A 72,089-nucleotide genomic window follows, 5' to 3' on the forward strand; every position below is an offset into this window, starting at 1 on the left:
ACCTAATTGCATTCTTTCTAACACTTTCTCTGCCCAGAACTGATTATGCTGGTCTCTTAAGGTAAGCTACAATAGTTAGCTCAATATTGACCAAAACATCTTTATTATGTAGTGAGAAGAGAGATCCTTGGGAATATTTTATACTCACGTGTTATATTTTTATTCTGCACATGAAAACATTAGTCTATTATGCAAGAGTGATCTACAAGTAAATAAGTCATAATACTATGGCTTTTAACCAAGATTTAAAGACTACTCTGGTGTTGAAACTTTCCCTAAAGATCTTTAAAGGATACAACAGACCTTAGCAGGTTTGAGGTTACACATAAATTAAGACCTACTTTCTTTGTCAGATCTGTGGTTAGAAATATGATTTGAGTTTAACTTGCTGAAGTTCCAATGAAGTTGAAAATTAGTAACCAATATAAGTATTTTTAAGTCAATTTAAAATAAAAAGCTGCAAGGATTAATTTTCACTCAACATAACAACATGTATCACATGGTCTCTGGCAGTTTTTAAAATCTTGACCTTTTGACTTCATGAGCTTCCTATTTGACATTGTCTTTTAAGATTTTATGACATTTTTGAAGGCTGTTTTTATGACAGGCTTCTGAGTTGCTTTAAAGCAACAGTGTTAACACAAAAAAATTTGTTTGTCAAGGGCAATTTAGGATAGAAGAATATTTATGAAAATAAACTTGTAAACACAGAATCACCCTAAATCAGTTAGTATTTTTTTCTTTTTTTTTGCTTCAGCATTATATAAATCTTCTTTCTAGTGACTTCAAAGTGTTAAGGTAGCTTCCAAAAGATATTGATTTAGCCACTGTCTGTGTGCTCAATTTCCAAAAATGACATAAAATATACATGAGTTAGATCTTTTTACTTTATTATTGACATAAAGGAAACTATATCCTGAAATACTGTAGCAATTTTCACTGGTTTTAAAACTATAAAAAAAAGAAATTAAGAATATTTTAACTTCCCCCAATTTAGTCCTTGGTTCATGTGAATAAAGCCTAGTTCCTGATGAATTTCTATAAAATTGTATAACAATAGCAACAACAATGACAATAACAAAAATAACATGTGGGGATTTAAATTGGTAAAGGAGAACCAAGGAAAAATCAAGAAGAAACAAAGTCAATTCAATAGATTGGTCAGATTTCAGGATGGTATTCATATGACATAGGACATTAACTATTGACCTGATTAATTTGGGTAATTACTTTGACTACAAAAGGTGTCACTTTTGCCTTTATTCTCTGTGGAATTCATTCTCAAAATTGTATATACTGTTGAAGGAAAAAAAACCCATACAATTTCTACCGCAGGATCTTTTAGTAATGATTAAATGATTAATTGTCTTATTCTAATAGGTTCCCCCACCCTAATATATGGGACTATAAATATTATTTAGTTGGAGAGAAGAACAATTTAAATAGGAAAAACACTATATTTCTAATCTATGTTGTAGAACAAACTACTCCAACTCTTATGAGGCCAAAATACCCAACATCTTTTAGCTCAGTTTCTGTGGTACAGGAAACCAGTTACAGTTTAGCACTCTGGCTCATGGACTTGCAGGCAAGCTGTCAACCAAAGCTGTGGCCTTTTCTGAAGGCTCTACCAAGAGGGAGATTCTGCATCCCAGTTGCCATGTGGTTATTGGTAGGACATCGTTCCTCATCATGTGAACATCTCCTTGAGCTTTCCTAATGACACAGCAAATGGCTTCCCCAGGACAATGCAAGGCAAAGATGAGAGAACACCAAAGACCACTTTGGTGGCCACCAATTTTTATAACTTAATTTCACTGTGACGTCCCATAATTTCTGCCATAGTTCATTTGTTAGAGGTGCATCAGTAAGTCCAGCCTACACTAAGGGCAGGAGGGATTAACAACTGTGTCAGAAGGCAGGGATAACTGGGGGCAACCTCAGTGTCCACCTACCATGACCAGCAGAGCCCGTGTATATGTCCAATAAGTACTTCAGCAAAATAAGGGATACAGATGTATTTTAAAAATAAAATGTCATGTCTTTACCAATGAAAAGCAATGCATGCACACACATACACACATAGAGCATTATAAATGCATCTTATATTTTATGCATATTAAATTAGATAATATATTACATGTTAGCAGAAAAACTAAAATTGGGAACATAGTGCAGGCAAAGAAGACTGCTGCTCTGGGAACTGGAGATAGCAAGGCAGTGCAGTAATAGGCTTATTTGCATAAAAACCAAGGCCAGCTATGGAATTCATTTAAGACAGACTTAGGTACTAATGGGTTCCAAGAATTTGTGATCACAACAACAATAATTAGAGATGGCATTTGCTTTTTACCTTCAAGATGAAACCCCGTGAAAGTAGGAATTTACCATGAAGAAGCAGAGAGAGAGAATCTCTGGGATTCCAATTATCTTGTGTTACAAAATAACTTTATTTTCAGCATTAAATACTATTTCTTGAATTCCTTTAGCTAGGTCTATCATTATTTCAAATATATTTACAGAAGATGCTGTAAAAATAAAGGGTACATCTGACTCTCAGGAGAATAGCTATCAAAAGTAATTGCTGTAACTTTTACATTTACATCTGACAAGAGGAATTCTCCTTATTAGAGATTAAAAGTGTTGAAAGTAAAATAGTCAGAACAAAGTCATTCAGCATCCATGCACAGAAAAAGGATTATTAAAGAATTTAAAAAATGGAATACTTCAATACTTCACCTCCAAATATTCAACACTAGAATAGAATTGTATAGAACAGTTGGAGAAAAAGGCTTGTAATGCATGCTTTTAAACTCAGCCATGCGGCATCCATATGTGAAACAACAGATATATGTGATCACAGATACAATTATTGAGGAAATATCACACCCATGTATATTTCCCAAGGTAAAAATAATTAAAGATTTGATCCAACCATTTATAAATATAGGCAACAGTAAATAATTCTATAATGGAATACTATGATATAAAAGGACATAGTGTAGGCATTGAAAAGAAGTAAATATTGTAGTTTATCTGAATATATATTATTAATGTGGAGATAAAACAGAAAGAAGAACCATAAATAATTTGTAAGCAAACATATGTAAAAACAAAATAAAGATTTTAATACTAAAAGTCTGGTTATGAAGACTACATATTGCCAATAAATAAAAGAGTTTTGGAAGGATATAGGAAATTAAAGTATGTATGTTTTGAAAATTCATGGGTGATTACCAAGAGATATTCTTTTCTTTGCAATTAAAAATTATGTAAATACAGTTGTAATAATTTGAATTTTAAATATAAAAATTATGGTGAATACTTCCCAAATCATTAGATTAAAAATTGTCAATCATTGAATATATGTTATAAAGGAGAAAAACAAATAAAAATAAGAAAGCATAGAACAGTGCACAACAAAAATTGTGATGTACAAATTATATACACATTCTTTGCCAACAAATTAAAATGGATTTACATTTTCTATGAAAAGAAAGTTTAATTTAAATAAAAATTAAAAATAAAGCTCTGTGGCTTCAATAATAAAAGTGTCTTTAATATAATGATCTAGAATAGATAAAGGCAACAGTAGTACAGAAAACATTAAATTCTGCCTATAGCAGCCCACTCACCAATAAAAATAGAAAACCTTAAAAAAAATAAAAAGAATGCAATCCTGAAGCAAAGGACATTGAGATGAGGACAATAGTTGGTTTCATTCTATCAAAGTATTTACTAATTCTGAGATGACTGAGTGAGTGTAAGAAGTTGGGCAAAGTTTATCTGATCTCTACACATTTATGTGGACTCCAAAAATGGAGTTAAGGACTCACCAAAGAACAGGAACCTGGTAAGCACTGCAGGGCTCTTGACTGGACTTTAAAGGGCTACACACTGGATATGACTGAAAGCAAAATACAGTAACTTACCCTAAAACTAAAACTAAGTTTTGAAAAACCTCATTCTGATATTTTATTAAAGTATACCTGTCTCTACTCTCACTGTGTGCTAAAAGAAGAAAATATGACCTGGAAGAGGATAATCTCATCTGACTAAAGATGAGATTAATCTCATCTTTAAACTAAAGATTTTATATATCATATCAATCATGTTTCATCCTGCTTGCTTAATAAAAAATAATCAGACTTTTAAAAAGCATGAATTGATCAAAAATGGAAAAACGGCAATACAAACTCATATGAAATTTATATATCTAAGTTACATTCAGTGTTTAAAACAACTGTGATTAAATTGTACAAGAAAGTAAAGAATAAAATTGAGAACATGAGAAGAGACTTGGAAGTCATAAGAACCAAGTATAATAACTAAAGTTAAAAACCCAGTAGATTGAGATATCATCAGGTTAAACATAGTTAAAGAGAAATTTAACAAACTGGAAGATAGGTGAGATAAAAAGTAGACTGTCATGTACAAAGTAAAAAAAAAAAACAAACTGAAAATAGAGAAAAAAAGCATCGGGTCTATGTGGATATAATGATTCACAATTATGTGTGTTGTTAGGGTTCTAAAAGTATAGGAGAAAGAGAATAGGATAGGAACAATAGTACGAGGAAAGAAAACACCAGAAAACTTTTCAGAACTGATGTCATATTATAGTGCTTCTTAAAACCAAAAGTTCAAGTTAGTAGAGAAAAAAAAAATTTGAAAAAAGAATATATCCTTGTACATATCTATTAACAGAAAATAATGCAATATTAAGAAGTAAATAGAATATAGAAATAGAAAAGAAAGAGAAACTAGAAAATAAAAACTAGAATTATAGCAAATAGAAAACACAAAGGAATGTGAAATTGATCAATACATATTTATGTTTATATTGAATACAGAATATAAGTAGACTAAATAATCCAGTTAAAAGACAAAGATTTATCTCACTTAAATATGGAATCTAAAAAACAAAAACAAAAAACTGAACTCATAGGTACAGGGAACAGCTTGGTGGTTCCCAGAGGTTTGGGAGGGTGGGACGGGACACATGAAATGGGTGAAGGTGATTAAAAGGTACAAACTTCCAGTTATAAAATAAGTCTCAGGGATGTAATGGACAACATGGTGACTACAGTTAATAATGCTGTACTGGACATTTGAAAGTTGCTAAGACAGTAGATTTTAAAAATTCTCATCACAAGAAAAATATTCTAACTGTGTGGTGATGGATGTTACCTAGACTTACTGTGGTGATCATTTTGCAGTACGTACATATATTGAATCATGTTGTACAGCTGAAACATAATGATATATGTCAATTATACCTCAATAAAAAAAGAATAGGAAGAGACACCCAGAGGTGTCTCCCTTCATGCACACAGAGAGGAAAGGACATGTAAGGACACAGTGAGAAGGACCACCTGCAAGCCAGGAGGAGAAGTCTCACCAGAAACCAACCCTGGTGGCACTTTGATCTTGGACTTCCAGTTTCCTTCCTTCTCCAGAACACTGAGAAAATAAATGTCTGTTGTTTAAGCCATGCAAACTGTGTTATCTATTTTACAGCAGCCTGAGCTAACTACAGTGTCTAAGAAGAGATGCCAAATTGGCAGCTGGACATATGGGGCTGAAGTTCAGGAAAAAGGAGTAGGCTAGAGATGTAAATTTGTGCAACATCATCAGAGAGATGCTGTTTAGTCATGAGGCTAGATGAGATTGCCTATGGAGGTTGTGTGACAGAGATAAGAACATGACAAAGGACCAGACCCTATGACCACTTATGTTTAGAGGTTGAGGACATGAGGAGGAATCAGTAAAGAAGACTGAGAAGTGACCAGTGAGACAGGAGGAAAATCAGGAGAGTAAAGGGTCCTGGAAGCTGAATGAAGAAAGGATTTTAATGAAGAGAGAGTGGCCATCAATGTCCAGTGCTGTTGATGGGTTTAATAAATTGAGAACTGAGAACTGACCATTGGATTTAGCAGCATGGAGGTCACTGGTGACCTAGACAAGAGCATTTGATTTAGCTTTGGGTTCCCTGATGATAAAAGCAAAAGGGAAACCTAATGGATTCTGCAAGTATCATTATCTTTCAGAAAGAAATCTATCAAATTTTCAAGACACCCAACTTTTACCCAGAAATTTTCACATGAGTTCTTACAAAAGGGGAATTGGGTAATTAAAGAAAGAAAAAGCTTGTCAGATTGGATATAAAAATAAATTAAAACAACTATATGTTGCTTGTAGAATAAGTACTTTCAATATGAGAATACAGAAAGGCTGAAACTAAAGGAATAGAAGATACAATAAAAACACAAAACACAAGAAAGCTGTTACAACTATAATAATGTGAGAGAGTATCAACAATATGGCAAGGGCATCACTAGCAGTAAAGAAAAATGTTTTATAATAATAAAAAGGTCAATCCACTAAGGAGATAAAACACCTCTAAATTTGATGCACCCTATACCACAGTCTTAAATTTATATAAAATAATAATTTTAAAAAGGAGAAATTGACACATATTCATAAAGGATTATATTAAAAATCATCTATCACACTGTTGGTGGGAGTGTAAATTGGTGCAGCTACTGTGGAAAAACAGTATGGTGATTTATCAAAAAACTCAAAATAGAACTACCATATGACTCAGCAATTCCACTCCTGGGTATATAATCTGAAAAAACCAAAAACACTAATTTGAAAAGATACATGAATCCCATTGCTCATACCAGCATTATTTATAATTGCCAAGGTATGGAAGCAACCTAATTGTCAACAGATGAATGGATATATATACATAATGGAATATTACTTTGCCATAAAAAATGAAATTTTGCCATTTGTCCCTAAATGGATTGTCTTGAAGGACATTGTGCTAAATGAACTAAAGTAGACAAAGACAAGTATTGTATGATTTCACTTATATGTGGAACCTAAAAAATACAACAAATGAATGAATAAAACAATAAAGAAGCAGACTCACAGATATAGAGAACAAACTAATGGTTATCAGTGGGGAGACAGAGGGGGTAAGGCCAACATAGGGGTGGGGGAAAAAGGCTTATTAGAGGATTATATGAAATCATCCATGTGAAACTTTTGAAAACTGTAAAGCACTATAGAGTTTAAATAATCATTCATTCAATTACAAAAATTTAAAAATTAAAAAAAAATCATCTATTACAGTCACTCAAAAAACAAGTAGAAAAATAACAAAGGTCAAAGAAAATTAGAAAAACTTTCAACAATTTCTTCTAAATTACATAAAAAGAACACTACACCAAACAATCACAGACTGAACAAGATATTCATATCCTTAGGCAATATTTACAATTAACCAGATTATCTATCTTAGTACAAATTTCAATACATTTTAAAGAATTGAGATCATGTGGAGAAAGTTTTCGAAGCAGAATGAAATTGAACTAGAAATTAATTTTAAAAGAAAATTAGCAAAACTCCAAATGGGAAAATGAGCAATATATTCAAAATAGCCTAGGTACATTTTATTGAATGAACATATTCAAGAATGAATATTAAAACTGAAAAACATATTAAATATTTGAAAGTACAGCAAAAAGCATGCCTAGAGGAAATTCATATTCTTATAATACATATTATAGGAGAGGAGAAAAGCTGAAAATCACCGATCTAAGCATATAGGCTAAGAAATAAGAAAACAAATTTAAAATTAACCTGCAAAATATGAAAGAATTATTTTAAAGATGATAAAAATTAATAAAATAGAAAATAAATGTAAACCAAAGGATCAATAAAGCAAAAAGTAAAATTTTTGTAAAGATTATGAAAATGGTAAGTCAAATGAAAGATTGGGAAAAAAAGATTTAAGCATAACTAACCAATATAAATAATAAAAATTTTGTTATCTTTATGGATCCTACAGACAATAAAATTAATAAAAGTACATTATAAAGAACTTTATACATTTACATTTGAAAATTTAGATATAAAATATTAAAGCTGACACAAGAACTACAATATCTGAGTAGTTGTACATTTAAACTAAAAGAAATAAAATATACTTCCCGCACAGAAAACTAAAGACTCAGATGATTTTTATCTTTGAGCTATTCCAATTATTTACGGAAAAATAACTCCAATCTCATGTAGAATCTTCTGGAGATAATAGAAAAGGAGAGAAAAAATCTGAATAATTTTTTATTAAGTCAACATAACCTTGATCCCAAAATTGAAATAGTCATAATAAGAATAGTAATTCATAGAAGGGCTCCAATCAAGATGGCAGAATAGAAGAATGTGGAACTCACCTCTTCCCAAAAATACACCAAAAATACATGTACAAATGGAACAGTTCTTTCAGAATACCTACTGAACACTGGCAGAAGACTTCAAACACCTGAAAGGACAAGAAAGATCTCCACATAAACATGTAGGACAAAAGGAAAGGAAAAAAAAAAAAAGAGGAAGCAGGACAGCACCTGCACCCTTGAGGGAGCTGAAAAAGAGAAAAGGTTCCCACATTCTGGGAAGCCTCCTCACCAGCAGGAAGATCAGCTGGGAGAGAAAAGAGCTTCAGAAGCTCAGAGGAGAGCACAACAACTGGTTTGTGGCAGGCAGAACAGAGAGAGGCCTGCACACGGTCTGTGCCATCACCCTCTGTGCCCCAACTTGAGACACGTGTCCACTGGTATGAGCAGGGGCTGGGTGCTGGAACTCCAGGTTTAGAGGACAGACCTGGGGAGAAGACTGATGTTGGCTGATCAAAGACAGCCTGAAGGGACTGGACTGTGGTATGGCTGCAACCGGGGAGTGTTCACGGAAGAAGCCTGGGCCTGCCATAAAAGTGAAGCACCATTGTTAAGTGGCACATGAATGGAGGGATGGGACTGGCCTAGCAGTCTCTGTCTCCACACGCTTGTCCCAGCTTCTGTGGGCTCTGGGAGAGTGCACCCCAGATGCTAAATGGGGGGCTCCCAGCTCACCTGGCTTCCATGCCCCAGCCGCCACCTTGGTTGACCTGCACACCCACAGTCACCTTGGTGGGCTCCTGGAGCAGACACCAGTGGGTTACCCATGCATAGAGGCAGGGCTGAAACCAAGGCTGAGCCCCAGGGGCTGGATGACTTAGGAAGCAGGGTTGAAATCTTTCCCCACAGTTGTGTGAGCCATGAATTTACACCTCTGCTGGTGGCTTTGTAAACTCAGCTCTTGTGGGACATCCGAATGGACAAGAGGTGTTTCTGCAACTGGGTTGGGCCTCACCAGCTGTGGGCTTTGTGGGCCTGTGCATGCAGGGTCTGGGCTGAGCCAGGGTCTGAGCTCCCTTCATAGCTCCCACAGAGGGTCCAGGTTCATGACTACTACAGTTCTGGGACCTGACTTCTATGGATCTGCACTGGTGGCCTTGTGAACACAATGCCTAAGGGACACCAGGGCCTATGGCTGGCATTTGCAAAGTTGAGACAGGGCCAAAGGCAGTGCCAACAACAGTGTACTTTGTGAGCCTGCACAACGGGTAACAGGTGATACCACAGAGAACACTCACTGGTGAATAGCTCTGGTGGAGGAATACTCACTAGCTCCTCTCCCAGTAGGAATACTAAAATCCCACCTACTTTGTACCGCAGCTCAGAAACACAGTTCAGAAAGATCTGAGGGCTTCTACTCTAACATCTAGAGCAGACCCTATCCCTGACAGGGCAGTGACAACCACAGAGCAAAGAGGAGGACCCACTCAATATCCAGTGCAGGTGCTGGTCACCACACTAGTCACATCTCCTATTAAGGGGATAGCAACCAGCATACACTGAAGAAAGAGGAAATGCAGGCATTCATACTAAAAACAGCACTCGCACCAAAAAATATGAAACCCATGCAGGGTACACGGGGACATTCCCACATAAAAATAGCCCACCAAGACCACAGTAGATCATTGTTTCTCCTAAACCCACAGAGCAAGAGAAATAGAAGTAAAATGAAGAAGCAGAGGAACCACTCCCAATTAAAAGACCAAGAGAATTCCTCTGAAAGAACAAACAATGAAACTGACTTTTTCAATTTAAGAGACACCAAGTTCAAAAAGGAGATAATGAAAATACTGAAGAATTAAGGAGTATTGATAGATATGCAGGTTACTGTAAATAGGAGCTATTACTATAAAAAGGAACCAAGGAAATTTAGAGAACTCATTCACCAAGATGAAAGCTGAGCTAAAGGCAATGAATAGCATAATGAATAATGCAGAAGAACAAATAAGTGATCTGGAAGATAGAATAAAGGAAATCATGCAATCACAACAGCAGACAGAAAGCCAAATGAAAATATATGAGACCTATGGGATAATATAAAGCATGCCTATCTACGCATAATAGGCATCCCAGAAGGAGAAGAAAGAGAAAAGGGGATTGAAAATGTATTTGAAGAAATTATGGCTGAAAACTTCCAAAATGTAAAGAAGAAAACAGACATCCAAGTAGAGGAAACACAATGGGCTGCAAACAAGATGAACCAAAACAGACCTACACCAAGACATATTATAATCAAAATGGCAAAAGTTAAAGAGAGAACTCTAAACGCAGCAACAGAAAAACAGAGTTAATTACAAGGAACCCCCATAAGGCTATCAGCTGATTTCTCTACAGAAAAGTTACATGCCAGAAGGGAGTGGCATGATATATTCAAAGTCCTGAAAGGGAAAGATCTACAACCTATGATACCCTACCCAGCAAAATTATCATTTAGAATAGAAGAAGAGATAAAGAATTTCTCTAATAAGCAAAAACTAAAAGAATGCAGCAATACTAAACCTATCTTAAAGGAAATATTAAAAGGTCTTCTCTAAATAGAAAAGAAATAAGAATCTATAGGAAAGAGAAAATCACAATTGGAAAGTAAATTACTTAAATAAGCCAGTACACAGATTTAAAAATAGAAAAAATTCTGTGAAAGTGATGATAACCACAGTGAAAAGCAAAAGAATAAGCATGAAGATGAAAAAGAGGACATCAAAATTATAAAATGTGGGTGAGGAGAGTAAGAAAATGTAGATTCTTTTTTTTTTTATAATGGATTTGAGCTGATATGACTACCTGTCTAAAATAAGTAGATATAGGAAGGGGTTAACATACTTGTAAAACAGTGCAACCATAAAACAAAAACATATGATAGATTCACAAAAACCAAACAGAACATAACCATAATGCAAAAGAAAATTATCAAAGCACAAAAGGAAAAACAAAAAGAAAGGGACAAAGAAGAAATATAAAATCAATGGGAAAACTAGGTTTAAAATAGCAATAAATAGATATCAATAATTACCTTAAATGTCAATGGGATAAATGCTCCAATCAAAAGACAGAGTGACAAACTGAATTAAAAAAACAAGTGCCTACAATATGCTGTCTACAAGAGACCCACTTTAGGACAAAGGACACACATAGAACGCAAGTGAGGTGATGGAAAAATATTTCATGCAAACTGAAATGAGAAGAAATGGGGGTTGCCATATCAGACAAAATAGACTTTAAAACAAAAGCTGTAAAGAAAGAGAAAGAAGGACACTCTATATAATGACAAAAGGATCAATACAAGGAGAGGTTATTACACTTGTTAACATATATGCACCCAATACAGGAACACCCAAAAACATAAAACAAATACTAACAGACATAAAGGGAGATTTTTTTTTTCTTTTGCGGTACGCGGACCTCTCACTGTGGCCTCTCCCATTGCGGAGCACAGGCTCCGGATGTGCAGGCTCAGCAGCCATGGCTCACAGGCCTAGCCGCTCTGCGGCATGTGGGATCTTCCCGGACCAGGGCATGAACCCGTGTCCCCTGCATTGGCAGGCGGACTCTCAACCACTGTGCCACCAGGGAAGCCCTAAAGGGAGAATTTGATGGGAACAAACTAATAGTAGGAGACTTCAACACCCCATTTACATCAATGGACAGAACCTCAAGACAGAAAATCAATAAGGCAACAAAGATTCTAAATTATACAATAGAACAGTTAGACTTAATTGATATTTTCAAGACATTACATCCATAGAAGCAGAATACACATTCTTTTCTAGTGCACATGGAACATTCTCTAGGATTGACCTCATACTAGGGCACAAAATAAGCCTCAACAAATTTAAGAGTATATACGTTATTTCAAGCATCTTTTTTTTGACCACAGTGGCATGAAAATTGAAATCAACAACAGAAAAAGAAATGAGAAAAAAACAACTACATGGAGACTAAACAATATGCTACTAAAAAAGTAATGATTCAATGATGAAATTAAAGAATCAATTTAAAAAATACCTTGAGGCAAATGATAATGAAAACAACCATACATAATCTATGGGATGTAGCACAAGCTGTTCTTAGAGGGGAGTTCATAGTGATACAGGCCTTCTTTAATGAATAAGAAAAATCTCAAATAAACAACCTAACCTACCACCTAAAAGAATTAGAAAAAGAACAAACAAAACCTAAAATCAGCAGAAAGATAATAAAGATGAGAGAGGAAATAAATAAGATAACGATTAAAAAACAATGAAAAAAAATCAATAAAACAAAGAGCTAGTTATTTGAAAGGGTAAACAAAATTGGCAAACCTCTGGCCAGGCTCACCAAGAAGATAAAGAAGACCCAAATAAACAAAATAAGACATGAAAGAGGAGAAATCATAACTGATACCACAGAAATACAAAAAACATAACAGAATACTATGAAAATTTGTATGCCAACAAATCTGACAACCTAGAAGAAATGCACAAATTTCTAGAAACATACAGCCCACCAAAACTGAATCAAGAAGAAATAGATAACTTGAACAGACCTATCATTAGAAGTGAAATAGAATCTATTATATATATATATATATACACATATATATATATGTGTGTATATATATATATATACATATATATGTAATTCCCTGAAAACAAAAGTCCAGGACCAGATGGCTTCACAGGCAAATTCTACCAAACATAACAAAGAATAACTTATACTGGTACTCCTCAAACTCTTCTAAAACCTGAAGAGGAAGGAACACACTCAAAGACATTCTATGAAGCCACCATCACCCTAATACTAAAACCAGACAAAGACACTACCAAAAAAGAAAATTACAGGCCGATATTTTGATAAAGTTAGATGCAAAAATCCTCAACAAAATATTAGCAAACGAAATCCATAAACACATAAAAACGATCATACACCACAACCAAGTTGGATTCATCCCAGTGTCACAAGTGTGGTTCCACATACGCAAATCAAATCAATCTGATACACCACATCAACAAAAGATAAAAACCACAGGATCATCTCAATAGATGCAGAAAATGCATTTGATAAACTTCAACATCTATTCATGATAAAAACCTTTACAAGAGTGGGTATAGAGGAAATATATCTCAACATAATAAAAGCTATTTATGACAAACCCACAGCCAACATAATACTCAGTGGTGAAAAGCTGAAAGCCGTCCTGCTAAAATCTGTAAAAATACAAGGATGCCCACTCTCACCTCTTCTCTTCAACATAGTATTGGAAGTCCTTGCCATAGCAATCAGACAGGAAAAAGAAATAAAATGTATAAAAATTGGAAGAGAAGTAAAATTTTCATTATATGCAGATGATGTGATACTATATATAGAAAGCCTTAAAGACTCCACACAAAAACTACTAGAACTGATAAATGAATTCAGCAAGGTAGCAGGGTATATGATTAGCATACAGAAATCAGTTGCATTTCTTTACACTAACAATGAAATATGAGAACGGGAATGTAAACAAACAATACCTTTTAAAATTGCACCAAAAGAAAAAAATACATAAGAATAAACCTCACCAAGGAAGTGAAAGACTTATGTGCTGAGAACTACAAAACATTGATAAAGGAAATTAATGATGATTCAAGAAAATGGAAAAATATCCTATGCTCTTGGATTAGAAGAATTAATATTGTTAAAATGGCCATAGTATACAAAGCAATCTACAGATTTAACATGATCCCTATTAAATTACCCATGATATTTTCATATAAATAGAATAAATAATACTAAAATTTATATGGAGCTATAAAAAACCCAGAATTGCCAAAGCAATCCTGAGGGAAAAGAACAAAGCAGGAGGCATAACCCTCCCAGACTTCAGACAATACTACAAGGCTACAGTAATTGAAACAGTGATACTGGTACAAAAACAGACATATGGATCAATGGAACGGAAGAGAGAGCCCAGGAATAAATCCACACACCTATGGACAATTAATCTTTGAGAAAGGAGGCAAGAATACACAATGGGGAAAAGATAGTCTCTTCAGCAAGTGGTGTTAGGAAAGTTGGACAACCATATGTAAATCAATGAAGTTAGAACACACCCTCACACCATAATCAAAAACAAACTCAAAATGGTTTAAAGACCTAAACAGAAGATAAGACACCTTAAAACTCCTAGAAGAACATAAGAAAATCACTCTGACATAAATCTTACCAATGTTTTCTTAGGTCAGTCACCCAAGGCAATAGAAATAAAAGCAAAAATGAACAAAGGGTACCTAATCAGACCTATAAGCTTTTACACAGCAAAGGAAATCATAAACAAAATGAAAAGACAACCTATGGACTGGGAGAAAATATTTGCAACTGATGTGACTGACAGGGGCTTAATTTCCAAAACATACAAACAGCTCATACAATTTGATAACAAAATAAACAAAAAACCCAATGGAAAAATGGGCAGAAGACCTAAATAGACATTTCTCCAAAGATGACATACAGAGAGCCAACAGGCACATGAAAAGATGTTCATCATCACAAATTTTTGGAGAAATACAGATCAAAAGTACAATGAGGTACCACCTCACACCAGTCAGAATGGCCATCACTAAAAACTCTACATATAACAAATGCTGGAGCGGGTGTGGAGAAAAGGGAATGCTCTTACACTGTTGGTGGGAATGTAAATTGGTGCAGCTACTGTGGAAAAGAGTATGGATGTTTCTCAAAAAAATAAAAATAGAGTTGACATGTGATATAGCAATTCTACTCCTGGGCATATACCTAGACACAACTATAATTTGATAAGATACATGCACCCCTGTGTTTATAGCAGCACTCTTCACAATACCCAAGATATGGAAGCAACCTAAATGTCTATCAACAGATATATGATAAAGAAGATGTGATATACATATAAATACAATGGAATACTACTCAGGCATAAAAAAGAATGGAATATTGCCATTTGCAGCAACATGGATAGACTTTTAGATTATCATACTAAGTGGAGTAATTAAGAAAGAGAAAGACAAATATCCTATGATATCAGTTATATGTGGAATCTAATATATGACACAAATGAACTTATCTACTAAACAGAAACAGACTCGTAGACATAGAGAACAGACTTGTGGTTGCCAAGGGAAAGCGGGAGTGGGAGAGGGATGGATTGGGAGTTTGGGATTAGCAGATGCAAATTATTATTATATAGAGAAAGAATAAACAATGAGGTTCTACTGTATAGCACAGGGAAGTATATTCAATATCCTGTGATAAACCATAATAGAAAAGAATATGAAATAAATGTGTACACATACACACATATATATGTATAACTGAGTCACTTTGTTGTACAGTAGAAATTAACACAACATTGTAAATCAACTAAACTTCAATAAAATAAAAAAGAACAATAATTCATAGAAAACCTCTCATAAATATTGATGCAAACATCCTAAATACATATTAACAAAGCTGATTTATTAACATAGAAAAAGGTTTGAGCCATATTTGATGTATTACTGAAATGCACGTTTGGTAAAATTGTTAAAATTCAATCAAATAATTCATAACATCAAGAGATAAAAGGGGCGTGAAACATGATAATCCCCAAATATGAAGAAAAAAGGATGTGACAAAATGTAACACCTACTTATGTTACAAGACACGAGGGAAAAAGAAGTTCATAGCAAACTAGAAATAGAACATATTTAATGTAAGGTCACCTACAGAAACAATCTATAGAAAACATCATTCTTAATGGTTATATTTTGAAAGATTTCTCACAGCTATGGGTACAAAAATAAATATCCCCAAATCCTAGTCCTCTTAATATTGTATCAGAGGTCAGAGCCTATAAAATAATAATAGTACTGGTGATAATAACAAGTATAACTAGTATGTAATAGTAATCAGTATAGCAGGTTAAAAGGACTCAAAAGAAGAACCCTCCTAGGGGACAATACTGTGGAATGTCATCATGACCTTCCAGCATGCATACAACAGGACAAAGAATAAAAGAAAAGATAGATATTAGGAGGAGAAGAGATGTTTAATAAGCCTCTAGAAGTATCCCTCTCATACTTGGGAAGACAGAAGCAGATGGAGGTGCAAAGTGTGCAAAGTAGAATGGAGCAACATTCAGCTAAGAGTATTTCTACAGCTTAAGGTAGCAAAGAAAGAATCCAGTTTGCTTGCTGAACCCAAGAGAGGTTTGTGCTTGGGAGACAGTGGCTGGTAGAAAGAGACCTAGGACTTAAATGGAGGATTCTGGTAGTCAGAAGTCAGTATATGGTATAATCAACCTCTCACTACATTCTATCTCATCTCATAAATCTGGCTATCAGGGATTCATCTCCAAGCAAGAAATCCAGATGATTGTTTTCTAAAAAGAAAGAAGTGAATTAGGTCAAGCCAAGCAAACTAGACCGCGAGTCGGTTCCCCAAGACCAGTTGTTCTGTTTGCTGTCATCTTGAGATGAACTAGGGTGGTTTGCTCTCTTCCCAGAATACAGGAAGAGTGTCAGTTAAAAAAGCACAGGGCACTTACACAGAAGCTGTCACCTGGTCTTTGAAATCATCACCATTCTTACTGGTTTTAATTTCCTGTCTTCTCTGAAAACTTGCTGCTCTCCATGCCAAATGCTGCTACTTTGTAAAGGCTCATGTGAGTTTTTGTTAAATTCTATAATGCCATCTTCCTATTCAGCCTTTTGTCTCCCGTCTCTCTTACTTCTCACACTAATGTTAATTCCCTATTCTGTGAACTTTTGAACTCATGTGTCTGGTCACATCATTCTTTTAAAATCCTTTATGAGGGGTTTCCATGGTATTTAAATGCTATCTAAATAGTTCACATGGCCTAGAAAGCCCTGCATTATCTGGACACTGAGAACTTTTTACAATTACCACATGGAAATACTCCTCACTCCCTAGCTGCCACCTCACCCCCTAGCTGCCACCTCACCCTCCAAACCTCTCTCTATCCATACTGGCTTCCTCTAAGGTGTCTGACCATGCTTCCTAACTGTAGAGATTTGCAAAGTGGCTGAAACCGTAGCCTCCCTCTCAATTGCTTGCGCAGCTAAGCTCTACTCAATGTAAAGAGTAGGAGCAAGTCCTTAAAAAAGAGACTTTATTGGGGAAGATGTCTGTAAAGCATTCAGACTGGCTGGGTTCTCCGGCCACATGCTTTGTGGAACACTGAACATCATTGCAGCACTTGGCAAAGATTATCCAAGAGAATTACCATAGGCAGAAACCAATAAACAAATGAAAAGCAAGTATGACTGAAATGCTACCATAGCATTATGTTCCAAAAGGACAATTTCTCCAGATTCTGCACACCTATGTATCTAGCTAGTTACGTAACTCTAACATCTATCCAGAGGTAACCAAATCAATGTATATAAATTAAGTTCGTAAAGATTCTATCAAAAGAAGTAACAATATTATTAACACATATTCTAAGATTCTCATCAAGACTATATAATTTTAAGTTTTTCTATGAATAAAATTTCACTAGTTACATTCAGAAAGAACAGGCAACAATAACTGACCCTGGGAAAGGGAATAATGTGGTAGGTGACAAGGGTGTAAAGAGGATTCACTTTAAAGGTTTAGTCCTGGAACTTTTGAATTTTGACCCATGGCTATACTTTAGCTACTAAGAATAGTTTTTAATTATATTAACAAAAAGATACCAACATTTTTTAAAAAGTTATTGACTTTAAACTTTTTCTAATGGTCTGATAATTCATATTGCTAACATAGCTCCATTATATTTTAGAGCTTTGTCAGAAAATATGGCAAAATTTGGAGCAGTTTTGTATCTTGGAAATAGCATCAGGACATAGGAGTTAAATTATGTTTGAATCCCTAGTAAATTTGAGTCTCAGATATCAGCAGTATTTACTAGAGAAAAACATTTAATACCTAAGCCTGTTTGTTTGTATTTTTAATCTGTAAAGTGGAGTTAGTATATCTTTGCCTTTAGAATAATTAAATTCAGTGACAGAAATTTATATAAAGCATGTCACAGGGCTAAATACATGTTAGATGCTCACTGTGGCTAACAAGGAATATTAAATAAAACCAGTGTTTGTTTTTCTCACTGTGATAACTGGAGACTCATTATTATGGTAGTTTGATCAACAAAGTCAATATATATAATTATGAAAAAATTACTATAAAATATTGATAATTATCTAGAATGCTGCAAAGCCAAATGTGTTTATTATTTCCTTCCAAAACATATAATCAAATTATATTGCTTGGTTTTAAATGTTTTGTTAATTTTTTTTCAGTAGCTAACATTGTCAAACATATTAAGCAGAATTCTATTTATTTTTCGTATAAAACTCACAGTAATATATGCATACCTTCTGCTTTGTACTGAAGGGAAAATTGGGGTCTTTGACTTTTGTAAGAAACCCAATTATATAGCTAGAATTATGCTGCAATCACATGTCATAGATATTTGCAACAATAAATTTGCTCGATATTGCCATTTTTTTCACTCTCAATGAAAATCCAATTTCCATTTTAATGAAGTTTTCTGAAAATACTATATGCATATATATTTCAATATAAAAATCTATGTAAGTCTTACTCTGTTGGTAAAATAAGTATTTTTATTTGTGTTATATCAATTCTATCTGTATTTGATAGGTTATCCTTTGTATATAAAGATAACACTATTAACCAGCCATCAACTGGGAAAGCACATTTACTTGTTTTGTCAGTAACAGTGAAAGTTTTGCCCTGAGCAATCTTCATCCATGCATCTAACTCCTTTTGTGACAAATAGTATACTTTTGTGAGACCTGAATACTTGCAAGTCTATGACTAGAGAAAACAATCGTGCTGTTTGTGATTTAGCCAGGTCTTCATATCAGAATTGAAAATAACTTAAGACAATAATAAAATGCTTTATAACAACTGGATTACTTAATAGAAGTAAGGATGTTTTACACAGAATAACACTTAAGCTATCCATAAAATAAAATAAGTGAATAAACATAAAACTTTAACTTCCAATTATTAAAAAAACAAGTGTTGGCTATTTGAAACTGTTTTTGTTGTTTTAAAGAGTTTACTTCACAGAGTCCACACAAGACTCAGACACCAGTATTGTTAGTTCTTGTAGTTCCTGCTGTTCTACAGGACTGGAATCTTAGAATAGGAGTTACAATATGTATTCAATAACAAAGAAAAACTTTGATATGATGTTCCCTATATAAGAATTGTTTACTATATTTTATTTATCCATTCACCTAATTGAAAATTGAATCTTTATTAATTACAGATGAGGTAAATATGAATTAGATACAGAGTCATGGACACGGCGGGACTGAGAGTATAGAAAGAAAATTTGCACACCTATGTATCCACCTGGTTTCATAACTCTATCCATAGATATCTAACTCAATTCACATGTTACTAAAGATTCTATCAAAAGAAGTAACAATATTATCCAATAAAATTACCATAGGCAGAAACAAATACACAAACAAAAAGCAAGTATAACTGAAATGCTACCATAACAATTTATTCCAAAAGGACAATTTGTCCAGATACTGAAGATTTCTGCAGTCTGGCTACAAACACAGAATTTCTTAAAATAATCCAAGAGAGCACACAGATATGAGGAATGGTCAATATTATGTGAAAACAACAAAAAATTAATTTAAATAAATATGTAGTTTAGTTTAAATAGTAAATTCGTAAACACATCCAGTAATTGCTTATGTGTTTTGAGTTAAAATTCCTAGCAAGTTTTACTTAATAGGCAAATAGGATCAACTAACACAGCTGCTTGGAATCAAGAGTGAGAAAATTAAATTTATTCAATTATTTGTTTGACAATTTTATTAGGAATTCTCCTATATTTTCAGCACTCTTATAGAAAGTGGGATGGAATTATCTGAGTGAATAAAATGGACAAAGCCCCGGCCTCATGGAGTTTACCTTCTGATATAACACAATGTTAAAGTGAATAAGTAATATGACACCAGGAAGTGACCCACTGATACAGAGTAAAGAGGGAAAGAGATGATATTTAGATGTTTTTCTTAGATGTTTTGAAAATCAATTTTCCCATGCTATAATTAGTGCAGATACTTTAGAGAATTTGAGAAGATAATATGATCATTTGGGGGAGGATTATCAGTTGAACTCAAATGTGAATAAAGCTATTCCTTAGTGAAAATGAATATTTTATATAATATTTTCTTGGTATTTATTCATTAAATTATGAGATTATTATTTCCTGAATTGGTGTGTAAGACTAATATGTTGGGACAGGCAAATTTTGCAAAAAGTAGAGGACATACATTAGTATATAGTATCATTTGAGGTGAAGAAATAGAGAAAAGTTGATATACTTTTTATTTTTGGAAAGAGTACATATGTATACATAGTAGTAAACTACACATAGTATAAAATTAACCATATTTAATTGTACAGATTGGTGGCATTAATTATGTTTACATGGTTGTACAGCTATCACTACCATCCATCTCCACAACTTTCTCATCTTTCCAATCTGAATTATTATTAAATAATAACCTCTCCCATTCTACCCTCCCCTAGCCCCTGGAAACCACCATTCTACTTTCTGTTTCTATGAATTTGACTCCTTTAGGTACCTTATTTAAGTGGATTCATACAGTATTTGTTCTTTTGTGACCAGCTTATTTCACTTAGCATAATGTCTTCAAGATTCATATGCATATTGCAGCATATATCAGAATGTACTTCTTTTTAAGTCTGAATAATATTCCCCTGTATACATGAATATATCCATCTGTCTGTCACTGGACACTTGGGTTGTTTCCACATTTTGGCTATTGTGAATAATGCTACTATGAACATGGATGTACAATTATCTGTTAAAGTCCTTTCTTTCAATTTGTCTGGGTATATACCCAGAAGTGTAAATGATGGATCATACGATAATTCTATGTTTATTTTTCTGAGGAAATGCAAACTGTTTTCCACAGGGGTGACACCATTTTACATTCCCACCAGCAAAGCAGGAGGGTTTGATATTTTCCATGTCCTTGCCAACACTTGTTATTTTGTGGTTTTATATGTGAGTGTGCATATATGTTTTTTTTTAATGATAGCTATTCTGATGGGTGTGAAGTGGTATCTCATTGTGGTTCTGATATAAATTTATCTGCTGACTAATGACTTGGGCATCTTTTCATGTGCTTAATGATCATTAACAGCTAGGCTGGCTGAAAGCTCTAAAATGACCTCATTTACCTAGGGGGTCTGACTTTAGAGAATTGTGGAAACGATTAGTAGAACACAAATAACCCAAGGGCAAAATAAATGAGCAGTCAGCAGGGGTCTACTCAACCTGCACCGTCATTAGGAAGAATTATCAGAGGCCAGTTGCATTAGCAAAATTTAGGGATCTAGTAATCAAGGCCATGTCAGGACATCCCATCATAAATAAGAAAAATTGTTGCCATTTACATCTCCCACAACAAAGGAAGAAGGACAATGCTGGAGGTTTCTTGAAGTTCCAGAAACAGCATATTCTGTACATGGGAAATTTAGGATTTTATGAGTAACACAAAAGTGTTCTAATTGACAGTGGGGCCTGGAACTGGAAAGTATCTTCAAGTAGTGCAGGCTACTCTGCAACAGCCTTGCTGTTTGCGCCAGAAAACCCAGCAGACCCTATGATATTAAAGAAAATAAAAGAACCTAGCAGTATTTGTGCAAAACTGTTGCATGCATGGAAAGTCTCAATGGGAAAATTGTATCACAGGCCCCTAGCCTTCCGGAGAAGGTGATGCCATCAGCCACTTATAATGTTATACTTTTTTGAAAACAACTCATGCATTCTGACAAAACTAGATAAATATTCCAGATATGGGTTTACCTGCTTTATGTCAGACCTTACCCAGCACAACTACATGGGGTCTTACAGAGTGTTTGATCCACCGGCATGTAGTCCCACATAAAAGAGTTTCAGACCAAGGGATCTACTTTCTAGCAAAGGAGGTGTAAGAACAGCTAATGATCCTGGCCATATCATACTACATACACAGGCAGGACTGATAGAGGTGCAAGCTATTGGCAATACTAATGAGGGACAACTCACAGTTAATAACTGAATCAAAGTTCCTTATTTAGTGTTGGGTCACCAATTGGAAGTATATATGGTATCGTGTGCCAAGAGCAGGAGTGGTCCTCCCAAAGACCCACTTGGGGAATCTGTACTTCCTACTTCCAGAAGGGGAACTAGGTCACAATGCTGTTAACTGATGGCGGCAGAGAGAAACAGGTGGTAATACTGCTCAGTACTCCCTTACCCAATCCTAATAATACATTAAAAAAAGCAGCAGTCTCAGCCAGAGACACACATTGTGACCAGTGACTCAGAAGCCTCAGCAATAAGGATCTGATTTACCTCCAGCAGCTAAGACACCAAGACTAAAATCATCACTAGCTGAGGTTGAGAAAAATCTAGAATAAAAGTAGAAGAGGGAAAATATAATTATCAGTTATGTCCTAGGACCACCTGAGGCAGCAGGATCTGTAGTTCTTCTCACTAGTCCTAGTCTTTTTAGTTTTCCCCAGGAATAGAAGCCCATGTGGTTCCTGGCAGAGCTTCTTCCTTAATGCATATAAGGTAATGGATGCAGGCATCACACGTAGACTGTGATAGACATGGAGATGCAAGAAAGAACTTGTGGCACAATTTCTGGGAATGTTGTCAGTGGATGTTCCCTGCAGGGAACATCTCAGCTTCAAAGAGCTACCTGTCCCAAGCTCACACCTGATATGGCCCACATTCAATGACTGAGAAAAAGTAAAGGATTAGCCATTTTTACCCCAATATAGAACAATTCTAATAGGCTCCAAATAGCAACTCCTCTCTATAATCTCCTTCTCTACCATGTTATTTAACCAATGCCCTGTTGATGGAGATTCCTGTTGTTCCTATCTTTGGCACACAACAGACCTGACACATTTTCTCAATTATATGAATTTAGTTTATTTAAAAATGGGCAAAAAACTAGAATATTCATTTCACCAAGGAGACATACAAAAGGCCAACAGGTATATAAAAAGATGCTCAACATCACTATTCATCAGGAATATATCAATCGAAACTACAATGAGATATCACCTCACACCTGTTAAAATGCTGTTATCAAAAAGACAAGCAATATCAAGTGTTGGTAAAAATGTAGAGAAATTGGAATCCTTGTACACTACAGGTGGAAATTTAAAATGGTGCAGCCACTATGGAAAATAATATGGAGGTTCCCCCCAAAATTAAAAATAGAACTACCATATGATCCAGCCATCCTATTTTTGAGGATTTACCCACAAGAATTGAAATCCAAATCTTGAAGCAATATTTGTACTTTCATATTCATTGCAGCCTTAGTCACAATAGCCAAGATGTGGAAACAACCTAAAAAACCCTGGATGGATGAAGAAAATGTGGCATATGCAGATAATGAAATATTATTCAGCCTTAAAAAGAAGGAAATTCTGCAATGTGTGACAACAAGGATGAAACAGGAGAACATGCTCTCAACACAAGAAAAAAAGATCAAAAGCGACAATTATTTTATTTCTATATTTAAAAAATATTAAGAAAACAAACAAATAAAAAAAAACTCTTGGGCTTCCCTGGTGGCGCAGTGGTTAAGAGTCCGCCTGCTGATGCAGGGGACATGGGTTCGTGCCCCGGTCCGGGAAGATCCCACATGCCGCGGAGCGGCTGGGCCCGTGAGCCATGGCCACTGAGCCTGCGTGTCCGGAGCCTGTGCTCCGCAACGGGACAGGCCACAACAGTACCGCAAAAATAAAAATAAATAAATAAATAAATAAATAATCATGAAATAATAGAAAATTGAACAGAATGATAATGAGCAAGGAGATCGAATTAATACTTTGAAAATCTCCCAGCAAATACAAGCCCAGGAGTAGATGGCGTCACACGTGAAATCTACCAAACATTTAAAGAAGAATTAATACAAATCTCTCTCAAACTCTTACAAAAAATTCAAAAGGAAACAACACCTCTAAACTCATTTTATGAGGCCAGCATTATCCTGACACTAAAGCCAGTCAAGGACACTACAAGAAAAAAAATTACAGGTCAATATGTCTGATAATATAGGTGTAGACATTCTCAACAACTTACGAACAAACTGAATTCAAGAACACATTAAAAGGATCATACACCATGATCAAGTGAGACTTATTCCTGTAATATATAGTTGGTTTAAAATATGCAAATCAACAAATGTGATAAACCACATTAACAGAATGAAGGATAAAGATGATATGATTATTTCAATAGGTTCAGGAAAATCATTTGACAAAATTCAATATCCATTCATAATAAAAACTCTCAACAAATTAGTAATAGAAGGAACATTCCTCAGCATAATAAAGGTCATATATGACAAGACCATGCTCACTGGTGAAAAGTTACAAGCTTTTCCTTTAAAATCAGAAACAAAACAAAGATATCCATTCTTACCATTTCTATTCAACGTAGTATTAGATACCGCAGCCATAGTAATTAAACAACAAATAGAAGTAAAAGTCATCCATATCAGAAAGGAAGACATAATATTATCTGTTTTCAGATGATATGATTTTATACATAGATAACCCAAGAGCATTCACCAAAAAAACTGTTAGAACAAATGAAATAAAGTTGCAAGATATAAAATTAACACTCACAAATCAGTTGCATTTTATACACTAAAGAATTATGCTAAGGAGAAGTTAAGAAAGCAACCCCATTTACAATAGTATCAAAAAGCATAAAATACTTAGGAATAAATTTAACCAAGGAGGTAAAATACCTATACACTGAAAACCATAATATATTGATGAAAGGAATTTAAAAAGATACAAATAAATGTTAATCTATCCCATGTTCTTGGATTGAAAGACTGAATTAGTTTGTGAAAATGTCCAATGTATTCAAAGCAATCTAAAGATTCAATGTAATCCCTATCAAGGTTTCAATGGTACTTTTCACAGAAGTAGAAAAAAACCTATTCTAATATTTATGTGGAATCAAAAGGACCCTGAATAGCCAAATTAATTCTAAGGAAGAAAACAAATCTGCAGACATCACACTTTCTGATTCCAAATTATACCACAAATTATATTATTATTATATTCCAAATTTATAGTAATCAAAACAGTATAGTATGGGCATAAAAACAGGCACGCAGACCAATGAAACAAAATTCAGAGTGCAGATATAAGCCAACACATATGTGGTCAACTGATTTTTGACAAGGGCACAAGAAAATACAATGGAGAAAGAAATCTCTTCAATAAATGATGCTGGAAAAAATGGGTATCCACATGCAAAAGAATGAAGCTGGACCCCAGTCTTATGCCACTCACAAAGTTAAGTCAAAATGGATCAAAGATTCCAGTGTAATATCTGAAACTATAGAACTTCTATAGGCAACCATAGGGAAAAAGATCCTCGACATTGGTCTTGGCAGCGATTTCTTGGATAAGACACCAAAAGCAAAGGCAGCAAAAGCTAAAATAAGTGGGACTACATCAAACTAAAAATCCTCCTGCAAAGTAAACAATCAATGAATTGAAAAGGGAATCTACAGAATGAAGACAATACTCACAAATCATGTATTTGATAAGGGATTAATATCCAAAGTATATAAAGAACTTATACAACTCAAAAGCAAAAAAAAAAAAAAAAAACATACCAACCAAAAAAAAGCAATTTAAAAATGTGCAAAGAACCTGAGTTTTTGGTTCCAAAGAAGACATACAAATGGCCAATAGGTATATGAAAATGTACTCAACATCACTAATCATTAGGAAAATGCAAATCAAAACCACATAGAGATAATCACTTCACACCTGTTAGGATGGCTATTATCAAAAAGATAAGCAATAACAAATATTGGTGAGAATGTGGAGAAAAGGCAACTGTTATACACTGTTAGTAGGAATGTAAAACAGTACAGCCATTATAGATAACAATATGGCAGTTTCTCAAAAACTTAACGATTGAATTACACTATGATCCAGCAATCTCACGTCTGGGTATTTATCCAAAAGAAGTGAAATCAGTATCTTAAGAAGCTATCTCCACACCATGTTCATTGCAGCCTTGATCACAAGAGCCAAGATATGGAAACACGCTAAATGTCTTTTAATGGATGAATGGATAAAGACAATGTCTTATATGTGTGTGTGTGTGTGTGTGTGTATATATATATATATATATATAGTTTTATTATATTTACAGTATAATTGAATATTATTTATTCAGCCATAAAAAATAAGAAAAGCTTGGCACTTGCTACAACATGGATAATCTGAATCTGTAGGTCATCAGGCTAAGTGAAATAAGCCAGACATGGAAAGACAGATACCGTATGGTACCATTTATATGTAGAATTTAAAAAAAAAAAAAAAAGCCAATCATCACAGAAACAGAGATTAGAATGCTGACACTGATTGCCAAGGGTTTGGCGGGAGGGAGAAATGGGGTGGTGTAGGTCAAATGGTATAAATTTTCAGTTATAAAACAAAGAAATTCTGAGGATCTAATGTACAGCATGGTGACTATAGTTAATAATAAGGTATTGTATACTTGGAAGTTGCTGAGAGTAGATCTTAAACATTCTCATCTCACACACACAGTTAACTGTGAGGTGATGGATGTGTTAATTATTTTAATCTGGTAATCATTCTACAATGTATATGTATATCAGATCATCATGTTGTGCACTTGAAATATATACAGTTGTATTTGCCAAGTTTTCCTCAATAAAGTTTTAAAACTCAAACAACCAAAAAAGTAAAAAATGGGTACAGAATATTCACTACTTAACACTGCTTGGTTTAAGGAAGTACAATAATTATATAGAATTGTTTGTGAAAAGAGAGATTTTGAAAATCCAACTGCCAGGACTAAGATGCATTTTATATGAATAAATATGTATTTGAATAAATGTTTATGTTAATTGTTTTAATTCACCACTTTCTATACTAACAACTAAACAGCTTTTAAGATGTTCATTGAAGCTGTTTGAAAAGTGATTAGAAAATACCAAATGTTAATCATATCTCTGATTAGTTTTTACAGATTACCTCAAAATTAATTATGTGAATCTGTTTTAATATCACAGAAAATTGTTCTTCCGTCTCACTCTTTGTCAGTTTTAACTTATTTTGTCCATGAGACTTCATAATAGGTTGTAAAAACCTTAATGATCACTTATATGATCTTTCCCTCTTTCATTTTAGTTTTTTTCCTATGTATCTTAAGTCCTAAGTTCCCGACAGTACTTACTTTTGTACAACATTTTAAAAATATACTGTAAAGAAAAGCTACAGTGTTTTCCCATCAGAAGAAGCCTCATTACACTGTTTAGAAATGAATCTATTTAAATTGTCTTCAGTTATTTCTGATAAGGTAATCATTAATTCATGACCTAGCATTTATCAGAACATTTAAAAACTGTATAGAACAGCCCACCATATTCCAGACTTCTCAGAAAAGCATTATACTGTTACTAATTGACAGATAGTGTTCTGAATATATTCGACCATTTTATGGGTGCCAATGATTGAGATCTCTAAATAATCTCATAAGCTACTGCTATTCCATTTATCCTCACCATGGATCAACCATAAGTTCTATTTATCTCTATACTTTTAAGAAATATACTCTATACTTTTAAGAAATAGATATGTGGAACTATAAAATGCACCTATCTTCTTCTTACGCATTAGCAATCTTTACTTGTATCATGCCAGGGTCAGAGATTCCCTGTCCAGTGAATTTTTGTTTGCAGAGGTCCCATCTTTCTATCTAATACCTTCTATGAAAAAACAACCAAGGCCATTACTTTCTTTCATAATAATTCATAATATGGTATTCTAAAGCACAGTCCTAATAAGAGGAAATCTAATATTTTATTTGCCACCTCTGAACACTCAAGTCTCAATATACCAATACAAAAGAAACAAACTCTTTTTGTTAATTCATATTACATTCTTATGGCAAAGAATTTGTTAAACTTTGAAATATCAAGAAATATCTGATTGTATGGATGAAAACAATATATCTGTAATCATATTTGTGTTATCAGATATTGAAATTTTTTTCTATTACTTATTTTGATTCATTTATATGGACTTCATATGTATTTGAACATTTACTTCACATTTAACAAATTTATTAATATAAACTGTTTTCTTTATAATGTTTTTATAGTATTAGAATATTTACTAAAAATCTTTGGTAAATTGTCTAAAACAAGGCTACTTATACTCTTTTTTCCTTCTTTAGTAGGTTTTGAAGAATCTTTTTTTTTTTTTGCGGTACGTGGGCCTCACCCTGATGTGACCTCTCCCGTTGCGGAGCACAGGCTCCGGACGCGCAGGCCTAGCGGCCATGGCTCACGGACCCAGTCGCTCCGCGGCATGTGGGATCCCCCCGGACCGGGGCACGAACCCGTGTCCCCTGCATCGGCAGGCGGACTCTCAACCACTGCGCCACCAGGGAAGCCCGAAGAATCTTTTTTATAACATATATTTTATGTATCAAGATGGTATTTAGACTATGAACCATATATTTATATTTGAAATATGTGCAGGTCTACAAATAATAAAAAATCATATAAACCAAGTAACATATGTGTCCATATGTAAAAAATCTGTAATATATGTGTTATCTGTATGTGAGTATATCTATTATGTCTATCTATTATGCTCAGACAACCACTTATGGAAAAATAAAATCTCTCAGAAAGCTAACTGGGAGGAAAGTTTATGATGCTATGATTTGAAAGAGGCTCCTGAATGTTCAAGAACAAAAATATAAAGTGTTAGAAAGGTCCAAGTGATTATGACTCACCAAGCTCCATCTCTTTCCTCCAATAATGTGGGTAAAATCTTCATGTAGAGAAGAGCCTTAGTTCAAGGTTAGCAAAGTATCAGGGGGCTCACGTGTGATCTGTGGATTGCTGGAAAAAAAGGAAACAAGGCTATCATAGTTTGAAAAATATGGATTTGGGCCCAAATCTTAGAAGAGGAAATATAATTCAGCAGGGTTGAATCTGAGAGTTTTCTTGCCTTTCTCAAAGACTCAGGGTCTAGATTTGGGATGTTAAAAGGAAAAAAAAAACCTCATTAATGAAAAGTTCATGTAATTCTTATCAGAAAACGTCGGCAAAAAGTAGATGAACTCAAATTCACACACCAGGAGTCTTTGCTCCTTTTCCTCTATCACCTCCCTAACACTGGAGACAGCGTATTGTAACGTCCTTCACTTTTTTGGCCCTTCCTCTGGTAGTGACAGTTAGTGTCATGTTGCTAGCTGTTGGGATGGGCACCATTCGTGGGTTTCTTTTTTTTTTTTCCCCCTAAGATTTGCCTTTTCTTTTAACCTACAAGATAGTTACGCAAAAATGGAATCTCTCATGGGTAAAAATCTTGTGCATACTATTAAATTGGAACCCTATCTTTTTATTGAGACTATTTTTTATTTTCATTTTTATATTATTTTTTAATATCTTTATTGGAGTATAATTGCTTTACAATGGTGTGTTAGTTTCTGCTTTATAACAAAGTGAATCAGTTATACATATACATAGGTTCCCATATCTCTTCCCTCTTGCATCTCCCACCCTCCCACCCTCCCTATCCCACCCCTCTAGGTGGTCACAAAGCACGGAGCTGATCTCCCTGTGCTATGCGGCTGCTTCCCACTAGCTATCTATTTTATGTTTGGTAGTGTATATATGTCCATGACTCTCTCTCACTTTGTCACAGCTTACCCTTCCCTCTCCCCATATCCTCAAGTCCATTTTTTAAAACAGAGCATATATCACAAGATACATTTGAGCCTGATTTCTGTTCTCTGAAAGTCTTTATCATACATTTGTATTTCCTTAAGGACTGATTCTTTTTCTTCAAGAGGGAAGACAAATCTCATCAACATGAACCGACCACTGACACTTGCAGTGAAAAATTTACTGTCTCCAAAAAGCACTCCATACCCCCTGAGTTAGAGAGTCAGGGTTGTCCCCAAACACAAGGCAAGGCATTTTTCAGGAGTACAACCCTGAACCTCCATGACCTCATCCTATGGAATATTTACAACTATCCGTGTATGATTCTGGCAGAAAAGATTATCTATATTCTTGTTGACGACCCTTGCTATGCAGTCAATATTGAAATTTGTGTGGCCTTTTGTAAAGCCAACATCACCTTCTTTCACTGAGTTTGGTGTTAGGGTGCATGCAGATGAGTTACTGTCTCTCCACACTTCACAAAATGCTCCTTGAAAAATATGGGCACTTTTAAGGTTAAAATCTAGAATTTCTTAATAGTTCATGGGTCTAATACTCATACAGAATCGTATTCTTCATCGTACTGTACTATAGATCCTAGGATAGCAAAGCTGGCATCTATGTGGCTCATGAAGGGCTTAGCATGGTGAGAGACGCCTAAGACAATATCTCGCGGTCCATTAGGGATCTGAGGATTGTAGTAAAGCTTCCTGCAAATAGTCACTCACTCTTAAGAGGCCTGAACCTTCTACACTGCTGTTCCCTACATTGCTTGATATCCATGATCTTAGTTTGGCAATGCCGTGTCGGGGCAACAGTCACTTAAAAAAATCTTGAATAACCCTTAACAAGGCTCTCACAGAAAGTACTCAGCTCCTAATCTGTTTTTTATCCTACAATGAAGATGAAGGATCAGTTGGGAGATTTTGGACTTTCTCATTAAATAGTCAAATAGCTCAAGGAATAATAGTTGGGTTCTTTCAGAATCTACCAAAGAAAGAAAAAAAAAAAAAAAAGAATAAGAAGAAATTAAATAAATTAGCACACTTAGGTAATTTATATCTTCAACTAACTTCATCAATTACTAATATTAGTGGGAAATATTGAAATATTTTAGGGCATTTTTTCACATTGAGATATAGTTTTCACTACTTTGGGGTCCATTACAGTGATAAAATCCTGATGGAAATACTAGGGGAATACTTGCTCTGGCAAAAGAAAGATTTTCACTAGATTGGATTCTACTTTCTGGGGGAACTCTCTTTTCCATTGTTCTCTGGGGGTGGGGGTTCCTCCCTATCCAATAACCTCCTTGACCACACCTGATGGGGGCAATATACAGGAGGTTCATCTTAAGGTATGCTCAGTTTTACAACCTACGTAATGCTGGCAATAACTTTTGGCATCCAGGTGTTGGGTGTGTGTGCAAGTCTGTCTCCCCAAGAACGCTTGAGGGAAACGCTTAACAGAGTTCCTGGGATAAAAAGGCAATCAATGATTGTTTCCTTATCCTCAGTTTTAGATGAGAACCATTATTCCTAAGAAGTTGAAAGTAGAATGATGAACTCTTTTCAACCTCTTATCATGTATTATCTATCAAAATTCTGTAATAATATTTTTTTGTTTCAAGCCAGAAAAACCTCCAATTAAACATATAGAAGTTGTAGTACAGCTGTAATATGAACTGTAACATAAAACAATGAATGTATGAAAAGAGGTTAAGCAGTGCCACTTTAAAAAATCCTAATTTGAATTCTATAATTATAGGTGTCACAGAAATTTTGTCGCCCTTTTGCAACTTTTGTTAAGTAGAGAATATAAAGAGGTTTGCACTTACAGCAAGAAGATATGAAATTGTAAAGGGCAAAAATCTACAGAAATTTACTAGATAATACTGAGTAAAAAGAGAACATGTTATTGTAATGAAAAAAATAAAACTAAGCTGTAAAATGAGACATATAATTCTCATTTTTAAAATGTGGCATCCTGTTGTATTTTTAAAATAGATGTGTAAATCCTAGAAAACACTTGTGTGGTGTTTATAAAATTAGGTGTGTGTAAAATACATTAGGATTCTAATGTATTTGCTCTGTTTTCAATTGCTCATGTGTTCCTTTGTGGTTTTCCACTGTAGCCCTATTGCCATTCAAGCAGCTAATTAACATCTATTATTAGGTGCTTTCTCCACAAAAATACCCTCTGCTTTATATTTAATTACCTTTTCCAAATCCCAGAGCCAGGAGGCTTATAAGATGATAAGGGCAAATGACTATCTGTGGAGTGGAAAGCATATATTTTAGATGGAGCAAGTGCACATTTATCACTAAGAAAGTATTTATTAAAAATAAATAATAATAAAAGCAGCTAAATTAAGATCACATTTAGCATTAGGTATCCTTCTTATAAAAATGTCTAGAAAGATGAGCTACTTAGTATATATCTAAAAATATTTATGTTCTGTCAAGTCTTCATGAATTCTAAGAGTACTTTCAGTATAAAATATTTAATTTCAAGCAAAATGGTAATGCATATTAATTTCATTTTTATCAAATGATTATTTATGATACTGTAAAAATAGTTAAAATTGTTTTAAAAACACAGTCACTTAAAATACATAGAAACCCAGTATATGTATGTGCTTGTATACAACAAATTATTTTGATACTAATTTTGGTTCAGTAGTGAATAATTTAGTAGCCTACTACATCTCTCTATTAAGGAGAATGTTTTGATACATAAAGCTGTGCATATAACTGTAAGACAGGCATCACTGTATTTCCTAAAATAGAATCAATATGTTGCTTCACAGTATGAAAGTTATATGACTTACTTGTAATAACGGTACATTTGTAATAATGCATTTGAAATTTATGTTAATAGACACTTATGGAAGAAAGTTACATAATAGGTAACAGTTACATAATAGTTAGGTATTTTATTATTTTTTTCTTAAAAGAATTACTTGGACTACAGTGTGGAAAATTATTTTTAGCGTAACAGGTGGAACAGTGTGAGTAGAAAGGAAACACTTGCGGTAGTCAGTAGTGAGGGTGGATTAGCGTGTTAGTGGTGGAGATATACAAACATAAATGTCAGATGTACAAAATATTTCGGAGGTAAAACTGATTTCATTATGTATCTGATACAGGAGATGAAAGAGGGAAAGTATGGTGAATGATTTCCAGGCTGGATTGTGTAACTAGATGGAAGACAGTGGTCTCTCTCTTGGAGGAGCTACTGAAAAAAGAATAAGTTATATTAGAAGGACATGAGTTTGGTTGGCAGGATGAATCTGAAGAGTTTCTATGGCTATGTATCCCAGCTCTGGCTCAACATGATCATCAAATGAGAAGCTTTAAAAAAAAAAAAACTCTAAATATTCTGATTTAATTTTTTCTGAAATATATCCCACATGTCGATTTTTAAAAGCCCATAAGTGATTTCATTGTTAGTCCCCTTGGAGAATCATAGACTAGGGCAGTCAAATGTAAATAAGTAGATGTTGTATGAATGTAAACTTTCATACATACAGTTTTAAGTATTAAATTCTGTAGAAAAAACATTTGAATATTAAAATATGGAAAAAGAGATTCTGAAAGATTTATGGTAATAAAAACCCTTTTTCTAATAAGGAACCATAATATTTACCTGGAATTTAAATCAATATATTCATTTTTTTGCCCTAAAATATCTCAGTATTAGTATTTCAAAATATTTTTCTCCATTACTAATATTGAATATTGTGATTCATTTTACATAAATATCTGAGCATAGAAATGTTATTCTCTTCTGGCTTTAATGTTTTCTGTTTTAACTCCCAAAACTTTTTTCTTAGATTTTTCTTAGTATCTTTGTACTCTTCCTTTTCTTTCTTCATTAATGCTTTGAATAATTTAAAAATATTTCTTAGAGCCCTATCATTTCCTATAATGTTATTAGTAGATTCATAAATAAGCTATTGTTTCATAAATGAATTTTATATCAGTTACTGTTTTTGGAAATGCTTAACTTTATTCAGAATGACTTTTGTCGTATATTCTGTATTCAAAGAATGCCATAATATTTGCTATCAATGATAGTTGAAAACTAGTTTCCACATTTAATAAAATAAATCTAATAGTTCTCATGCTTTGGATAAAATAATGTATCTTGCCAATGGAGTTAAATAACTTCATTTTGTTTTATCCATAAGTTCACCAATTATTTAATTAAATTAATAAATAAGTTAATATTATATCAGTTGGAAACCATAACAATCCCATTAAATAATAATCAGGACTTTATGACTTTATGACGAATGAATTGCTACGAGATTGTAACTTTTGATTATATCTATATGATATATATACATATTGTACATATTGCACACATTATAATTCTTTACAACTTTATATATAATATATATAACTATATATATATAATATTTTAGAACATTATAAATGTATATGTATGTATACACATACATATTTATTAATAAGTAGGAGAAAACAGATTGCTTAGAATGCTATTTATTGAACATAATGCATATAGATCTGTTTTATAAACTAACAAATGATTATGAAGGCAAAGATGAGAGGCTGTATCATTGTCACCTGTGCATCTCTAGTGAAGAGTGCACAGAACAAAGGAGGTACAGAGTAAATACCCTCTCTATTATACAAGGGTTGAGGACTAACTTACCAGTAGAATTTTATACTAATATGATATCATCAACATGAGTTTCAAATACAATTAATTCTTATTTTTTCCATTCAAAACTGACCCAAATTTTGGCATAAAAGTAAGTATCTACTAAAAAATGAGTTTCTTTTCTACAGTGTGTACCTGTAATGATTTACCTGCCTTTATGGATCACAAAATATAATACTGCTATCATGAATACTTCACATGCCAATACCTTATGGATCAAAATGTAACTCAACTGACATAATTTCTGAAATGCCCATATATTTTTTTCATGCTTCTCATTAGTACATTGTGATGCTAAGTCATTGGCAATGCAAATTCTTCATCATAAAATGAAAGAAAGATTAAATCAAATAAAAATGCAGTGTTAACTTTTAAAACCCATGTTTTAAAAATAAACATTCCACTGACATTTATGAGGCACCAAATAAAATAGTCTCAGGAAGATCATCATAAATGCGAACGCACAGGAGTTAAAGTCATAAATTCCTTTCCAAACATTTATGAGTCAAAAAAAATAGAAGGTAGTATTTGAGAAGGCTGGAAATTTTTGTGTGACAAGAATTTCTGATTTTTCTTTTTTCAATATACTCCATTATAAAGAAATAACAAGTTGAATTTTTACCTCAAACAGAAACAAAACTCCTATCAATATGAAGACATGTTTATTATGCTGCATTCAAATAATTTAACTGAACATAGTTCCACAATAGGAAGCTTTCTCAACATCAAACAGTATTTTCAAAGCTTCTTGTTTCTCTATGCTGGTCATTTAATATTGACCAACACCAATATGTGAATACCAGTCGGTCTTCTCCATTCATTCAGCATTTTCTAACAATGGCCAATGAAGGTTCATGAATGCCTAGGACAGTATCTTAGATCAGCCTTAGGCACTCTGTGAAAGGTCATTCCGAAATTTTTAAAGCCTTGATCATTATGTATATGACTTTTCAGTGAAATGTAATGGGTTTTGATGGCTCTCAACAAATTGGCATTTAATCTTACCGACTGCTTATTAAAAACATGCATTTTCCAAAAATAGAATTGTTATGCCTGTAGCTTCATAGGATTAGGACCTAAAAATTAGGACCTAAAAATCAAATGTATTTTTATCAATTCTTACTTTAAGATATAGCATCATGATTTCAATTTTGTTAGGAAAGCCTATCCACATTATTATACTTTTAAAAGAATACTTTTCATCTATTCTGTGTGTTTATTCACCCAAATGAATTCTATTATCATTTTATCAATTTACATTGAAAAATTACATTAACTTTGACATATTAATTTGTTAAGGATGAAATCTTCAGAAGTTCAGAGCTTCAAGTTTAGAAAGATACATTATTTCTCCATTGATTTAGGTCTTATTTTATGGCTCCATTAATATTTTAACATTACCTTAATATAATTCCTAGATATTTGTTTTTAATTTATTCCTAAATATTGTTAATTGTGTTATTTTAACAAAGTATTTTCTCATTATACTTTGTCATGAGATTTTTCAGTTATGAAAAATAAAACTGATTTATATGCATTTACCTAGTTTCTTTTATCAGGTCACAATATTATTTTTAGTTTTATTAGTTTTCTTTTTGGTTTCTTTGTTTTTGGATTTTCTAGGTAAAAATGCCATAACTTCTGAAAGCAATGATAAGTTTATTTTTAAACTCATATCTTCTCTGTCTTTCACTCTCTCTCTACACACACACACACATATATATATATATGTATATATATTACCTTTTCTGATTTTTAAATAAGAGAACAGTATCCAATAAGATTTAAAAACACTGTCATTTGCAGCAACATGGATGGACCTGGAGATTATTATACTAAGTGAAGTAAGTCAGACAGAGAAAGACAAGTGTCATATGATATGGCTTATATGCGGAATCTAAAATAAACTGATACAAATTAACTTATTAAAAAAAAAGTGAAAAAAAAAACTTATTTACAAAACAGAAACACTCACAGACTTAGAGACTGAACTTGTGTTTACCAGGAGGAAAGGGTGGGGAGGAGGGATAGATTGGGAGTTTGGAGTTGACATGTACACACTGCTATATTTAAAACAGATAACCAACAAGGACCTACTGTATAGCTCAGGGAACTCTGCTCAACATTCTGTGATAACCTAAATGGGAAAATAATTTGAAAAATAATAGATACTCATATATGTATAACTGAATCACTTTGCTGTACACCTGAAACTAACACAACGTTGTTAATCTACTCCATAATAAAATATTAAAAAAAAAAGAAACTTAAGAGACATATCAAAAAATAAAAATCCTGTCATTCCTGACTATAATTTTGTTCTGTTTATTTATTGCTCCATAACTAATCACCCCAAAAGTTAGTGGCTTAAACCTTAAAAAAATCATCTAATTACTTCTCACAATCTCTACGGGTTGGTAATTCAAGAAGGCCTTGGCTAGGTATTTCTCGCTTGGGGTCTCCAGTGTAGCTGTAGTCAGATGTTGGCTGGCAGGAACTGGATGGCGGTGGGAGGGGGATCAGTTAGATGGGGGCTGGCCAGTTTTCACTATCTTTTCTTATAGCCCTCCTTGTCATCTCTGACAAGGCTGGTTTGGGCTTCCTCTAGGTATCATGTCCTCAGAGCCCTTAGCTTGCTTACTTGACACTTAAAGCTTCAAGAGTGAATATTCCAGACAGCAAGGTAGAAACTTTATTACCTTTCATGACCTAGCCATGAAACCAGAGTTCATCATTTCCAAAGTACTCTATTTGCTGACCAATCAAAAGCTCATTTAGGGCTTCCCGGGTGGCGCAGTGGTTGAGAGTCCGCCTGCCGATGCAGGGAACACGGGTTCGTGCCCCCGTCTGGGAAAATCCCACATGCCGCGGAGCGGCTGGGCCCGTGAGCCATGGCCGCTGAGCCTGCGCGTCCGGAGCCTGTGCTCCACAACGGGACAGGCCACAACAGTGAGAGGCCCGCATACCGCAACAATAAATAAGCTCATTTATATTCAAGGGAAGGAAGATAGATTCCACCTCAATGGGGTGGTTGTCATAACCGGGAGCCACACTCAAAAAATATAACTTCTAGCATTTTATAAGATTTTTTGCTCTTTTCTTTGAATACTCTTTATAATACTGAGGAAATTTTATTCTGTTTTTAGTTTATTTGAATATTTCATTTCTTTTAATTAGAATGTATATTTTTAAAATTTTTATCAGCATCTATCTATGTGATAAATGTTTATTTCATTCCAAGAAAATATTATGTTTGCCTTATGCCAGGCTCCATGATGGATCCTGGGTATATAGAGATGAATCAGGCAAGATCTGTTGCACCTCAGTTGATCTCATCTCAATTGTCTATATAACCACAAACCTACTGTCGGCCAGAGTCCTGCCTGACTATCTACACTGTGCTGAGTGTTTTCTCATACCTAGTCTACTCCCACCTTCTCTTCTCAAAACCTCAAGACTCCCAGTCCCAACCCTCAGTTAAAAATCTTGGTTCACCTACATTGTTGCATTTATCAGCAATTCTTTTCTCTTTATTGCTGAGTAGTATTCCGTTGTTCCACAGTTTATTTCTCTAGTCTCCTGGGCTAGGCCGTTTTTTTTTTTTGCTATTATTCATAAAACTGCTATGAACAACAAAAAAAATCTTGGCTTCTACTTCACTGAAAAACAAAACTTTTTATTATTTGTCAGTAGGCGTACACAGTATCATTTTATCATCAAATATTCCCATATAAGCCCTACTCCCCATATTCTGTTTTCCCTCCAGTAACAATGGGTGAATTCTGTCTGCTGCTCACTTTTCTTCTTTATTTCTCTACTAGATTCCATCCCCCAACCTACTCAAAAAATTATGATCCTCCAATTAATTCCACTCTTTCCTGCATTATGCAACCCAGGAGTTGATTCTCTTTCACATGGAAAGTCAGAACTTGTAATGAAAGCATCTGCCACATCAGAAAGATTAAGAAAGGTCCTCTGGTCTTATTCTGCTGGTGATATCCATTCTCTCCATGCCAAGCTCAGAGCTCAGGCATGCAGTTATTTGTCATATCTTCCAAGGTCATGTCACATTGGATTCAGCCTCCAGTCTTCACGGAGCCTCTGGTTTAGAATACTGATGAGTAACCTGGTACTTTGGCTGCTGGCAGCCAGTGAGAGCTCAGCGACTGACTTGTAACACCAGATACTGCAGTACTGCCGACAGACACCAGTGGGAAGAAGAGAATACGAGCTCTATAGGTAGGCCAGTTTGACTGAGCCCTTTCCTTTTGTGTCTTCTCCTTTCTGCTCAGTCCAGTTTCATTTTGCTCATAGGGTGCCATGTACGGAGGTCTTGCCCCCGTCTTCAAAGCAAAGATCCTTGAGCGAAAAGCTATGCCCGATACCTCAGCTCACAGAAGTGCTGTGGAGACACTGCAATTCAACATGGTGGGGCCATGTCACCTTGACTGTTTTACATGAATATTCTTTATTACTCTATTTCCTCTGTTGGAAAATTAGCTACCCCTTTTGCATCATTTTTCCCCTACTAGGTGTTAGGATATTCATCCCTAATTTAGTCTACTTTAGAGTTAATTTTTACCCCGTAATTTGAAATATAAGTACCTCATGAAAGTCTATTCCCATTTACCTTCTGATACTTTGTGCTATTTTTGTCATACATGTCATATCTACGTCTATTTAATATAAATATATAAAGATATTATAATGTATATTACAGACACTAAGTTTTTCAGGGCAGGTAATCATGATTTAAAACTATTAAATTTTATTAGGAAAAAAAAACAAATTAGAAAAAAGAAGGAACTAATTTACCCATAAGAAACAATGTTTAGATGCTCTTCACAATATAAATTCCGATAATTCTGTGGTTAATATTTACAATTTATCTATATACGGAACATAACATAATTAAAGCTCCACCAAATAACGAAAATGTTTACAACTTAGATACTATAAATATAGTGTTAAATTTGACAGAAGGTTGAAGTGAGAAGGATGGGAAAAAGTGGTGTGTTATATTGGGATGTTAACACATAGCACAGGGAAATCAGCTGGGTGCTTTGTGACCACCTGGAGGGGTGGGATAGGGAGGGTGGGAGGGAGGCTCAAGAGGGAGGGGATATGGGGATATATGTATATGTATAGCTGACTCACTTTGTTTTACAGCAGAAACTAACACCATTGTAAAGCAATTGTACTCCAATAAAGATTAGAAAAAAGAAGTGATTAGTGATACTTATTGAATTTAATGTGGTAAGACATAAATCCAAACAAAGAATGAATTATCAAGCTTTTTGTTTCTCAGAAGAGATCATGGAAGCTGGAGGCAAGTGTTTATCTTTCAATCCTTATCATTTTTAGTGAGAGATTGATAGATATTGCCTCAATTAAGCAAATCAGGAAATAGAAGCATAAGGACAATATTTACACCTTTGAAAATGAACACCAGGGCTTCCCTGGTGGCGTAGTGGTTGAGAGTCCGCCTGCCGATGCAGGGGACGCGGGTTTGTGCCCCGGTCCGGGAGGATCCCACGTGCCGCGGAGCGGCTGGGCCCGTGGGCCATGGCCGCTGAGCCTGCGCGTCCGGAGCCTGTGCTCCGCAGCGGGAGAGGCCACAGCAGTGAGAGGCCCGCGTACCGCAAAAAAAAAAAAAAAAAAAAAAGAAAAAGAAAAAGAAAAAGAAATACCAGAAAATGAACACCAGTAACACTAAAGAGAAAACTGATTACAAATGAGTTACCTCTAGTAGTAGAGCTGGAAATAGGGAAACACTGGGGAGGAGACTGTTGATTCTCATGGCTTATTACTGATTTTTCAAAAGCTCTTGCCACGTATTTGCATTGGTTTTCTATCACTACTGTAACAAATTACCACAAATTTAGGGACCTGAAACAACACAAACTTCTTACCTTCTACTTCTGTGGTTTAGAAGTCCACCACACATCCCAGGGGACTAAAATTAAGATGCTGGCAGGGTTGTAATCCTCCTGGAGGTTCTAGGGAAGGATCCCGTTTCCTTGCCTTTTCCAGCTTCTACAGGCCACCCACCTTCCTTGACTCACGGCCCCCTTCCTACATCTTCAAAGCCAACCATGTTGTATCCCTCCAAACATCCTTCTGCGGCTGTAATTCCTTCTAACTCTCCCATCCGGCCTCCCTCTTCCACTTTTAAGGGCCCTTGTGATACATTGGCTCCACCTGGGTAATCCGGGATACTGTTCTCATTTTAAAGTCAGGTGGTTAGCAGCCTTTATTAGCCCTTTCCATGTAAACTAACATACTCACAAGGGGACAGGATGTGAGCATCTTTCAGCAGGCCACTATTTTGCCTACCATGGTTTTAGTACTTCAGGTGAATTTAAAAATAATGATATGAAAATAATTTGCTTCATTAATAATAAATTCACACATAGCTGTTCTTAGCTTATTGCAGTATTTCTTAAACTATGGTCTGCATGATGCAAATCACCTGCATCAAAAATCAGCTGTAGTGTATCACGCTCCTGGGGCCACACCCAACTTTAACGGATGGGACCTTGGAGGATGGGTTCCAGTATTCTGGATTTTAACAAGAATCTTACATAATTTTAACACACAGCACATCAAAGTTTGAAGTGTACGGGTTCAGCCCACTGAAAAAGAGTTAAGGAAATGGCATCAGCTGAGGGATGTAAGAGGTAATGGGGCACAAACTAACTTGAACTATTTGTCCTTAAACAGGCAGCTTAGAATAGAAGAGCTTAACATTTAACCAGTACCAAGATACTATTTCCTGGAAGAATACAGTGAATAATAAAGAGATTCAAACAGAAAGGACATGCAATGTCCTACACATAATACATTATTTCTAAAATGTTTAATAAATGAATCTTGAATGATGAACTAACCATTTAAAAAGCAAAAATAAAACAAACAAAATGTATGCTGGGGAAGCCTGAAGATTCAAGAGAGAGAAATCTGAATAACTAGAGAAAAAAATTGATCCCAGTATAAATTAGTAACAAGGTATATAATTTGTTCTGAAAATTATTTGCTACTTTTTAACTTTATAATATACATTTTATGTAGTATATGTAGAAACGCTAAATAATTTGTGTCACATATAGAATATATATATGTTTTAATTTATTAAAAGGAGCTGGTGAACATTTTAAATAGTAATATTCCTGTTTCCTCCCTTCTTGTTTATGCATGAAAGGCCTAGCCACAGTAACTATACTTAATGAACAATCATTAATCACCTACTGGCAGATGCTAGCAATAAAAGCAGAGTATATGGGAGGAATTTCACAGTGACACTGGAATAGTACTGAAACTTCAAGTTCTTTGAAGTGATGGAAAAGTGCAGAAAGACATTGAACGCAGAGAAGTAAAAATGCAACTTTAAAATGCTACCAAGTCATAAAGGAAACGTGTTTCTTCATTTATCCTTCTGGCTCTCTTAAGCTCTTACTCTAATAAGAGCTTAAGAGAGCCTCTGCATCTCTGTTGCAGAATTTGTAATGGCTTTAAATTAGTGCCTCTGTGACCAACTCTAAGTTTCCCCCCTGAACTGTTATATGCTTAAGGGCAGAGATTATATCATGTATTTTGTCTGTGTGTTTGCGTGTTTGTGTGTGTGACTCTAGTGCCCAGCAGAGAACCCAGCATTTAATGGATGTTGAAGAAAGGTCTGTAGCATGTTCCAGAGACACAAAAAGAAAGGGCAGAAAGGCTAATTTTTAAAAGCTCTTTCTAAAATGACTTTCTTTTTCAAGAATAGATTTCATGTACTTAACCAAGGCAGCTGTACGTTCTCATTTGTTGGTTTGTTTAGTTGTTACTATTTCCCACCACAAATATTGCAAATTAATTGAAGTCATATATTAATAATTGCATAAGTGCAAGAGAAATATTTTTCTCAGTTTTTTTCTTATAAGGCTTACAAAGCATTGAGAATTTTACTTCAACAAGCTCATTAAATTAATAGATTATTTTAATGGTATAGACTCATATTAAAGAAGCCAATATATTACTAAGTAGGATTACCCGAAAGAAGCCTAATACTGCAAATACGTTTCCAGGGAGGCAAAAAATCATAATGCTAGAATTTTAGAAAGAGATTATTAGGAGTTCATGGTCCTAATAGTCTGCAGATAATATGATTTTCTTGAAATCTATGTATTACAATGCATTGATTGAAAATAATATTTTCTTATATTTAAGTTTACACAATACTTTGAAAAATAATCAGATGTGCGGATAGCACAAGGAACTCTACTCATAACTACCCTTTGAATGTACAAAGTTAGCTCAGTCTCAGCAAACTTCAAGTTTTCTTATGATTTTTCCCACCAAACCTACCTTCCAATATTCAACATCTCTGGAAATGGCCCATCACTCCACCATTCTGCAGACCAGAAACCAAGACTTGTTCTTGACCTCATGCTTCACACCCAATCTGTCCCTGAACCCATCAGTTGTACCTCCAAAATACTCTCTCAGACTTACAGTTATTCTCTATTTTTATTACCACTATTATCCTAATTCAATTTTTAAATAACTTTGACCTGAACTACTTTACTTCCTCATAAACTGGTCTTTCTCCCTCTACATTGATCCCTACTAATCCATTTTCCAGACCACAGCCAGAATAATCTCACCAAAACACTCATCTAGTCTAGTCTGTGGCGATCCTCCTAGATCTCTTCTCCTAGGGTAAAGCAATTGTTTATTTTTCTATGCATTTGCATGTTAAAATAATTAAAATAATATGATGGATATGCATATAGACTATCAGCCTTTGTTTGTATTTACATAGTATTCTGTGTTGAACATTTTGAGGACATTATAATTTTTACAAAAAGCTATTAGTAATGGCAATGTTGATTATAATATTTGCTAACTTTAAATGAATGGCTTACATGCGCTAATGCAAATAATACTCCCAAAAAACCCATGAATGAAGAACTATTATGATCTACACGTATAGATGAGAAAAGCAAGAAAAATACAGACATTCAGTGCTTTCCCAGAGTTAATGAAGAGGCCAGGATGTGAACCCAGTCCAGAGCCTGAACTATAGTACTTGTTCAGTTTATATGTGTGTAATAATGAATAAAGACTTCTTGGGGGAAAAGAAAAAACTTACCATGTGAAGTTATTTTGTAAATATTTTTATTATTCAATTTTAAAACTCATCTTTTTATTAGTAGTAGTTATTTAATTATAAATGACTCTGAAAGACTGTGACCCCTTGCAAGTCCTTCCCTTACAAACTGAAACGTTCTTATTCATAAAATGCTTATTTCCAAGCTATTAAAGTCAATCAAAAAATATATTTTCCTATCCTGGAAGTAGAATAATGGAAATAGGCTTAACACCTCAGGGCAGGCTGTGGTTACAACTACATTAATCAATCTGCACAAAAGTACATCCAACTCTTGGTCTGATAAATCCTATTCCAGAGACACTTGCCACCTGCGAAGAAAGGTGAACATTGTCCCCTACCTTGTGCTGTTGTCACAGTGATGGAGACAAGGGGTCAGGTTGCATTATAAGGTACTGCTGAGCTGGCATTTGGCATGCTGTAGAGGCCACTCTTGGCTCTGTTCTGGAACAGTGATATCTGAGACACAGGTATATATCACTAAATCACCCAAAATATAACTTGCATTTTTTAGCATCACTGTTATTATATGTCTTCTCGCTCCAGTTTTATCACAAATATAGAGGAAGATGTCTCACAATTACCATCTTCCTTTTCTTCTATGCTTTGTTGTACATCTAGCTGACTTCATGAAGTCTTGCTCCAAAATAATGTGTTTTCTTTCTGGATATTCTACATTCTGCTGTTTTCAAATTATTTCAACTGAAAGTTGGTGAGGAAAGAGGTTACAGGACATTCTGCTCAGACCAGGTATAATCCATGAAGGTGACGCAATCTTGAATTGCAGAGACAGTGTTTCTTCATTTTGCTGATACTTGATACAATTTATTCTCTGCATATGCATATGTTTTCTCAGCTTTTTCTATTTGCTGGGAGCTAAACCCACAACTGTGCAGGAAATATGATATTCCTGCTAGAGATTCATTACTACTACCTTAGGTGGATCACTTGAGCTATTCATGGCTTCTTTCCTTCTCGCAGGGTCCAGGTATCAAGTGGGAAATTTAACCTTCTTTCTCAGGCTGGGAGGAAATTGTGTACTTAAGAGTTGCCAGTCTCTTCATTTCTATGCAAGCTATTTTCCAAAAAGGAAATACATAGGACCACTTCCTGAGATATACATTCTGTTGCCAGTACATCAAGCAGAACTTTTGGTTGTCAGGCTCCCCACTGACTCAACAAATTTACTTTGTTGATTTCAGAGGGAGAGGCTGAAAACTGATGAATCCAATATGTAAAAAAATATATTTTTAAAGTTACCAGGATGATACTTTTTGTCTGTCTCTTTAAAATCATTATCTTCAGTTTTTGTTTGTTTTGTTTTAAGAGAGGGAGAGGACACATCTATTCTCCCTCATTTTTGATAGTTATGTAAAATTAAAGGAGGGACAAAATTTGTTCCGTCTATGTTTTAACTTGGCAAAATGAATCTGCCTTGTCTGGGATTTGATATAGCATTGGCTAAAAGAGAGCCACTCTAAATTTAAATTAAAGTTCAGAGAGTGAAATTCAGGAGTTTAGATTCTTAGATCCTAGTCCTTGAAGACACATCACTTCACAAAAGGCAATTTTTCCGTATTTGTAATGAGAGATTCATCATTTTTCGTGAGACAACTTTTCAGTGAAGATGATATGAACATTATTTAAGTCAGAATATTGGCTACAATAATGCAGTGTACAAGCTAGAAAATGACAGAAATTATAAACAGACTAAACTTGCTCTGATTTACTACTGACAGGAAGATTCAAACACCCCTGTAATGGGACTTTTCAATCTGAGAATAGCAATTCGTTAGACAGGACAGTTGGGTACAGAATGAAAATTTGTAATGCTAAGGAGAGGAAAGTAGGGGAATTGAAAGTCATTCATCATTGTAACACTTCCCTGTAGACTAAGCAGAGATAAAGGACTCTGTTCACATAAGAATTTCCAGTTTTTGAAAAGCTAAGTTGTTTCTCTTCTATAATATTATATTGGAACTCATGAAGTGTTTGCAGATAAAAGTGACAGAGTTTAGGAGTTTATGAAAAATAGTTCCTGTGATTACCCACAATTGAAGTCTGTATTGTAAAAATGAATAATATGAGGAAATAGTTTCTTACAATGTCAACAAATATTTATCTCACAAGTGATCCACGTGACCACAGAAAACTGTCAAGATATGAAATAATGTTAGCCCACGTAGCAAATTTATGAAGTACACATCATTTATGTAGTAAACTGTGGGTTCCCTTTGCCATTCCATGAATATAAGTTTCCTTGTTTTATATTTTTAAGTTGTGTTTCTGTTTCCCACTGAACAGGGTTCTCTGTATTAATTTAGACTCAGAAGTCAAGAGGTCAAATTTTAAATTTTCTTTTTGTCCAATATATGTTTACCTTGTGCAACCATACTCACATTTGCTGTTCATGCTTTGGCATAAGCAGTCTATGATTGATGAACTTTTAATTTTTGAGCAACCCATCTGTGGAAATGAACTGTGAGGGTCATAGATATCCTAGAATCCTTAACTGAAATTCTGTGCAATTTAAAATTCTTTGCAAGTCATTAAATTAGAGAAGCCTTCAAATTCACACACATACGCACGCACACACACACACACACACACACACAGGCCAAAATTCAACTAGTTCACAAAAAGAAACACTAGACAAGAAAGACTGATTATCTGGATTCTGATTTCTTTTTAGCTTAAAGTGCACATCTCACTGCTGATTTATAGCAAAGGCAGTTTCACAATCTCATTACATCGACACATCTTTTACAGTAAATAAGTAAGTATAAAATTTAAGTTGGCCTTGCTGTCAAAGAATGATAATGTTTATATCTGTTATATACTGGAGTTTTGTTCCTAAAATCAGTATGGCTAGTTGACAGATAGAGATCTTAGACTGAAACACTTGATTTTGATTTTCAACTCCATCTCAGAAGAGACAAGAGAGAAGTGTTGGCAAGGATGTGAACAAAAGAGAATTTCTGTACATTGTTGGTGGGAGTGTAAATTGCTATAGTATGTTCACTACAGCATCACTCACAATAGCTAAGATGTGGAAACAATCTAAATGTCTGTCAATGGATGAATGGATAAAGAAAATATTTTTATATATAGTATGCTATATAATGCTACATTAAATTAAATATATATGTATATAATATTATTTAGTCTTAAAAAAGAAGGCTATCCTGCCATTTGTGACAACACAGATGGTCCTGAGGAAATTATGCTAAGTAAAATAAGCCAGATATAGAAAGAAAAAACTGCATGATCTCACTTATATGTGGAATCAAAAAAGGCAAATACACAGAATCAGAGAGTAGAATGGTGGTTACCAGGAGCAGGGAGGTTGGGGAAATGAGGAAAGGGTCAAAGGGTACAAGCACAGTTATTTAGGATAAATAAGTCTAGAGATCTAATGTACAACATAGTGATTATTGTTACTAATACTATATTGAATACTGGAAGTTTGCTAAGAGAGTAGATTTTGGGTGTTCTTATCACACATAAACACACACAAAAATGGTAACTGCGGTGAGGAGATAGTATGTTAGTTTGACTGTAGTAATTGTTTTACTATGTGTGTGTGTGTATATATATATATATATATATCAAATTATCATGTTGTACACCTAAAGTACACACAGTTTTTATTAAAAAATAAAATTAAAAAAATAAGGCAAGCCTTTCCACTCCAACCATTCAAAAACATCCCTGTGATTTCCCTGGCATGATTTTTTTCTCTAAGTTTGAACCACATTCCTAAATTACTTTCTTCCTGTTTTCTTCTTCAACCTTAGATGGCTGATCACTCTATTCTCACTCTATTCTTAACTGATTTCAGTCCAATGTTTAAATGATTCTTTCAAATTCAAAACAGCTATAAGTATTTGTATATTTAACCATTTCAGGAATGCTAGGACATATTAAGAGAGCATTTGTAACACACATCTGCTTATAAAAACAAAACATATGAGGAACTGTCATTTTATTTTGTACATTACAAGGTGTTTCTCATAACCCTACAAGATAAAAGACAGTCAAACTGATACTTAGACAAGTGGGAGGAGCACAACATTCATTTTGGTGCCCCAAATTACTAACCACCATTTAAATGATAAACTGTAATCTGCGGCAGAACATAAAAAGTTTAAGGTACTTAATATGCAATGCAATGTGAGATACAGAACGCAGAACCACGATCTTGTATTCAGGCTTTTAAATGTTCAGATTTGCTTGATAATGCATACTTAGTCTTTAGATTCCTTATTTATTCAACTAATATTTATTCAGTGCTTGTCACAGAAGAGACACTGCCCAGGGTTAGAGACAGAACAATGAACAAGAGGTAGAAAGTTTTTGGCTTCAATAAGTTTATACACCAGAAAAGGAAATGAACCGATAAATAGGTAATTCATATAAGGCATCGTGAGAGTTGTGACAAAAGTGGTAGAGATTGCCCTGGAAGTGCACAATCAGGGGTGCGGGGGGGGGAGGACACCCCGATTTGTGGAGTAAAGAAGGCCTCTGATTGGAAGTGCTCTTAAAAGACAGGTTGAGAATGAGCCAAGACTAGCCAAATAAACTGTCCTAGTGTAAAGGAGGTAAGAAGGCCTGCAAGGGGACACGGGTTTGTGCCCTGGTCCGGGGGGATCCCGCGTGCTGCGGAGCGGCTGGGCCCGTGAGCCATGGCTGCTGGGCCTGTGTGTCCGAGCCTGTGCTCTGCAACGGGAGAGGCCACAACAGTGAGAGGCCCACGTACCGCAAAAAAAAAAAAAAAAAAAAGAAGGCCTGCAAGTGAAAAGATAAACACTTCTTTAAGGAACCAAAAATATTTAGGACTACACATTAACGTTCATGTGAACAAATTAAGTTTTGTGAGTTTTTTCTTTTGTATGTACTGGCCAGTATCTGTATCGGCTGTGTGATGCTAGGCCAGAGTTTTTGCATTGATTTCTTACCTTTAAATAAACTAATGCATAAATAAATATATACATTAAAAAAATAGCAAAATGGGCTTCCCTGATGGCACAGTGGTTGAGAGTCCGCCTGCCGATGCAGGGGACATGGGTTTGTGCCCCGGTCCGGGAAGATCCCACATGCCGTGGAGCGGCTGGGCCCGTGAGCCATGGCCACTGAGCCTGCGCGTCTGGAGCCTGTGCTCCGCAGCGGGAGAGGCCACAGCAGTGAGAGGCCCGCATACCGTAAAAAAAAAAAAAAAAAAAAAAAAGCAAAATGAAGACAACACGAGTATAACAGCAATACATATTTCATAGGAATATTCTGAGTAATAAATGTGTTACTATACATAATTCACTTAGAACCTGCTATGTGATACTTGATATATAAATATTAGATATTGTTTCCTTATTTAGTATTTTAATATTACTACTATTAAGTATTACTATGATTGGTGGGGGGAGTAACTACAAGATAGAGGAGTGACAATATTAGATGTGAATATTACTAAAATCAGTGAGTCTGTAGTGTGAAAAATAAATCAGAGGATAATGGTAAGGAGTTTCTCATAACCTTGACATGGGTGGATGGTGACCTGGAGTGGAACAGCAGTGATTTGACAAAGAAAATGAAAAAATTTAATAATTCTTCATAATAAGAATTATATGCAGATTTTGGTGACTGAACGTGATATAAACTGTCATCTTTGGGTGCTTAACTGAAGATGGGGCAGTGACAGCTATTAAAAATGGAGAGGACTGGCAGAGGACGACATTTGTAATGAGCAGATGATTGTTTTAGACCACTGAGCCTGCTGAAACAAAATACCATAGACTGGGTGGCTTATAAACAGCTGAAATTTATTGCTCATAATTCTGGAGGCTGGAAGTCCAAGATCAGGATGCAGCCTAACTGGGTTCTAGTGAGAGCCCTCCCTGGTTGAAGATGACTTCTGGCTGTGTCCTCCCATGGTGGAAGAGGGAGGGCGCTTTCAGGGGTCTCTTTCATAAAAACACTAATACAATTCATGAGGGCTCTACCCTCAAGACCCAAGTACCTCCCAAAGAGGCTCCACCTCCTAATAGCATTACACTGGGCATTAGGATTTCACATATGAGTTTGGAGGGGGGCATAAACATTCAAACCATATCAGTGATGAAGTCAGTTTTGATATAGACATTTGTACAAACTATGAAGCAGATATATATATATATATATTTATATATATATAAATATTTATATATATGTGTATGAGAGACTATTTCAAGAATGATGTATTATCCAAATACATAAGAATGTATTTATAATATTATATATAATGTATTTATAATATTTATATAATGTATTTATAATATTTATATATGTATTTATAATATTTATATATGTATTTTTAATATTTATATATTTATATATATATATGTGTATGAGAGACTATTTCAAGAATGATGTATTATCCAAAACAGTCAAATTAGAAAAGTCAAGCAAATTAGAATTAGAAAAACCTTTGGATTCAGCAAGCATAGTTTCACTGTGTGATTTCTAGACTTAATGAATTTAGAGATGAATTTCTCCTTGGTTCTAAAGCAGAAATAAGAGAAATTTCCACAACTAGGGTGGCATATGGAAGAAAAGACAAGGTCTTCATACAAAATGGGATAACTTCATGTATATTTAAATGCCAATGAGTAGAATAAAATGAAAGACACATACTGAATATCAGAGAACAAGGAATAACCAAAGGTATAGTGCTAACAGGTGGAAATTCATGCATAGACAGGGAGATGTACCTTTATTGGGAGAATGGGCACTACTTTCATTGTAACATGAGGGAAGCAGAAAGGGATGGTGCAGAAAACAACAAAGTTTTCTTGGCTAGAAGATTGTCTTTCTGTCTGCTATAAAAACTATCTTATCCGTATTGCTTGGGTGACCATCACAGCTCCTATACAATATCCATGAGAGAGAAAGAAAAAGTGTTGGACAATTGAAACCATAATATTTTGAAATTAAAATAGATGGATTAGAAACAAAGATGTTCGGTTCATCATTCTACATTAATCAGGTAGGATTTAGAGGCAGGATTAGTGATAAATTGTGGAAGGGCTTAGCAACCTGACAATTACACCTTTAGGGCCTAATGAACTAAAAAGAGCGTACAGTTCCTGCTGGTTTTATCTGGCTACTCCACTCCTGCAACACCCAAGATTTATTCAGGCCCGAAATGAAGAGAGTCTAAGGTATTCAGCATCCATTAGTTCATGATCAAGACTCATAATATTGATAATCTTGTGGTTTGCTTGCATTTTTCCCCCTCCATGTTGTAACAGGAGAGGAGTTGCAAACATATCTTTAATAGTATTGTATATCTTATACAAGTTTTGGATTTATATGTGAGAGATAAGCCTCACTGATTAATTTTAAATAGACTATATATATATATATGTATATACATATATATATATATATAGTCTATTTATTTGCACTTTTGGCAAATTTATTAACTATTTTGGCCATATAATTTGAGAACCAAGCTTAAGAAATGCTGGGGAAATTCCTGGTCTCTTTCTGTCAGCCTCATCCTTATGAGTCTTCATGGCCAGGAGTGAGATCTGGAAATCCCATTCAGAACGAATAGAAGGAAAAACCACTTCTGATAAACTAAACTTGCTCTTTACCTGAGAATATATATATATATATATATATATATATATATATATATATATATATATGACAAATGGAAACAATCAAGGGAAAAGTACATGGATTTGACAAGGAAAGAATTATTGTGGATCAAACCAAGGAAGTGAAAATGAAAATGAAGAAGAGGGGGTGAAATTAAAGGATATTTATAAGAAGGCATCGACACAATGAGGTTTCTGATTCATTGCGATAGCAGTGATATAGACAAAGAAAATACTCTTGTCAGTATATCCACAATTTCATGTAATACCTGTGGAAAAGTGCTCATTGCTAATTGTAAAAGAATAGGTTTAACATAATCTTCAAAGAAATCAGGTACTTTCCTCATCTAGAACATGATAATGTGATTTAGTTCTTGCTTGATCTTATGTGGTCTACCTACAGTTCATCATAAAATAATATACTGTCAGGGTTACTCAGTATGAGTGCTATGGTGTCTTCAATTTGTAATTAACAACATGAAAGAGAACACTATATATTTTGTGACTCTTACAAAGACTTGAATAATAAAAAATTAACAGAAGGGCAGTACACATAAAATCCTTAAAATAGATCCTGTGCCCATATATTATGGGAAAATTAATTGTTCACCTTATAACATAAATATCTTTTACACTATCTAAACCTTACTTATAAGATAATGACACTCTAGGGAAGATATTCTGCCTCACTGCCCTTTGTGAAGAAAATGGCTTATTTGAATTTCAATAGAAGATACTTTTTTAAAACTTTTATTCTGTTGGAATACATCTTTACAGTATAAATTAATCTAATTGTTCTCCTGTCATTCATCAACTACTTACGTTGAAGTCATATAGTTTATGATGTCAGCAGAAATTAAATTATACCCTTGTGTTCAGTTGGGAATTATTTTTTAAAAAAATAATCTGACATCAGAAAGTAAAAATCTTTTTCTAATATATGATAATAGTAGTTCATTATGAAAATGGAACAAACTGCTAACATTCCCATTTCAGAAAAAAAAGAACAGTATGTGAGAGCTCAACTGATTTATTAAAATAATGAGTTTGAAAGGAGAAATTACCATAAACTTGCTATAAAATCTCCAGTAAAATCATAAATAATCAAGTCAAAGTAGTTTATAGAGTTTGACCCGTTACTATTGTCAGAAACACTCCAATCCATAAAACAATCTCAAAATATTATTATATTTTTTTGAAAATTTGTAAAGAGTATTCTGTCTTGCTGTAGACAAAGTACTTCAAAGCTTAATTGATGAGTCCAATATTAAGCAAATTTAACCCAAACGCCCACTTTTTCATTTTAAAATCAGTGTTTGCTCATTTTCCTTCAGTGATCCCAAAGGAGCAATCAACCAGTTGCCATTAAAGCTGAATGAATTTACAGCCTGCTCTTGCAAATAGCTGAAGACATTTACAATCATGCTATTTTGTCAGTGGGGATATGATTTGTACTTAACTGTCACTCATACAGAAGATGCTATGTTGGCAATATATATAACATGATAAATATGTAGATATTTATCAACAAAATCATTATAGACCAAAACATCATGCTGTCCAAAAAGGAAGTACATTTCTCTTTGTGAAATATAAGATATGTTTTGATTACAAATTAATGCCTCTTATATTTTTCCCATTTTTTTTCTTGTTGTTCTGGCTTCCAACAGCATTTGACCTCAACTACAGGCTCCCAAACACCAACTTCCAGTCTCTCTCTTGGATAGCAATCAGGTGTTTTCTTTTGAAATGCTCGTCCTCCCCCATCCAACCGGAGAGAGTACTTTTGGCAAATATATCAACTATCTTGGCCATATAATTTGAGAACCAAGCTTAAGAAGTGCTGGGGAAATTCCTGGTCTCTTTCTGTCAGCCTCATCCTTATGACTCTTCAAGGTCAGGAGTGGACTATAAGATCTGGAAATCCCATTCAGAACCAATAAAAGGAAAAACCACTTCTGATAAACTAGACTTGCTCTTTACCTGAGAGAACAGAATATTTTTGTAAGTTTTGTCTTAGGTCAGAACTATCCAACCTTTTTCTACCTTTTAAAAATTATTATTCAATGTATTCAACTTAAAAACAAAAATAATTAACCCATTCCTTCCACTCCCCACACCTTGCCTCTGGCAACCACCAATCTGTTCTCTGTATCTATGAGCTTGTGTTTTTTTAAAAATATATATATTCACATATAAGAGAAATCATATGGTATTCATCTTTGTCTGACTTATTTCACTTAGCATAATGCCCTCAAGTTCTATGTTGTCCCAAATGGCAAGATTTCATTCTTTTTTTGGCTGAATTATATACATTCCACAATTTCTTTACCCATTTATCTATTGATAAAAACTTAAGTTGTTTTCATATCTTGGCTGTCATAAATACTGCTGTAAATGAACATGGGTGTGCATATATCTTTTCAAATCAGTGTTTTGTGTGTATGTGTGTGTTCCTGTGTGTATTTTTTCAGATCGATGCCTAGAAGTTGACTTGCTGAATCAAATGGTAGCTCTATATCTATATCAAATAATTGCATCAAAAAGAATAAAATACCTAGGAATAACTTTAACCAAGGAGGTAAAAGACATGCATATTGAAAATGACAAGACATTAATAAAATAAATTGAAAATGACATAAATAAATGAAAATATATGAATTGGAAGAATTAATGTTGCTAAAATGTCTATATTACCCAAAGCAATACATAGATCCAATGCAATCTCTATCAGAATTAATGGCATTTGTCACATGGGTAGAACAAACAATCCTAAAATGTGTATGGAAAAAATCAATAGACACACTTGGGTTGCTTCCATATTTTGACTATTGTGAATAATGCTGCCATGAATACAGGTGCACAAATATCTCTTTAAAACTCCATTTACAACTATAGTATTTTGAGTATATTCCCAGAAATGAAATTGTTGTATCATAAGGTGATTCCATTTTTAATTATTTAAGGAGTTACCATGTTGTTTTCCATAGGTTCTCTACCATTTCACATTCGCACCAACAGTGCACAAGAGTTCTACTTTTTCCACATCCTCAAAAACACTTGTTATTTCTGCTTTTTAAAAATAGTAGCTATCCTAAAAAGTATGAAGTAGTATATCATTGTAGTTTTGATTTGCATTTCCCGAATGACTAGTGATTGTTGAGTATCTTTTCATGTGCTTATTGGTCATTTGTACATCTCCTCTGGAGAACTGTCTATTTAAGTCCTTTGCCTATTCTTGAATTGGGTTGTTTCTATCTTTGTTGTTGAATTTTAGGTGTTATCTGTACATTTCATATACTAACCACTTATCAGATATATGATTTGCAATATTTTCTGCCATTCTGTGTGTTCCCTTTTTAACTCTGTCGATAGTATCATTTGATGCACAATTATTAAAAATAATTTTATGAAGTCTATTTTTTTTGCCTAATGCCTTTGATATCATAGTCAAGAAATCATTGCCAATTCCAATCCTGGGAAGTTTCATTCCTTGTTTTAAAGCTTTAGCTTTTATATTTAGATCTTTGATCCAGTTTGAATTTTTTGTATATGGTATTAGGTAAACATCCAACTTTATTCTTTTTGCATGTCCAATTTTCCTAGCACCATCTGTTGCAAAGACTGTCCTCTCTCCATTGAATGGTCTAGCATCCTTATCAAAAATTGTTTGAACATATATGTTAGGGTCCATTTCTGCGTTCCTTGTTATAATCCACTGGTCTATAGTTCTGTCTTTATGTCAGTACCACACTGTTTGGATTACTATAGTTTTGTAGTAAGTTTTGAAATTAGAAAGTGTCAGTCCACCAGCTTTGTTCTTTTTCAAGCTTGTTTTGGCTATTCTGGTTTCCTTCAGATTCTATATACATTTTAGGATGGGTTTTTCTATTTCCATAAAAAAATATCATTAGGATTTTGATATGCATTGCACTGAATCTATAGAATGCTTTGGGTAGTACTGACTTCTTAATATTTAGTCTTCCAATGCATGAACATAGGCTGTGTTTCCATTTATTTATATCTAATTTCTTTCAGCAGTTTTTCGTACTTTTCATTGTACTTGCTGTATACCTCTGTGGTTAAGTTTATTATTCACCTCCTTGACTAAGTATTCAATATTTTATTCTATTTGATTCTGTTAAAATTAGAATTGTTTTCTTAATTTTCTTTTTACACTGTTCATTGTTATTATTTAGAAATGAAATGCAACTGATGTCATTGTGTGTTGACTTTGTATTCTGCTACTTTGCTGAATTTATTAGTTCTAATAGTTTTTGTGTGGGGGATCTTTAGGTTTTCTACATTAAGATCATATTGTCTATGAACAGATATAATTAATTTTACTTCTTTTTAAATTTAGAGGTCTTTTATTTCTTTTTCTTTTTTTAATTAATTATTTTTTTGGCTGCATTGGGTCTTTGTTGCTGCATGCAGGCTTTCTTTAGCTGTGGCAAGCGGTAGCTACTTTTCATTGCAGTGCACATGCTTCACACTGTGATGGCTTTTCTTGTTGCAGAGCACGGGGCTCTAGGCGTGTGGGCTTCAGTAGTTGTGACTTGTGGGCTTTAGAGCACAGGCTCATTAGTTGTGGTTCACAGGCTTAGTTTCTCTGCAGCATGTGGGATCTTCCTGGCCCAGGGTTCGAACACTTGTCCTCTGAATTGGCAGGTGGATTCTTAACCACTGTGCCACCAGCGAAGTCCCTTATTTCTTTTTCTTCCTTAATTGCTTTGGCTAGAACTTTCAGGACTATATTGAATAGAGGTGGTGACAGTGGACATTCTTCCTTTGTTGCCAGTGTTAGAGGAAGAGCTCTCAGACTTTCACTGTTGAATGTGGCTCACTGTGAATTTTTCATAGATAGCTTTTATTATGTTGAGGTAACTTCATTCTGTTCCTACTTTGTTGTGTATTTTTATTATGAAAGAATGTTGAATTTTGTCAAACGTTTTTTCTACAACAATTGAGAGGATCATGTAGATCCTTTCCCTTTATTCTGTAAATATGGTATATTACATTAATAGATTTTTGTATGTTGAGATATCTTTGCATTCCAGAAATAAATCCCACCTGGGCATGGTGGTTTGCTACAGGTGCAGCTACATGCCACATACCTCTTCAGCCTGGATCCAGATTGAAGAAACCCGGTACTGGGGACATGTCATTCCTGTGCCAGAGAGAAAAAATAAGAGTGTGAAACTTTTCAATGACTCTTACAGCTTCTTTTGGGAACTGGCTCCCCTTGTACTACTGATTCATCATCTGTCTGAGGATATTCACAACCAAACCAAATGTCAATGGCAGAGGGAAGCACAGCAACCCACATATCAGAAGGCAGGAATATATAATCTTTTATGGAAACAGCAGTGAATAATTGGGAAAATAGTACATGCTACCACACTTACTTTATCTTTAAGCTGTTCAACAATTCTTACCACTATGAACAAACTATAAAATTATGTGCTAGCTGCAGGACTAATTAATCATTAGCATTATATACTTTATCTTCTATGAAATATGTAGAAAAATTCTGAACCTGAGATCCTATTTTTATTGAGATACTGATTGGTATTCCCAAAAGTTAAAAAGATATTAACAGATACCTACACATTTACTGAAGAAAACCACACCTTATGCACGTTGCTTTATTGAACAACTTTATCTTTATATCACACTGCCTTATTACAAATGAAGGGAAACAACATACTGATTTATACTTTGATTTTATAATTTATTATAAAAATGGATACATTGTATTATATTTGCATGTTAATTACTTCTCTGATGTCCCCCTAAAAATCTCTTTTTTCCTGTGGCTTCCCTAAGAATCCCTCACACTACAGGCCATATCTGCACTCTCACCTACATAAACTGAACCACGGTGAGGTCTACCTCATTTAATCATCCATTACTTATGCCATGTTATTTGTCTGGTATTCTATTAGTAATAAGCCTGTATAACTGTTGTTCTTATGGGCATGGATACACAATCTTTCTTTCTCCCACTTTCTATCACTCTGTAGTTTTAAGAGAACACTTCTCACTATTTCCCTAGGGAGCTTATAACAGTTTCTTCTTTGCTGATCCAAATGCATAATATCTTAGTTTAGGCTCCCCAGAAGTGGACTCTGAGACAAGGATTCTATTGAAAGCAGTTTGTGTTTGTAGGAAAGAATCACCAATAGGGGAGTATGGAAGAAATCCAGGTTAGGTAAACATTCAATAAGGATATGTATATGTGTGTGTGTATATATATATATATATATATATACACATTTAGACAGTTTCTATAGGAGGTGACTGGACTTTAATCCTGATGAAATCTTATCAAAGACCACTAGAACCACCTGTAATTGGACAAAATGACATTTAAGTGGCTCCATCCCATACAGGAGGGAACTTGAGAGGAAACAAGGAGAATTGCTCAAGAAGAGAGAAGGAAAGTCTATTTTGCAGGGTTTGGGTTCCAGAGAAGAACGCTGAGGAGAGTTTAAGAGAAGCAGAGATCAGTTCAGGATTGTTTGCTGTTTCTGCGGCAGGATTGGGAGAAGCAGGGATTAAGTAGAGACTGCAGATAGAGAACAAGGGGTGTTGGTGCATCACTGGTTGGAAGCAAGTAGTCACTTCAAGAGGTCGTTTTTTCAATAAATGCTGGAGAGGGTGTGGAGAAAAGGGAACCCTCCTGCACTGTTGGTGGGAATGTAAATTGATACAGCCACTGTGGAGAACAGTATGGAGGTTCCTTAAAAAGCTAAAAATAGAGGTACCATATGACCCAGCAATCCCACTACTGGGCATATACCCTGAGAAAACCATAATTCAAAAAGAAACATGTACCACAATGTTCATTGCAGCACTATTTACAATAGCCAGGACATGGAAGCAACCTAAATGTCCATCGACAGATGAATGGATAAAAATGTGGCACAGATATACAATGGAATATTACTCAGCCAAAAAAAGGAATGAAATTGAGTTATTTGTAATGAGGTGGATGGACCTAGAGTGTGTCATACAGAGTGAAGTAAGTCAGAGAGAGAAAAACAAATACTCTATGCTAAAACACATATATGGAATCTAAATAAACGGTACTAATGAACCTAGTGGCAGGGCAAGGATAAAGATGCAGATGTAGAGAATGGACTTGAGGACACAGAGGGGGAAGGGGACACTGGGACGAAGTGAGAGAGTAGCAATGACATATATACACTACCAAATGTAAAATGGATAGCTAGTGGGAAACTGCTGCATAGCACAGGAAGATCAGCTCAATACTTTGTGATGACCTAGAGGGGTGGGATAGGGAGGGTGGAAGGGAATCTCAAGAGGGAGGGGATATAGGGATATATGTATACATATAGCTGATTCGCTTTGTTGTACCACAGAAACTAATACAACATTGTAAAGCAATTATAGTCTAATAAAGGTATTAAATTTTTAAAAAAAGAGGTCCTTTTTTCATCTCAGAGAGGTTTTTCCCTCTTTAAATTTAGTGGAGAAACTCTGAGAAATAGTGTAACACACTTCTCAGAATTACTTTCTCTAAGAGGGTTATGAGCTGGAGTTACAGACCAACTCCCTTGAGCTATTAGTTGAAGGGTGGTGGAGTAATAATACCTGTATGTCCTTCAACTATCCATCCTTATTTTCACATTTTAAAAGGCTTCAGGCTTAAAAATGTGGATACTGGCAATTTAAAGTCTGTAAGATCACACCGAAGATGTCAGTGAAATACTGAAAGCATGTGTGTGGTGTGCATATATACACGCGTGTGTTGAGACTATATATTGGTACAATGGGTTGGAAAGTTGTCAAGTTCAAAATTGAATATATGTGTACTCAGTGATCCATCAATTCTAATCCTAGTTATAGGGATCAAGAAATGCATACATGCATATGTGTCCAAACGAATGTTCAAAAATATGCATAACAGCATGATTTCAATATCATGAGTTGAAAACAAGCATAGAGTTGATTTCAACATATACTGGCATAAACATATATGGGAACACTATACTGCAATGCAAATAAGTGAACCACTGAAACACCCAACAACATGTATGAATCTTACAAAGAAAATATTGTGTAAAAACAGCCAGACAAAAAATAGCACATACTGAATGATTTTATTACTATAAAATTCAAAAACAGGCAGAAATTATCAACAAGAATGAAACTCAGGATTGGGGGAGTAGGTAGTGATCAGAAGGAGACATGAGGTAGAGAATTTATGGGGTGATTTTCATCTTCTATTTCTAGACCTGGTTGTGCTCACTTGGTGATAATTTATCAAGCTATGCACTGTGGTTTGGACACATTTCTGTACAAATGTTATACATATATAATGTGTATATATATATATATATATATATACACACACACAGACATATACATATATATGTTTTATATATACATAAAATTTTCTCCAATATTGGTACACCTTCTTCATTTGAGTGCATCTCATTTAAAGTCCATAAAGACTGAATTTATTTTTTTCCTTTTCTAAACTTTCCAGTAACAGGCTGCAATCAAAAGGAAGTATGTCTGCTGTGTGAAGCAAACCATTCCCTCCAAATATTTGTATCAAGGTCTCAAATAGCAGGAGAGGGTATTTATTTGCACTCAAACTATTCTCCAACTTAACTTTCATCCGTATTCATGCTAATTTTGAATTCTATGTACTTAACTTCTCTCTTGAAATCTTTACTGTTTCTGAACTTGAATGGGAAGGATTTTCCTTTAGGCCAAGTCAGTCTCATTGTAGCATGCCAGTAATTCTTCCAAATTATCTTCAACCTCTTTTGGGGAAACTGGGTTCTTGCTGGTAGGCCTGCAATGAACACAACTCCTTTCTCTGGTATTGGCTTATCGTAGGCCATGTTCCCTACCTTCATTTGTGTCAGATCCCCAATGTATCACTGAACACATACCTGCTTAAAAGGAAAATGTGCTTTGCTTGCTAGAATTAAACCTTTTTATCTTTCGATGAAAATGGGCATAAGGTTAAATCACTGCCAGTGTGTTATAAGTAACAGATTTATGTGCGCTCTCAGGAAAGCACCTTTTACGAGGGTAGAATTGAGACTCCTCTTTCTCCAGCTGACTGGAGTATATATTGGGTTCGCCAAAAAGTTCTTTTGGGTTTTTCCATAACATCTTATGGGAAAACGCAAACGAATACCAACTCAGTACGTAACAGAGGGAACTACACCAGCCATAGTTAAGGACACCGCAGGCTGCAGATAAAAGGATGACTTAACAAGGTCCCCATGCCAGGCATGGACTCCCCACTCTAGTATTTTCTTTCAAGAGAGAATAAACTCTTTCAAGGTTAAAAAATGCTAGCCAAATATCTGTTACCCATAACTGAGGGCATTCTGTAATTTATACACTTCTGAATGACTGTTGGTTCCTAGACTTTCTATATTACTAGCAATTAATAGGATTATCTGGGTTTATACCATGATAAAAATGTAGTTAATTTTGGTACAAAGTTAAAATAGGGAATAAACTATATGAAGAGAAGAAAAAAATATAATAAATCATCTAACAATTTTTTTCTCCTTACTCTTTGTTGATCAAATTCTCTAACTTCTTTTCAGGTTTAAATCACATATTACTGAATCCATTATCCTTTATTCTCATTGAATATCCCTAACATTTGTACTTTTGTCTGAATACAAGCAGCAATTTTTGATTCATCCAATTATATTCGAAATGTTTCTATTTAATATTATCAATTAAATTGTAAACAACTTAATGATATGAATTTTTTACTACTTTAAGTACCCCTACAGTCATATGCGCAAGTGTTCCATTAAAAAAAGAAACAGGGACTGTATTTTTCAACTGAAATTTAAACATGGAAAATCTTATCATAAAAATCAAGAAATTTGTACAATACAGCTATTTCTATGTTGAATTGCTCTAAAAGGGAATATTTTAAATTGAGACACTTCAGGAAGACACATAGAACACATCTACACAAACACACAATACGGTAATTTGTTAAGAATGACTGAACTTCTCTTTGTTGTTGAAGGAATTGATTACAATGTATTAAATATCCTTATGTACAACAGTGTAAAGAATCTGTGATGGCAGTGATGTAGGACTCTAGTTCTTCAGCAAAGGAATGTCAAAGACATTTAACCAGTGTGAAAATGCAAGTTTCTGCGTCCTTGACTGGTTTAACTTCTGTCTACATTGGTTTTGTTCCACACAATTTTCCAGTTCTGAAACCCTTAGTTGTGTGCTGTGCTTTATAGCTTTGTTTTCTGAGTTCTTCAAAATACAGTTTGAGTGGGCTTCCCTGGTGGCGCAGTGGTTGGGAGTCCGCCTGCCGATGCAGGGGATATGGGTTCGGGCCCCGGTCCGGGAGGATCCCACGTGCCGTGGAGCGGCTGGGCCCATGAGCCATGGCCGCTGAGCCTGCGCATCCGGAGCCTGTGCTCCGCGACGGGAGAGGCCACAGCAGTGAGAGGCCCGCGTGTTGCAAAAAAACAAAACAAAACAAAAAACAACAACAGCAAAATACAGTTTGAGTAACAGATCTTTATCATCTGATTTAGTCAGAATCCTACGCTTCTGATATGTGATGCCAAATACTGTCTATGGCTGTGTGATGAGTCTCACAAAATCAAATCTTCCAAATCTGTGTTATTTTGATCCTTTATTAAGGCAGCTGCATTTTCTCTATGGAGTCACTGTCCTCTTTATTATATGTTGTAGGTATGGAGGTTCAAAACCTTTTAAAATGGAGAGTAAACAAAAAACAGACTTTTCCAGGCTGAGGAATTCCTGTGCCACACCATTGCATGCCTCCTAGAAGCAGTGGCTCAGGAATAGCTCAGGTCTTGTTCACATACTGCATGCCTGTAATTGTATGTATCATATTGTGTGTGTTATCTCAATTAAAGGCCTGTGGATTCTGACCTAGATGAGCGGAATCATAAATCAAAGGCCATTAAAATGACTTAAAATTGTATGCAAGACTTTCTGTTTATCTGAAAAAGATAAATCCAGCTTGCTCATTGTGGTTTTGGGGTATTATCTACTTTGATAACAAGTTAACACGATTCTGATTTACTTTCTCCAACTTTGACTTATTCAATTTTAATGCCAATAATGGATGTAGAAAAATTTTGTAAGTGTTAACTCCTGACAATATTTTCTCATCATAATAAAACTTATTTAGTAGTAAAACTATAGCATGTAATATATGAGCCTATCATTTTACTGCTAAAAGCTATATTATATAATTTGTAACTATGATAAGAATGATTATATTTCGTACCATGTCTTATAGTTCAATGAGTATATTATTTTAATATTGATCTGCAAACAAAAAAAAATAACCAGCAGCTTTCTGCATAGTTATATGACTAAAAATAACAGTCTTGGAAGAATCATATTATAATTTAGGCACACAACTCATATAAAACATTATCACATAAGGTTCTGAGTACTAGAAATCCAGTTGGTTTCAACTGAAAAACACTATGTGAAATATATTTTAATATTCTTTACATAAGTTGTCTTATTCAAGGAAGACAATATTTGCTGAAATAAAGTCTATTCTTGTTTTTAAACAAAAATGCAATTCCACTTAGCATAAAGCAAACAAAAAAAAGAAGGAATAATATCTAAGTTCCAATTTATGAATATCTAATGTTCTCACTAAAGTAAAAATTTAAAACCTGTCTTAAATCTTTATTACAATATCAATATTAATTAAGAAAACTGCTGACATTTCATTCAAACCTCACGATAATGAAGTAATAAATGGACCCTCATTAGACGCTCTCGTGAGAATTTTACACATTTCTGCTTTTTGAGAAGCTGTGGTATCCCTTTGTTCTAAAGCTGCCACTTCTCTCTGATTTCAAGGACAAGTGAAAGTATTCAACGTGTAGAAATCTCTGAGGGGCTCAGTGATTTCCAGCACTGACTTGTCAGGATAATTACTAAACTGTTTGTGCACACTCACACCTAAACACAGTGCCTCACAAAGAATATAATTTTATTTCTCGCTAATGGAGCCAATCACTGTGGATGGGCAGTCTCTGTGAACAAAGATCCAGGAACCCAGGCTACCAGAGCAGCTCAGCCTTACACACGTACAAGGAAGATCGTTTCCATCACAGCCAGATGCATCCAGGGAGACAAAAATGGAAGAGTATGTGCCATGCAAATGTTGTTTTTAAAACATAGTTTAGATGTCACTGAGCTCACTTCTCTTCATGTCCCCATGGTGGGCAAATACTCCCATGGCCACATCTAAGCAAAAGCTAAGAGAACTAAGCACCACAAAACCTGCTTTACAACAAATGCTAAAGGAACTTCTCTAGGCAGGGAACAAAACAGAAGGAAATGACCTACAATAATAAACCCAAAACAATTAAGAAAATGGTAATAGTAACATAAATATCCATAATTACCTTAAATGTAAATGGATTAAATGCTCCAACCAAAAGACATAGACTGGCTGAATGGATACAAAAACAAGACCTGTATATATGCTGTCTACAAGAGACCCACTTCACACCTATGGACACATACAGACTGAAGGTGAGAGGATGGGAAAAGATATGCCATGCAAATGGAAATCAAAAGAAAGCTGGAGTAGCAATACTCAAATCAGACAAAATACACTTTAAAATGAAGTCTATTACAAGAGACAAAAAAGGACACTATGTAATGATCAAGGGATCAATTCTAGAAGAAGATATAACAACTGTAAATATTTATGCACCCAACATAGGAGCACCTCAATACAAAAGGCAAATGCTAACAGCTATAAAAGGGGAAATTGACAGTAATACAATAATAGTAGGGGCCTTTAACACCCCACTTTCACCAATGGACAGATCATCCGAAATGAAAATAAATAAGGAAACACAGGCTTTGAAATGACACATTAAACAAGATGGACTTAATTGATACTTATAGGACATTCCATCCAAAAACAAGAAAACACACTTTCTTCTGAAGTGCTCATCGAACATTCTTCAGGATAGATCCTATGTTGGGTTCCAAATCAAGCCTAGGTAAATTTAAGAAAATTGAAATCGTATCAAGTATCTTTTCTGACCACAATGCTATGAGACTAGATATCAATTAGAGGAAAAGAGCTGTAAAAAATACAAACACATGGAGGCTAAACAATACACTACTTAATAACCAAGTGATCACTGAAGAAATCAAAGAGGAAATAAAAAATACCTAGCAACAAATGACAATGGAGACACAATGACCCAAAACCTATGGGATACGGCAAAAGCAGTTCTAAGAGGAAAGTTTATAGCAATAAAATCCTACCTTAAGAAACAGGAAACATCTCGAATAAACAACCTAACCAAGCACCTAAAGCAATTAGAGAAAGAAGAACAAAAAAACCCCAAAGTTAGCAGAGGAAAGAAATCATAAAAATCAGATCATAAATAAATGAAAAACAATTGAAGGAAACAATAGCAAAGATCAATAAAATTAAAAGCTGGTTTTTTGAGAAGATAAAAAAAATTATAAACCATTAGCCAGACTCATCAAGAAAAACAGAGAGAAGATCAAATCAATAGAATTAGAAATGAAAAAGGAGAAGTAACAAGTGACACTGCAGAAATACAAAGGATCATGAGAGATTACTACAAGCAGCTCTATGCCAATAAAATGGACAATCTAGAAGGAAGGGACAAATTCTTACAAATTCACAACTTTCTGACACTGAACCAGGAAGAAACAGAAAATAGGAACAGACCAATCACAAGCACTGAAATTGAAACTGTGATTAAAAATCTTCCAACAAACAAAAGCCCAGGACCAGACGGCTTCACAGGCGAATTCTATCAAACATTTAGAGAAAAGCTAACACATATCCTTCTCAAACTCTTCCATAATATAGCAGAGGGAGGAACACTCCCAGACTCATTCTACCAGACCACGATCACCCTGATACCACAACCAGACAAAGATGTCACAAAGAAAGAAAACTACAGGCTAATATCACTGATGAATATAGATGGAAAAATCCTCAACAAAATACTAGGAAACAGAATCCAACAGCACATTAAAAGGATCATACACCATGAACACGTGGTGTTTATCCCAGGAATGCAAGGATTCTTCAATATATGCAAATCAATCAATGTGATACACCATATTAACAAATTGAAGGAGAAAAAACATATCATCTCAATAGATCAGAGAAAGATTTTGACAAAATTCAACACCCATTTACGATAAACACCCTCCATAAAGTAGGCATAGAGGGAACTTACCTCAACATAATAAAGACCATATATGACAAACCCACAGACAATATCATCCTCAATGGTTAAAAAGTGATACCATTTCCACTAAGATCAGAAACAAGACAAGGCTGCCCACTCTCACCACTATTATTCAACATAGTTTTGGAAGTTTTAGCCACAGCAATCAGAGAAGAAAAAGAAATAAAAAGAATCCAAATCAGAAAAGAGGAAGTAAAGCTGTCACTGTTTGCAGATGACATGATTCTATACATAGAGAATCCTGTAGATGCTACCAGAAAACTACTAGAGCTAATCAATGAATTTGGTACAGTAGCAACAAAATTAATGCACAGAAATCTCTTGCATTCCTATACACTAATGATGAAAAATTTGACACTGAAATTAAGAAAACACTCCGATTTACCATTGCAACAAAAATTAAAATACTTAGGTATAAACCTACCTAAGGAGACAAAAGTCCTGTATGTAGAAAATTATAAACCACTGATAAAAGAAATTAAAGATGATACAAATAGATGGAGAGATATACCATGTTCTTTGATTGGAAGAATCAACATTGTGAAAATGATTCTACTACCCAAAGCAATCTACAGATTCAATGCAATACCTATCAAACTACCACTGGCATTTTTCACAGAACAAGAACAAAATATTTCACAATTTGTATGGAAACACAAAAGATCCCGAATAGCCAAAGCCATCTTGAGAAAGAAATATGGAGCTGGAGGACTCAGGCTCCTGGACTTCAGACTATACTACAAAGCTACAGTAATCAAGACAGTATGGTACTGGCACAAAAACAGAAATAAAGATCAATGGAACAGGATAGAAAGCCCAGAGATAAACCCACACACATATGGTCACCTTATCTTTGATAAAGAAGGCAAGAATATAAATGGATAAAAGATAGCCTCTTCAATAAGTGGTGCTGGGAAAACTGGACAGCTACATGTAAAAGTATGAAATTAGAAGACTCCCTAACACCATACACAAAAATAAACTTAGAATGGATTAAAGACCTAAATGTAAGGTCAGACACTATCAAACTCTTAGAGGAAAACATAGGCAGAACACTCTATGACATAAATCACAGCAAGATCCTTTTTAACCCACCTCCTAGAGAAATGGAAATAAAAACAAAAATAATCAAATGGGACCTAATGAAACTTAACAGCTTTGCACAGCAAAGGAAACCATAAACAAGACAGAAAGACAAACCTCAGTATGGGACAAAATATTTGCAAATGAGGCAACTGACAAAGGATTAATCTCCAAAATTTACAAGCAGCTCATGCAACTCAATATCAAAAAAACAAACAACCCAATCCAAAAATGGGCAGAAGACCTAAAGAGACATTTCTCCAAAGAAGATATACAGATTGCTAACAAACACATGAAAATATGCTCAACGTCATTAATCATTAGAGAAATGCAAATCAAAACTACAATGAGATATCATCTCACGCTGGTCAGAATGGCCATCATCAAAAAATCTACAAACAATAAATGCTGGAGAGGGTGTGGAGAAAGGGAACCCTCTTGCACTGTTGGTGGGAATGTAAATTCATACAGCCACTATGGAGAACATATGGAAGTTCCTTAAAAACTAAAAATAGAACTACCATATGACCCAGCAATCCCACTACTGGGCATATTCCCTGAGAAAAGCATAATTCAAAGAGAGTCATGTACCAAAACGTTCATTGCAGCTCTATTTACAATAGCCAGGACATGGAAGCAAGTGTCCATCAAGAGATGAATGGATAAAGAAGGTGTGGCACATATATATAATGGAATATTAGTTAGCCATAAAAAGAAACAAAATTGAGTTATTTGTAGTGAGGTGAATGGACCTAGAGTCTGTCATACAGAGTGAAGTAAGTCAGAAAGAGAAAAACATACACCATATGCTAACACATATATATGGAATTAAAAAAAAAAGTCATGAATAACCTGGGGACAAGAGGGGAATAAAAATGCAGACCTACTATAGAATGGACTTGAGGACACGGGGAGGGGGAAGGGTAAGCTGGGACGAAGTAAGAGAGTGGCATGGACATATATACGCTACCAAATGTAAAACCAATAGCTAGTGGGAAGCAGCCGCATAGCACAGGGAGATCAGCTTGGAGCTTTGTGACTACCTGGGGGGGGGGGGGGTTGGATAGAGAGGGAGGGAGACACAGAGGGAAGAGATATGGGGATATGTATATGTATAACTGATTCACTTTGTTATAAAGCAGAAACTAACACACCATTGTAAAGCAACTATATTCCAATGAAGATCTCAAATAATAAAAATATAAAGTGTGTATGTAACATAAAGATGAACAACGAAGACAAATATCAAATAACATTTTCTAATATTTCTTTTATGACTTATACCTCTCTAAAGTTTAATATATTTCCTTTTGATATAAAGATGATATGGACTTTATTTCCGTGTATATATTTTAAATTGGCTCATATTTGTACCCTTGTAATTTAAGTGATATCATCTAAATCATTAAAAAAGTCTTTCAGAACTTTCAGTTATTCCTGTAAATGACATAATAATAGTAAAAAGCAACTGGACAGCTACATGTAAAATAATGAAATTAGAACATTTTCTGACACCATTACAAAAATAAACATAAAATGGATTAAATACCTAAACGCAAGACTTGAAACTATAAAACTCCTACAAGAGAACATAGGCAGAACACTTTTTGTCATAAATCTTAGCAATATTTTTTGAAACTGTCTCTTAGGGCAAAAAACAAAAGAAATGCAAACATAAACAAATGGGACTAATTAAACTTAAAATCTTCTGCACAACAAAGGAAACAATTGAGAAAATGAAAAGATAACTTATGGAATGGGAGAAAATATTTGTAGATGATATAATATGACCAATAAGGGGTTAATACCCAAAATATATAAACAGCTCATACAACTCAACATCAAAAAGATACAAGTAACCTGATTAAAAAATGGGCAGAGGACATGAGTAGACATTTTTTTTCAAAAATGCAGACGGCTAACCGGCACATGAAAAGATGCTCAACATTGCTAATCATCAGGGAAATGCAAATGAAAACCACAGTAAGATATAACCTTATGCCTGTCAGAATGGCTATCATCAAAATGTCAACAAATAGCACGTGTTGGTGAGGATGTGGAGAAAAGGGAACCCTAGTGTACTGTTGGTGGGATTGTAAATTGGTGCAGCCATTATGGAAAAAAACATGGAGGTTCCTCAAAAAAACTGAAAAGAGAACTAACATATGACCCAGCAATTTGACTCCTGGGTATATCTCTGAAGAAAATGAAAAAAATATTTCAAAAGATACATGAACCCCAATGTTCAAAGCAACATTATTTATAATAGCCAAGATACAGAAGAGACTTATGTGTCTATCAACAGGTGAATGGATAAAGAAGATGTGGTATCTATATATACTCAGCCATAAGAAAAGAATGAAATTCTGCCATTTGCAACAACGTGTATGGACGTAGAGGATATTATGCTAAGTGAAATAAGTCAGACGGGGAGAGACAAATACTGCATGATATCCCTTATATGTGGAATCTAAAAAAAGAAAAAATGATGAATGTATATAACAAAGTAGAAACAGACTCACAGATATAGAAAACAAACTAGTGTTTACCAGTGGGGGTAGGAAAGCAGGGAGGGACAAGATAGGGGTATGGGGTTAAGAGATACAAACTACTACATATAAAATAAATAATCATCAAAGATATATTGTAAGGCACAGGGAAATATAGCCTTTATTTGGTAATAACTTTAAATAGAGTATAATCTATAAAAAATATTGAATCACTATGTTGTACACCTGAAACTAGTATCACATAGTGAATCAAGTGTACTTCAAAAATTTTTTAAAGGAAGAGTCAAAATCACAAAATAAGTAGTAAATATTTCTGCATATTTTTTTAACTTTCTAAAATAATCTAGGTATATTGTCATATGTTCAATGCTACACAACTAGCTATGTGAAATGTTTAATATATTCTTTGTTACTCTAATTTGATGGCTGTTGATACATTTTTTAAAATAAATGATATTTATTTTTACTGTATAACTGAGGTCCTAATTACAATCTTTCATAGAAATACCTTTAAAAGCCAGATATGTTCTCAAAAATGTTTAAATTTTGCATGCAAAGGTAAGTCCAAATGTCTATAAAAAAGAGCCTATTTGCAAATTGGCAAAGAGCAATGAACAGAGCTGCAGAATGCATTCATTTTCTAACTGCCATTGTGTGTGAAGAGTTTGTGTGCTTTCCAAAACTTTTCTGACTTGCCAGCCCTATCAGATATGCTTGCTGGAGCTTGGAAAGGAAGCCTACCACATTCTCCATTCTTGGCATAGACATCAAGAAAGTTTTAAGAAATACAATTTCGTCTACTGCTATACATTTCAAGTTTTAGCAATAGCATGTTCAAGGAGAAACTTAATTTTAGGTTAAATTAATTGATATTTTATATTTATTTGCACTTCAGTATCATTTCAAGAAATTGTATTTCCTCTTTTTGAAAGCATACTTGATAGTTAATATTATTTAGTAACATTACTGTTTTGTCTTCAAATCATATACTGAATCACATTTCCTCTGTTCAAATACTGCACTTTAAAAAAGCAGGTTGCATGGTAGATATGGCATGCAAAAGCATCTCTTATGCTGAAATTACTAATGAATTACATTATTAATGGATAAAATACAAGTAATTTTAATGTTTCATAATAACATGTGCTTATTATTCCCGAAGTGACCCAGTGATTCTGAAAAAATTCAGAAAATTCAAATGGCTATTAATAAAATAATATTCAATTAAATTAATCACATAAAATGTTAGATTAAAATCATAGATAATATATACAATTAAAATTATAGAACTAATTAACCACTCAATGCCTGTTTGGGATGCTACAAAGTAAAATATGTAGACAACAGAAATCTATGAATTTTGAGTGTCAAAAATTGCCTAACATTCTTCTTTCATTAAAAATAAAATGAATTGCATAAAGGAGCTCTGGAGAAGGTCAAAATCATACATTTTGAGGAACTAAAACTAATTTTAACTTAGAGTGATATTATCACCAGCTGGATATTCAAATCTGTATTTCACATAGACATTTAGATTTTCATTTCTACTTAAGCTTAGATATCAGTCCATTACCTTTAGTAGGAAGGGTCAAAATCCATTAACTTGTCCAACTCACATAGAACCATCACATAAAAACTACCATGATAAAATTTTTCTGTATCTTAAAAATTTTAATGCACTAAATGTATAATATAGCCAACTAAGGAATAATCTAGGCCTTTCTGTTTTATCAATAAGTATGAATTTTTGTAATATATGTTTTATTGCTTAAAATAGAGTGATAGCTAGATTCAATACTAATTTACTAAGAATCTATCTTTTTTCTATCTACCATCTATCCTTATATTTTCTAGCTTATATGAGTATTGCTGTCAGATAATTTTTAACTGTCAGCAACTTTCAGAATTGCCTCTTTTGAAAAGACTATCTTCACTCAAGACATGCCCCGTTCTCAGGGTGGCCTGCATCCAATGACTGATCTCTGTGAGGCAGAAATTCCTTGCCTCCTTTCCCCAATTTGGGACAACTTTGTATTGTCCCAAATACAGAGGATGATCCCCATTTCAGAGTTCCTTATAGAGGCCTCCATTGGAAATTCTATCTCACAGATCCCAGGAAATCCAACCTGTAACAGGGGCCAAAACTCTTCCTTGTAGAGCCAAACCTAGACCGTAATAATCCTAGTGCATAATAGTAGGTTCTCAATGCTGTTCACAAGTGATTAGTTAAGAGTTCTACCTACACACCTGAAAGCAAACACACGATGCATGATTTCTATTAGTTTTTTTTTTTTTTTTTGCATGATGTTGGATATACATTGAAAAGCCACCTAAACAGTTAAAGAGACCAAACCAGATTGTTAGGCAATACTGCATAGAGTGACACTGTATTTTTTCCTGAATAGCAGTGAAATTACTGCCATAAAATGGAAGACACCTTGATGTTTTGATTAATTTTCTTATAAAAATGTGAGTGCATAGATTGTTTTTAGCACATGCTAAAAACCATGTTGATTGATCCTTTTAGAAAGCACTTGAAAATGGCATCGTGACAGGCCAGCGTGCTTTAGAGAAAAAGGCAAATTTATATTTTAGCAACTTTATTTTGTGACATTTCTCTGAGCACTCAAAATACTGTTTAGCTGAGTCATTAAAGTGGTGGCAAGTTTTGAT

The sequence above is a fragment of the Grampus griseus genome, assembly GCF_964374135.1.
Source record: "Grampus griseus genome assembly, chromosome: 1".
Classification (NCBI taxonomy): Eukaryota; Metazoa; Chordata; class Mammalia; order Artiodactyla; family Delphinidae; genus Grampus; species Grampus griseus.